Source organism: Pleuronectes platessa, chromosome 12 (genome assembly GCF_947347685.1).
Source record: "Pleuronectes platessa chromosome 12, fPlePla1.1, whole genome shotgun sequence".
In the NCBI taxonomy this organism is placed as follows: Eukaryota; Metazoa; Chordata; class Actinopteri; order Pleuronectiformes; family Pleuronectidae; genus Pleuronectes; species Pleuronectes platessa.
Window position 1 is genome coordinate 1,185,703 of NC_070637.1, and position 72,089 is coordinate 1,257,791.

Here is a 72,089-nt window from a genome sequence, read left to right on the forward strand (position 1 = left end):
CCATGAAGCACAAGTTAAGTTTAGTCTTAAACATATTTTAATGTTATAATACATTATATATGTTTTATTTTTTATATCATAAACATTGTAGAAAAGCCATCATGACAAGAAACTATACACCAGGAAGACAACCTGGGGCCAAACACCCCTCGCAGAGATGGAGAGTGCAGCCGCTGAGGTCATGCAAGGAAAGAAGTCCTTAAGAAAAGCTGGAAGGGATAGAAATATTGATAAGACAACCCTCAAAAGATTCATAAAGAAAAAAGATAAAGTGAAAGTAAAATCAGTAGCCTGGGTAGCAGTAGCTGAGGCAAAGAGAATATTCACAGATGAGATGGAGGAGGAGCTTGTCAAACACTTGAAACAACTAGCTGACCAGTTCCATGGCCTTGCTCCAGTTAAGTGCCGTGAACTGGCATTTGAATACGCAGAGAAAAACAATATTCCTGTCCCTGCCAATTGGACACAGAAACAATGTGCCGTTAAGCTAAGGTGTGCAAGAGATCACATGAAGTGTACATTTTATTGTTATATAATTTTAGCTCGCCTAGAGGGAAGCAAATGTAAAAAATGTCTCATATTACCCCGCTCTCCCCTACATGGGACACTTGTAGGCACTTAACATTAAATCAAAATGCCTAGAAATGTCCAATTTTTGTGATTAGGTAACTGCAATACTGGGGACTCTTGTAGGCACTTATCATAGTAGTAAAGTGCCTAGAAATGTCCCAACCAATCAGAATGAGCGGGACACTTCTAGGCACTTATCATTGAGGCAAAATGCCTAGAGATGTCCCACACTTTTGGTTAGGGAAGCACAATACATGGGACACTTTTAGGCACTTTACATTCAGGCAAAAATGCCAAGAAATGTCCCACACTAGTGGTTATGGAATTACAATACTTGGGACACCTCTAGGCACTTATCATAGTAGAAAAAGGACTAGAAATGTCCCGACTAATCAGAATGAGCCAGAAATTTCTAGGCACTTATCATTGAAGCAAAATGCCTAGAAATGTCCCATTCTTTTCATTAGGGAAATACAGTAGATGGGACACTTATAGGCACTCTACATTAAAGCAAAATTCCTAGAAATGTCCCATACTAGTGGTTACGGGAGTGCAATACTTGGAACACTACTACTGGTATTTGTGACAATAGTGCACCAAGCCCGTCCAAGGAAGCATCAATTGACAGAATCAGTGGGCGTGAGAAATCAGGGTGGGCAAGAACCACGTAGTTCAATACATTCTCCTTCAGACTGACCAAAGCAATGTCCCATTCTGAAGTCCAGTCATCAGGTTTAAGTTTCCTGTATGTCCTCCGCATTTACCTTTAACTACTTTTCCTTGTCTCTTATGTCAAGCAGTGAGAGTAAAGAGTGGTTCAGCGATGAAAGAGCAATTGGGGATATTTTTTTAACTTAACTTGAGGTTGTGATCTTGCAGTCGTTGGAAGACAATCTCAAGTCTCTGTAAAGTCTCCCCCTCAGTTGGTGCAAAAACAAGCAGGGCATCCAAGTAGCATAAAAGGCTGCTGAAGTTGAGATCACTAATATACTCAGCATCATGCACATTAATGACGCAGGACTATTGCACAGTCCCTGCGTCAAAACATATACACCTTTTACTACGCCACTAGGCCTACACGAGTATAACAGAATGCTGTTATACTCGTGTAGGCCTAGTGGCGTAGTAAAAGGTGTATATTTTTTGTCCTCTTCAGCCATTGGGATGTTATTAAAGCCAGATGTCAAATCCATTGTGCTGAAAAAGGTGTTTCCCTCCCTGTGGTGGGAATTTGTATTTAATTCCCTGGTGAGGAAATAAATCATCAGACTCAGTGATCAATTCAATGCTCTCAAAATATTTAATTAATGGTCAAGAAACAATTTACAAAGAATAGAATTGAACACAAACAGAGTTACTGAGCAAACACTTGGCCAAGCGGGACAGAATCTTCAACACCACTGCAGGTATCAAGATTCTGACAAAGGCCAGTTGAGATGTGCCAGCCTTTATGCACAGCTCAAGGGTTCACGTCATCCTTCGATATCATGCAGGCAGGACATGTCCAGTGGTCAGACTTTGTCAGCGAAGGGCTACATGCCCCCCTCTCTCCTGAGTGTATAGACATTTGGCAAAAGATCAAATAGTCACAAGGGCATTTAGGCTCAAAGTAACTAACATTTCCTGATACCAGGCAGATGCAAACATTAAATGGAATTTATATAATGATGTTTCCTCAGGTCAATCCAACTGAACTTTGAGCATAGCTGTCTGGACAGGAGGATCTGTTACATAACACAGATGACAGTTAGATTCAATAATTTCCATGACATTTCCTTCCTTTTTGTCATTTAAGAGAAATAATAACACTAGCAACTATTACCTAAGCAAGCAGAGCTTATTGAACAGTCAAGGTTTAAACTCGGAGCACGAAATCTGTGATGTTAATTCATAAAGATTCAAAACAACACTTCATTATCTCGTCATCATGGGAACCGTTCATATATTTGCAACATAAGGAACACTTGATATTTTGCTGATTTTACAAGTTTCTGCAGTTTATTTGCAATCTTCAAGCTCATCATCATCTTCATCATCATATGGAGCAATCCAAGGTGGTATAGGATACAGATCTGGAAAGTCTGTGCTCTTAACAGAAACAAAAGTGGTTATTACCTTCCTAATGCAAACTTTGAAGACAATCAGGATTATGATAATCACTATCAGTATAAGGCTTCCTATTATCCAAATTAGTCCCTTGAGAAAAGAAGCTCCCCAAAAACCTCCTTTGCCCACGTGGTCTCTTCCGTGACATAGCTTAGCATAGATCTGGAGGAGAGCATGTGGCAAGCAAGGCTTACTGTTCATGTCATAAACAGTTACAGCTCAGTTCATAAAGTCATTAGACAGGGATGCATAAGGTTACTCATCAACTACAAAATAGGTTTCAACCATTCTTAGTTCATTTTTCCAATACATTTCCCTCCTTTTGGTCATTTATTGACTGATTAAATGAAAAAATTAAATACATCAATGCATCATCAGCATCACTGTAGTGTAAAGCAAACTGCCTTTGTGGTGGATGGTATGCGTCTTTAAATGGGAGGAAGCACTGATTAGGGCAAACTAAACAGACAACACAACAACATCACATTCTTCATCACTATCAAAGGGTTCTGGGGAGGAAATCCCTCAGGGAGGGGAAACACACCTTATATTGTCGTCACTGTAGATCTAATTTGTGTGTCATCTGGCGGAACAAACCATAGGGACACAGCTGGAGGCTAGAGTAACCAAACTGTGAGTATAAGGGTGAAGTGTTGGGGAGACATACATGAGAATAGAAGTGTGGCATGTTCAAACAAGCAAACACTTTCTGTAGCTTCAAAGGAAGACAAATCATCATATCGCACAAGATGCTTGAAACCCACAATAACAGACTGGCCTGGGAGATTAGTTTGAATGTTCCAAAAACGAAATTCGTATCAAGAGTTATCAGTCAGCGGGAGATCGCTGTCATCATTTTTAAGAGAACAGTTCCTCTACTGCCACTCAGACCCAGCTGAATGAAGAGGTCAGCGTTCCATTTGTCGTCTTCTCGGCGGTGTGTGTATCATGTGATTCTCCGAAGCAACTATTAAAAACAGCTGTGCTGGTCAGCACTGACCCCTCTTCACTGATCTTTTGTTTTAGTTATTCAGTGTGGGTGCAGAAGGTGGATGTTCTGGTTCTGGGACTCTCTTGCAGTGACTGGCATGAATCCACGTTGTCCTCTCAGCGACCTTCACTGCCGTGTGGGTCGTTAAAAGGATCTGGTACGGTCCTGTGCAGCGTCTGTGTCGCCAACTTTTCCGCCTTAGGTCTTTCACTACCACCCAATCGCCGGGGTTCAGGTCATGAAGTGGTCCAGTCGCCGGGGTAGGGAGTGTGTCTTTAACCTGTTTGTGGATGGCAGATGAAGCAGAAGAGAGATTTGTACAATAACATAGCATTTCATCTTCACAGAGAGATGTTTAGAGCAATTGTCTTTCAACAGGTCCAATGCCCGTGTTCGCTGGCCGTCCGAACAGAATCTCAAATGGGCTCAATCCATATTTTGGTCTAATTCTCATTAGAACGAGTGGGAGAGCCTTAAGGCCGAATTATAGTCGGGTTGCACGCAAGCACGCATGCACGCAAGACATGCAACACGCCCCGCGCGTGCCCTCTTGCGGCTTGTGTGCGTCCGCCAATTTTTCTAACTATACGACAAAGCGACGCGAGCCTCACGCAGCCCGCAAGGCTTGTGATTGGTCTGCTTACTACATCCCGTCCGGAGTCTAGTTTCCGGTGTCATGCCCCACAATACGCGGAAATCACGGAAGATTTAGAAGAACGAATATGGACCAAATAGAAGAGCACTTGGCAGAATAGAACCGAAAGTATGTCCACTTGTATAACCTGTCACTAACTGGCCGATTTGTCCGCCAGAAATCGGCTATGAGGAGCCGCAGTGGCGACATAAATAAACAGTCGACGAAGAAGAAGCCGTCTCTTCTTTCTGTGTTTTGTCTTCAACAAACAACGTTACTCCGCCTAGTGTTCTGGTGGTGAATTGCGTTGCAACACGCGCAACATGTTAGAGAAGCATAAACCAAAACGTGTCCGTCGATGCAACTACATTTTCTCTTTCCACCGCTCCAGCACTAGCTGGGTGGTAGGCACAATGTTGTTTCAAACCAATGCCCAAATACTTACTTATTTGTTTTAATGCTGTACTAACAAATGGAGTTCCGGTGTCACTGCTGATTTTACTTGGGATTCCCAATCTGGGAATAAATTCAGTGATCAACGCTTTAGCTACGGCAGCTGTGTCTTGTTTTGATGTGGGGAAAACTTCAACCCATTTAGAAAACATATCAACTATAATCAAGCAATATTTTTTCCCTTCACTCGGTGTTAGTTCAATAAAATCCATCTGTAAATGATCAACTGGTTTATCAGGTTGAGGATGTGCCGCTTGTGGGGCCTGCATTCCTCTACCAATGTTGTTAGTAGCGCAAATCATGCATGCTTGACAAAACTTCTGAGCGTAGCTAGAAAATCCCTTAGTGAACCAATGTTGTGAAATAGCCGCCATCATCAATCCTTTTGAAACATGATCCTTCCCATGCGTTAACTTTGCATAATGAGGAAACAGATATTTTGGCAGACAAGGATTCCCCTCAGGGCCCACCCACACCCCATGTGTGTGTGTGCAACCACTTCTCCTCCAAAGTCCACGCTCATCCGCTGCTCTAAGTTAAAGGTCTTGCAGGTCAGCTGTGGGGGTGGTGGGGTGGACCTGTAAGAGGATGTGTGAAGCAGATAGTGGTTGGCGAGCAGCTGCTTTCGCTGCTGCATCTGCCCTGGCATTTCCTTGTGATACTGGACGTGTGAGCTTCACATTTACATACAGCAACCTGTTTGGGGAGGAGGACAGCATCAAGCATTTGAGACCCTAGAGCAAACCTGGGCATTGTACGGCCCCCGGGCCGCATCCGGCCCTTTGGCTGTCTGTGACCGGCCCGCGTGAGGTCAACGGAATATTAGGAATCACATGTAAATAAGTGAACATCATGCAGAGAATACAACAACATTTCTTTTATTTTGAAGGTGCCTTTTTTTAACATTTACCTGACGTACATCCTGAATGCCGCGAGCGGATGATGTGTTGGCGAACGGAGTTAAGAAGAGATGTGAGTTAGCTTTTAAAGTCCGCAAAAATGTCAGCCCACGTTAAGAGAAGAAAGATAGAGTTTTTAACGAGACATGGACTGCTAAGTATTTATTTACTTAAGTCAAAGGGAAAGCCGTGTGCTTAGTTTGTGGAGAAAAGATCGCTGTTTTTAAGGATTACAATTTGAACCGCCATTACGAGACAAAGCACGGAGAGACTTTTACGGACGAAACGTAACGAGAAGGATTGAGGACATCGCGGGAAATCTCAGGCTTCAGCTGCTAAAGAAAGTGGTCGATTTTGACTTTTTCTCCTTGGCTCTGGATGAGAGCTGGGATGTCCGCGACTCAGCCCAGTTACTCATCTTTGTACGTGGGATGACGAAAGACTTTGCGATTACTGAGGAGCTGGCAGCAATGCGGTCAATAAAAAGGACGACTTTTGAAGCGGATGCAAGATAAAGTGAGGCCCAGTGATGGCTCAGTCTGGACAAAGTGCTTAAAACAGTATGGGACCTGAGAGTTTTGTGAAAAGGAAGGCAAGGACAGCCCAGAGCTCTCAGATGCAGACTGGATGGAAGATCTTGCATTTGCTGTTGATGTCACTGCATTAATGAATGAGCCAAATACCAAACTGCAAGGCAAGGGCCTATTTGCACATGAAATGTACAGCCTGGTGAGACTTTCATGAGAAAGTTGCAGTTTCTTTCAAGCCAGCTGGAGGGTAACATTCTCAACCACATGCCAACACTGAAAAAAGCCACACCATCAGTGGATCACCTCCGCAGGTACACTGCTGGCAGAGCACATTAAGTCAGTATCACTGCTAATGTTTTATTCTTCTCTCAAAGAGGAGAACTTTTCATACGTGAGGAGGCATGCTCAGAAGATGTTGGTTCTCTTTGGATCTACTGACATATGTGAACAAACATTTTCTGTGATGAAGTTTAATAAATCCAGACACAGATCCTCTCTCACTGATGATGACCTGTCAGCTGTCCTTCGCATATCCACCACAGATATTCAACCTGACTTCAGTGCACTTGTTCATGCCCAAAACAGACTAGATTTCTCTCACTTAACAAGAAAAAAGAACGCAAATGGGGTGATTAGACTATATGCAAATAGTAATAGCACTTTGTATACAGCTAATTTAAAGCTGATCTTTGGAATACTGCAAAAAAAATTGCATACTTTGTTCACAACTGTTCTTGTAAATGTTGATTAAACTGTGATATATTGTTGGCGTTATTACTTTGCCTGCCTCACTTTTTCATTGCCTAACCATAACATTTACTCTTACCTGTAGAAGCTTATCAAATTAATATGAGTAGAATTAAGTTCAGCTTATTGGTCCGGCCCTCCACAACTGTCCATGTTTCTCATGTGGCCCTTTGGGAAAATGAATTGCCCACCCCTGCCCTAGAGCATGAGGTGCAATTGGTTTGCCTGATGATTTAAGGAATTCTCTGTGTTTCCAAATCTTGCCAAAATCATGTACTACACCAAATGCATATCTAATGTCAGTGTAGACGTTAACCCTTTTCCCCTTGGCCAATTTGCATGCTTCAATAAGAGCAGTGAGCTCTGCTGCCTGTGCAGACAGGGAAGCAGGGAGAGGTCGTGCAATCAATGTATCATGTGCTGTTACCACAGGGAAACCAACTTTATTTGCTCCTGTGTCTGAATTGTGAGACGCTGATCCATCCACAAACAGTTCAAAGTCTGGATTTTGCAGTGGTGTTTCCTGTAAATCTGATCTGGGGGAACAAACTGCGGTTATTGATAGTACACAATTATGTTGTTCACCATCTCCTTCTGTTGGAAGAAGAGTAGATGGGCTAAGAACATTACATCTTTTCACAGTGATATTAGGCATTTCCAACAGAATAGCATGATAACGGAGCCAGCATGCAGCAGACAAATGTCATTTTGTTCCAACAAAATCATAGACACAGCATGTGGTACCAACAGGGTGAGTGGGGAGTATCCTACTAAATCCCTGGATGCCATTACAGCCTTCTCTGCCGCTGCTACAGCTCTGAGACAAGTAGGCAATTTTAGATCACTATCTATTTTTTAATAATTATAACAATATAAGTGAAAGAGAAACTTAAATTTCTCAATTGGACAAATCCTTCAATTGAACATTTGAATGACTCACTTAAGAGAATCAATGCACACAATTCTGCACAACACAGTATAAGTTACAACATAAAAGTGGTAATATAAAATATAATTACATGTAAAAACACACTTAAAAAAATCTAATTATTACACTATTGCATTAAGAAGAGGAAACTAAAACTAAAACTTAACCTTTCTGGCCTTCCTTGATGCAAAACCATCAATAATGTCATATGAAATCTGCTCCCCTATTAATTATTGATACTGATGACGGCAAGGCCAGTCAATCGTTCCCTGAGACATGGTTGACCTAAGGTACGTCATGATCAACTTCAGTTTTGAAAAGCTCCTCTCTGCTTGAGCCACAGTGACTGGTCCAAAAGTTGGGGTAGATCTCCGATAGATCCTTGTCATGCATAAAAGTGATAAGCTCAAGTGTGTCTCTGAGAGAGTGAGCGGGGCGACACGCAGCTTTGTCGCAGGACTCTTTGTCATTCATGCTTCCCCAACCTTCCCCAAGCGCTGCGCGTCTTATAAAGCAATTCCCCGCCAGAACACTAGGCGGAGTAATGTTTTTTGTCGTCCTTAGAGACGCCTTCTTTCTTCTTCGTCGATTGTTTATTTACATAGCCACTGCGGCTCCTCATAGCCTTTTTCTGGCGAACAAATCCGCCAGTCAGTGACGGGTTATACACGCGATCATACTATCGGATCTCTTCTTCCAAGTGCTCTTCTATTTGGTCCATATTCGTTCTTCTAAATCTTCCGTGATTTCTGCCAGTATTATGGGACATGAAACCGGAAACTAGACTCCGGACGGGATGTAGTAGGCAAACCAATCACTTGCGGTTGTGGGCCCGTGAAAATGCAGAAGCATGCACTGGCCTTTAAACATCCCGCTCTGTAAGCCAGGGCAGGATCAGCGGTGGCTTTGCGCATGCGCGATTCATTTGCAGTCTGGAGGACGCGGAGCGTGGGTCTCCTCTCTGTAGCAAGGCTACTGGGAAACTGACCGCCTGTGTGTGGTTTGGGACGGCGGAGGGGCTCACAGCAGCACCCGCTGCTCGTTGAGGACAGTAACTGCCAAAAGATACGTGCTTTCACGTGAGAGTCTCCAAAACACCAGAAAGTCTCCAATATCACCAGAAAAAGTCGCTAGATTTGTCGCTAGTAGCTTTTGCCAAAATAAGTCGCCATGAGGATTTGGAAAGTCGCCAAGTTGGCAACAGTGAGCCTTGGTGACAAAAAGAAATATAAGGTGCGAAACCTACGAGCTTTCAGAAGGGGTACCAGTGCTGTAATATTTAAGCGTAGTGATATGAAATGAACTGTAGTCTCCAAGATAGCTTTCCTGTTGATTCGATGGTGACATGTAAACTTTATGGTGGTTCTGGTTATCTCACGTATCTCTTAAATACTGCAGTATTAACACTCACAAATCACATACTACCCTGTTTTACAAGTAGTGGTTTAGTCCACATTGGCGGGAAATGGAGAAGCCCAACCCGGGATAAAACTCACTTCCTCTTAAACGGACATGATTCTGATTTCAAAATAAGAGATTATAAGGCCCTTTCCGGGCGATTCTAGAGGGATGCCTTTGGCTAAGCAATCTTACTTTGAAGGCCGTTGTTCGACATGCATTTGTTTGCCCAGGAAGATTACTACCTACCGTGGTTTTCTTATGTTTAGTTCTCTATATGTCTGCGCAGATTGGGACATGGTGATATATTAGAAGTCGATACATATCGTGATACCTGCAGTCTTGCATTTTATTAACATCGTATCTTAGCTCGCTGGTTTGCTCACATTGTTGTCGTTTGTGAGTACCGACAATATCTTTGTTAGTAACTTATAAAGTTAACGTCATACGCTTTGTCTGCTTCGCTGCTGGAAACAATGAGCTGGTAAGTAAAATATATTTCGCACCACCAAGTTTTACGTTAGATATCATGACATGTTTGTAAGTGTAACAATAATCCCTGAGACACAAAAATCTGTTAACGGGACCAGAATGTGTTGGAAGGGTTGGTGTCATTATTTATGGTTTTAAGTTTTTCCTTTCAGTAATTGTTCATCTTAGTTTCCTAACAAGACTGTGTTTATTCTGTAAGCGTCTTCGAGATTGTTGGAAAGTAAATGTCTAGAGAATGAACTCTTAATCGTATTATTCACACTAAAGCCATTATGCACGACATAGTAAAATATAGTGTGTGTAGATATAAAATATCCACCGTATGCATAAATGTAAAACTCTCCCGCAACAGCACAATGCGGTGTCTGGAGTTTGTGCTACTCGGCGAGGTTACAGTTTCATCGTGTTTAAGAACTTTCAAACATACGCGAATGTATCAGTAGCGAACCTTCGCCTTTCTGCCTATCGCCGTTTGTATCTCCGTAGTCATAAATATCGCCCCTTTCAGACCTTTACGGTACAAATTGAAGCATCTGACGAGAGAGATTATATTGGTCATTTTTCTCACTTTCTAAAAAGAAGTGTTAAACCACCAGGGATCTACCTGAAAGTGGATATAAAATCTATACGGTCGCCGAACATGTACATGCAATATTTGTGCATTATTAGTCGGATTTCGCGCGAGAATAAGATGGCGAGAATTTCCGGTTTTTTAAATAACAAACGTCAACGGGGTAGAGACAAAATGTCCCTTCCAAACATGAGAGAGAACCTGTGGTAGCCTTCAGTTTTCATAAAACTCAAAGGGTGTTTAGTTTGTCCAGTCTGGGCAACTACAAGAATATATCGAATGTAGCGAGTAAAAGTAATCTACTTAAGTACAGTAACAAAGTATTTCTACTTCGTTACTTCCCACTACTATTTATTTTATATAAAACAAATCTTTAGTTCCGGAACTGCCTGATTCACTGCTCTCCTTTTTGTGTTTCACGCCTGGTGAAACCTGGTAATCCACTGCTGTAATGCCTGTATCCTGTGGCACCATGCTGGTCACTGGAGAAAGTTCCCCTATACTCCTCCTCCTGTTCTGAATCTGGAATTGGAACTGTCAGTTCTTGCTCTTTTCTGCTGAACAGTTGATCCATGTGTCGTCTGACCACTTTACCATCTCCCGGCAACACTGTGTAGGTAAACAGGCCCTGTACAGTGTCTCCTACAACAAAATTACATGCTTTAGCATGATTGTGGGTGTATGCTTTGTGGCTTGCTTGTTTTGCTTTCACTCTTTGTTTTATGTCTGGGTGTATCAGATGATCTAGGCGCCCCCCTAGTAGAACGGTAGGGGAAACACTAAGATCCAAACACTAAGACCCCCCCCCCTTTGATCGACAAAAAGGGTTCAAAAAGTTCGAGCAGCAGCACACAATGTAGCGGCCGCGCCCCGCTATTCTCAAGCGCGCTCCTGCCTGGCTGTTCAGACTGGTCAGACCGGACTCGCATTTCTCCGCGCCGGTCAGCCAGTCAGAGTGTTAGGGTTGCCATCATTAATGGTTTGAATAACCGGGCACCGATATCCTGGTTTCACGGAGGAATAAGACACGCAGCCGTAATCGGTGTTTACCTGAACCGGAAGTGATTCACTTTATTGCGCACGCTTCAGTAATTTAAAGAATAAAGCATAGACTTCAGAATAAGGGCACACAATTGTTTGAATAATCGTGATTTCTAAATTGTCCAAAAATAATCGTGATTATGATTTTTTTCCATAATCGAGCAGCCCTATAACTGGGTATACTGTACATCCAACCTCGACTTCACGATATATCCATAATGTATCGTCAATGCGATATCAACATGCTTGAACTGAGATAAATGTTCCAAGTGCCATGCATTCACGCTCTGCATGTCAATATATTTGGCCAGTCAGATGAAGCCATTCTGCCCTAGAAAATAACTAACTCGCTACAGTCTCAATGTTGATTTGTTTGAAATGACATCACAATATCAACCCTGATCATCAGATAATGATCTATACTTTCCATAAGGAGTTAAATCTTTCTTCAGAGCAGCGTGCGCATACATCAACCATCCTGCTCGCTCTTTTCCTCTCTCTCCATCGCTCACACACACAAACACACATACATACATTAAACAGTCTTGCAGGCAAAGTGACCCCTTCTTCAGATGTAATAAATCTCAGAAAACCACACAAAATGCCTTAATTTGGCTGCAACTCTCTTTACCCCTGAAACTCAAAGTGTTTGTTGGACTCAATTTTCATTTTTTGGTGAACTATCCCTTTTAAGCTGATTTTACATTGAATAGCAGCACAACATCCCTGTGGTGTAAACCTGAAGAGACATGTTTGAACCAGTCTTCTTCTTCTCTCGGTTTACTAATAAATGTTAACAACTTTGGGTTCATACTGCAGTGATGTTGTGCTGCTGTGTCATGTGAAATAAGCTATACCCAAGGTTTCTTTGAGGTTTGAACCTTACATTTTCACAACTTTTAGCTTCCCCAACTCAAAAAGGAGAAAGCAAGAAGCAGTTGTCGAGAGACATGTATAGATTGCATGAAAAGAGCGAGTGCTGATAGTGAACACAAAGCAGTGAAACAAAAACTCAAACCATAATTTTCTGATCGTGTCACATCTTGTTTTCTAAAGCACAAAAACAACCTGCTGGAAGATGTTGCATTGCTAAGTTTTATGTTATTACAGTAATGAATTGCGCCCAGTGCAGCTTGTCTGCTGTGACTAACTTTACAATATAATGTAATTTTAACTTCTACTGTGACTAGTAAGAATTAACACAAAATACATCAAAGATACATCATTAATTATGTTTTTAACTGCTCAAATCTTTCCTAGGACGTTGGAGTTACTTTTGTCTTTCATATGTGTGTGCTCTCTCATTGTAGATTTCTACAGTTTAGTTTAAATATTATATTATAATCTTTAACGCCAGTTCACTTGTCATAATGGTGTTGTAGATATCATAAACTTGAATAATGAATAGTTAGAAGTAAGTGAGTACTGGTGGGGCCGGCCCTGAGCCTGTGTGTGTTAGTGTAAACTCTGCCTCGTACTCAGATGAAAGAGGTTACATGACTCGATCAAATACACGCGTGCCGTTTTCAGACATGACCTGTGGGTAAAATCCGGAGAATAGGCTACGGTGTTCACCCTCAGTAAGCCTTGCAAAACAGAAAGTGACATATTAATTCAGCTGCATAGATTAAGTGATTTTCATGACAACACACAGACACAGGGGCCAGTTCTAATCACCACTAACTCTCTTGACATCTTCGTCTCTTGTCTTTTTCATGTATGACGCCGCCTTTTCACAGGTAGATATTTGCTCTCTCTTATTGTTTGTTTCAACCAGGTGAAATATAAAGAACATGATCAAATAACTAGGAAAATAGTTCAACCCCTGGATCTGATTGTATTCAATTTCATTCTGACAGTGTGAAGGAAGGAAGCCGCAGTGCGTCCCCTCACTGCCCCAAACCAGATGAATCAAAGGAGCCACTGGGGACAACCATGGAGACTGGAGTTTCCAGCGGTCAGTCACACACCTTAATCTGTGATCTTCAGAGACCCCAGAGGAGTCTTCTGGGGTATTTAATCCCAAGTCACATTTGATAAAATATTGTGTCATTTAAGGCTTAAATAATGATGGTGTAATTTTACCCATGATTCTCCCCATTATTGTTTACCAAGTTCATTAACAGCAGTCCAACAGGGTTGAATCATACCAGCATTGGGCCTCTTTCACTAATATCTTTTTTCTCAATTTTCCTGTGAAAACTCAAGGTCACACTCTGTAAAATTGTTCACACCCTTGTCCTTGTATTGATGAATCCCATTGTCTTTGTAAATTGCTCCATATGCCAGTTATGCAATTCAATTTTATTTGTGAAGTGCCAGATCATAACATACATTATTTGAAGGCTCTTAACATGATCTGGTCAAGACCTTGAAAATTCAGAAACCCAACAGTTTCCACAATAAGCAGGCACTTTTGCGACTGTGGAGAGAAAATACTCCATCGTTAACTGAAACAAACCCTTATTGTGCAAGGAATTGCAGAACTGGTTAGCAAAAGCCTTTTCAAGGATTTTAGAAAAATACGGTAATTAGGGCCCGAGCACCGAAATCGGTGGGAGGCCCTATTGTTATGGTAATGATTATTATTTTTCTCCCGAAGAAAGAATGGGCTTTTTTAGGGCTTTAACGTGCTCAAAAATTTCTAAACTTTGCAGTAAATTAGAAAGTGGTGAAAATGTACATATTCTGGAGTATTTGGAAATGGGCGTGGCAAAATGGCTCAACAGCGCCGCCTGGAACGCAGCACCTAGGTTTCCACATCCCAGATTTTAACAAAATCGGAACAAAGGTGTATCGTGACCAATCATGGAAAAAAGCCTCAAGGAGCATTATGAAAAACGCAACAGGAAGCCCGCCATTTTGGATTTAGCGGCCATTTTTACCATATTCACCATTTTTACTTTGACGTTTTTGTCCCAGGGCTTTCTTCAGATCAACTTCGAATTGAGATGCGTGTCATCACAACAACATGGAGATAAAAACTGATTTAGAGATAGATTTTTCATCACACAGTGTGACCGTTGCGAGGTGTTAAAGTTTGATTAAATGCCATCAAAACACAAGCTTCTGTATCTCGGACGTACACGGTTCGATCGTGTCCAAACTAGACATGTAAGACAAGAGTCCCGGCCTGATGACATCTACACAGAAATCATGACTTGAAATCACAGCGTCCCCTGGGGAACATGTGATTTTTTTTCATGTCTTACACTTGGATGTATTCCTCCTCAACCATGTCAAACTGCATCAAATGGGTCTCAAGATATTGACGAAAAAGTCACAGTAATCTTATTCCTACATTATCAAACGCCATATTAATGGCGTGGCATTAAAGTTAATCAACTCGCCATGAACCACGAAATTGCTGTAACTTCCGTGTTCATGGTTCTTTCTCACTCAAACTACATGTTTGTATTAACACCCCCCCCCCCCCCCCCCCTCGAAGATATTCGTATGGTTTTCCTGGTATAGGGTCTAATACAGGGCTTCCCAATCTTTTCAGCCCGCGACCCCCAAAATAACCCTCAATGTGGTATATAATGTTGCTCACAACCGTGCACACGAACTATTAGTACATTTATTCATATTTTTTCATTTATGGTTCTCCGAAGGCTGTGGGTGCTGAAAACAATTCCCCGCCAGAACAGTAGGTGGCGCAACAGAAGACGAGCTTAGAAAAGCCTATCTCATGATGTCTTTGTATGTAGAAGAAGTCCACGATTGTTTAGTAACCTCCTCCCGGCTTTCCTCACACACAGTGAACATGGAATCGTAGAGAATCGTAGTTGACTCTGAACACGCGTAGAAAAGACAGTTTTAGCTGAAATAAAGTGACACCCAGCGGGTCAAAATGCCTAGGTTATCGTTTCTTAGCGCAGCGGTCCCCGGTCTTGTTTCTGAACTGCGTCGCTAATTCAGTGTCATAATAGTGTTGGAGTTAGTCATGACAGCGGGTTTTTGTGCTGTTACCACCACAGTTAGCCTGGTGGCTAGCACGCTAGCGCCGTTAGGACAGGGCGTTATAACCGTATGTGACCGTACACACATGCCGTTAGTGCTCTAACCAGCCACCGTAAGCCAGACAACTCCGCTTGCTTAACACACTTGTCACATTAGTCGTAGAATCGTAGTTGTGTTTGGGTTAATTGTGCTATAAGGAATGACGTACATCCTGAATGCCCGCGAGCGGATGATGTGTTGGCGAACGGAGTTAAGAAGAGATGTGAGTTAGCTATTAGTCCGCAAAAATGTCAGCCCACGTTATTAAGACAGGAAAGATAGTTTTTAACGAGACATCGACTGCTAAGTATTTATTTACTGCAGTCAAAGGGAAAGCCGTGTGCTTAGTTTGTGGAGAAAAAAACCGCTGTTTTTAAGGATTACAATTTGAACCGCCACTACGAGACAAAGCACGGAGAGACTTTTACGGACGAAACGTAACGAGAAGGATCGAGGACATCGCGGGAAATCTCGAGCTTCAGCTGCTAAAGAAAGTGGTAGATTTTGACTTGTCCTTGGCTCTGGATGAGAGCTGTGATGTCCGCGACACAGCCCGGTTCCTCATCTTTGTACGTGGGATGACAAAAGACTTTGAGATTACTGAGGAGCTGGCAGCAATGCGGTCAATAAACGGGACGACTTTTGAAGCGGATGCAAGATAAAGTGAGGGAAATTAACCCACGGTCATGAAAAACCTAGAAAAGTCATGGGATTGTTAAATGTTTATTTCCAGTCCTGGTAAAGTGCTTGAAAAAAATGAAATCCCAAAAGTTTTGGAGAAGTCATGGAGATTTGTTATATTCATATTTTCATGTCGTTCATTTACGCTGAGTTTTAATTAATTCATATGCTTTTAAAATAAATACGCTCAAAATATAAGCAGGCGTACTATCTCATACTAATTGAAATGTTCGGTGGGGAAGCAGGCGAGATAATGCACTACGCCAGGGAAGTGTAGATTTAACCATGCTTAGCTACAAATGGAAAAGTACATGCCATGGGTTACAACAGACGTCAATCAAACTATTGTCTCTTTCATTTGTGTAATTCAAGGTATACTGTATGCTTTGAAATTCTCATTGTTAGCTTAAATACTAAATTTAGTCTCTTTTGCATGTATACACTGAGATCTCACAAAATGTTTGGTCATGGAAAGTTGGTTTAAAGATATATAAAGTCATGGAATAGTCATGGAAATCCATGGGTCAAAATGTGTATGAACCCTGTGTATTATACATCAGGAGGTGTTGTGTAAGTCAGTGCTAAAAATGAATCATGTTACTGATGTAACTAAATTAGTTAACTTTATCAGGGCAAGCGCTGAATCACAGACAGTTTGTTGCACTTTTGGAAGAGCATGAGACTCAACATGGGGACATAGGCTACCACGCAGCTGTCAGATGGCTCAGTCTGGGCAAAGTGCTTAAAACTGTATGGGACCTGAGAGCAGAGATTCTTGTGAAAAGAAAGGCAAGGACATCCAAGAGCTCTCAGATGCAGACTGGATGGAAGATCTTGCATTTGCTGTTGATGTCACTGCATTAATGAATGAGCCAAATACCAAACTGCAAGGCACTTTAAGTCAGCATCACTGCTGGAGTTTTATTCTTCTCTCAAAGAGGAGAACTTTCCATACATGAGGAGGCATGCTCAGAAGATGTTGGTTCTCTTTGGATCTACTGACATATGTGAACAATATGTCAGTAGATTTTCTGTGATGAAGTTTAACAAATCCAGATACAGATCCTCTCTCACTGATGATGACCTGTAAGCTGTCCTTTGCATATCCACCTCAGATATTCAACCTGACTTCAGTGCACTTGTTCATGCCCAAAACCGACTAGATTTCTCTCAGTTAACAAGAAAAGAAAACGCAAATGGGGTGATTAGACTATATGCAAATAGTAATAGCACTTTGTATACAGTTAATTTAAAGGCTGATCTTTGGAATACTCTAAAAAAATTGCATACTTTGTTCACAACTGTTCTTGTAAATGTTGATTAAAGTGTGATATATTGTTGGCGTTATTACTTTGCCTGCCTCACTTTTTCATTGCCTAACCATAACATTTACTCTTACCTGTAGAAGCTTATCAAATTAATATGAGTAGAATTAAGTTCAGCTTATTGGTCCGGCCCTCCACAACTGTCCATGTTTCTCATGTGACCCCTTGGGAAAATGAATTGCCCGCCCCTGCGTTAGACAGTGGCACTGATTCCAGCTCACTGGCTAACAGGTTCTTCAACCAGCAGGAACCAGGAACGCCACACCCTTTGTAACGATTTAAAACAAATGTATATTTCACCATTTCAGGTCATAACAGCGGTTCTCCACAACATCTGCCTTGGCGCAGGTGAAATTGTGACCCTGGAGAATGAGTCAGAGAAAGATGTTGTGCAGGATGAGTGGTAGAATAGTGTTGGGGGAGTCAGTGGTGCTCACTTGTAACCTTCTGTCTGCAGAGATGTCTGCCCTAGAGGAGCTACCCTTTGACCATGACTATATTTAACAGGCAAGTTAAAGAATTGCAAGGATGAACATTAAACAATTTTAATCATTAACGGAGACCTATTTAGTTTTTTCAGTCTTTCCTAGTCCTCTACTGCATTGGTTCTCAACTGGTCTGGCTTCGGGACCCACCATCACCCCTTAATGACAAGCCGCGACCCAAATCAAGGAAAATGTTCAACCTCTCAAATTTATTTAATGAAAAGATGGTGCAGATTGAACCTGAGATAGTACAGAATATCACAGTATGCCCACACAAACAAACAAGTCTAATGATGAACTAAAATGACCAGCAGATGGCGATGCTAGAGAAATATTCCCTTTACACTCAATTAGTTAAATTTTAATCAAAAATTGCATCTTAAGAACACAAGGTTATACAACATGTATAACAATTCAGTATTTTCAGCCTTTTTTAACAGACTCAACAGTGCTTCCATCCACAAACATGAAATAAAAAAGTCAAGCTACTGAGAAGTAGTTTCAAAAAGACTCAAATTATGTAGCCTTAGCTGAGAATACTCACTCACTGAATCTATGACAAAAAATAAACTGATCCTATTCACACTCCTTAACAAATACTGTTAATGAGTGTACCTAGACAGCACTCCACTGCATAAAAAATCCCCTCCAAATAACAGCAGAGGTTTTTTTTGTTAGGTTTTTCTTTTTTGCCCAGGCCCGCGACCCTCTGAAAACAGGTCTGCGACAGACCAGTTGAGAATCACCGCTCTACTGGGTTGTATATGGTTTTTGTGAATGTATATGTGTGCATGGCTCAAAATCCCAAAGTCTGCAGTATAGGAAGCTCTTCTCTCCCACAGTAAACACTTTTCCAGAGGCTGCTGAAATGTGTAATCTTCTGGTCACAAAGCTGGGTCGAGAATAGGAGGAGGAGGACAGAGCAGTGTTTCTAATGGAAGTTAAATTTGGTTTTTGCTACTGCCTTCAAATGCATGAAATATGCACAGAGTACAACTAAACTAAAGTCTCCCGGTATACACAGTTTGCACAGGAACTGTTTTTATTTAACATTTTAAATTTAATTCACCTTTTGTAATTAAAAATTATAGTCAGTTTGTTTTTTGGTATCGTCTGTTCACAGCTTCCCTTCGTCATGACGTACCTTAACTAATATTTAGCTGGCCAATCACAGCAGAGTTGTGCTTTCTAGAAAGGGGGGGCAGAAGCTGAATCCGGCTCTGCAGCCATAAATAGAATGAAGAAACTAAAGGTTTTTTTCTAAGCTTTGGACCCTGTAAACCTGTTGAAGTATTGCACCAAATTAAATTTATGAACCCCCCATTCCGAGGATAATAGGTTTCCTTTAATTAATCTTGTCGCTTTCTGAAAATATCTTAGTAACATGGCAGGCAGCCCCACAAACCCACTCCATGGACCATGTGGTGGGCAGTGGAGAGATTTCCCCCCTATTCAGGTCCAGCGACATCTCTTGGAACCCCCTGCTCAGCTGAAATCACTTGTAATATAGTTAATAATCTTTCATTTTCTTTAATCTATTTAGAATTCTATGATGTATGTATGTGTGTTTGTATATATATATATATATATTTATTATGGCTATCCAAGGATTACAATTTTAAATCAGATTAATCACGGGGTAGCTGTGAATTAATCACCATTTGTAGATATTCCGGAAAATTCAGATGTTTCTCTGTATATTGTTGTATTGTGTAATGACAGAGGGCGGATATATACATTTAACCTTACAAACCACATTTCAGCAAAATGGCATTTTTATATATATATATATCATATTAAAATCCTTTAATATACAGCAGTACAATTGAAGAAAACGCAAATTATTCTTGCTCAAGCTAATTTGTAGTAGTTTCTAAGAGAGCTCTTGAGCTCTTTACTTAAAAACATCCCAGAAAAGAAAGCATCGCTGAATGTCACATTCTTTGTAAAAACTATAAGTTTGGTTTAAAAGGAAATTTCTTAAAAAGAACGTTTGGTGAATTTGGCCCATATATCTTGTGACAGTTAATGGTTTGAAATAAGTGGGGGAAAAAATTGTTTTGGAGCCAGACCCAATATTGACTGTCTCAATTGTTTTCTTAAAGATGTTGGTTCGAAATCTGTGAACATGACGCCTGAAGTGGTTATTACCAAGGAAATGGAGGAAGAGGAGAAGCAGCTGATGAAGGACGGCGAGAGGAAAGAGGAGGAAATGTTGGAAAAGGTTTGTTAATTTTTTCTTTTTTTTAAAATGGCTGCAATCACATCAAATCCCGGGTGTTGAGTCATTTGTATCGCTTTTTTGGTTTTGGTATGTCTGCGTGTCATTAGACGGCATTTAAAATGCTTTACATCTTGTTTTCATTAAGTTCCCATGATATCTTGTTAAAGCAGCCACATTGTGTGTGAGCCGCGCTGCTCCTTTAGAGAGTCGGGGTCTCACCTATTTGCTGCATGGGGTTCATAGCAAGATAGACCGAGAATAACAATGTTGTGAAAGATAATTTTCCCTATCTGTCAAAGAGATCACAAATATCAGCAACACCCCCTGTACTTTTTCATTGTACAAGCACTCAAGTGTTTCTGCTCACTGAATCTGAATTTATTTCAACAAGCTTTTTATGATGAAATATTTGATATATGACTGTAAAATGCACAGATTAATACCCTAGAGTCCTAGCATTTATTTGAGTACATAGGCCTACTTTACAGTAGTCGTACTAGAAACAGTAATTGTACATAAAGTTAATATAGCAGCTCAGCTGCAGACATGATCCCTGTGTAAACATTCACAGCAGATCATTGTCATAGCGATCATACACCCAGTAAGTGGCCCAGGCGTGTGGTTGATTTATTTTAGCTTTCCTTTGCGCACAGTGTTATGTGCCAGAATTTAAGTAATTTCTGCTGGTGCATCCTTTTGGCTGGGTATACACCTCCCAACACTATCCCATTCACAAACACAAATGAGCTTCTTGAAAGAGACTGTGTACAGGACCGTTTCTGCAAACCTCTCTTTGAACAGTTGTTGATGAGGTAGAATAGATATTCCCATTCTTCAGGAAACCGTTGGAAAATGGTGTCAAAACTGTTGTTTCTTCTTTGCTTTTTTCCGGTGGTACAAGACTGTACCAAGAATAAAGTCAACGGTGTCACATTGCTTCAAACATTACAGTTGGCCCAGATTTACGCTCCGCCCTTCACTTACATCAGGGTCATATTCACCTTAATCTAGGCAAATGCAGGCATCGGAGGCGGATGACAACTTCCCTAAGCTAATATTAGTTCAAAGCTTCTCTGATTGGTTAGATGGATGAAGCCTGCTAAGAAACTAGAAGTTGTTTAATTCTGGGTTACAAAAACTTTCAACAGCATCTCTCCACATTATCGTATGTTGCGGAACATTATTCAGATCAAAGATCAAAGAAGTGTTACTTTTTGTTTAGAGAATAAAGAAGAGATTATACCCAGCCCCAATACTGTCCAACACTGGTATGTGTCATTAATGTTTGACCATGTTTGACCAGGCAAGGAAATCATCGGAGAGGGATTCTCATGACATACGGTTTAAGAGACTGCAGCATCTGCTTCAGAAGAGCAACATCTACTCTAAATTCCTCCTGACTAAAATGGAGCAACAACATAATGAGGTACTGTGTGAACACCACATGCCAAACTCTCATAGAAACTACCTGCTTCACTCTGTCCGTTTTTCTGTCAACCATTTCAGGAGAAACTTAGGAAGGAGAAACTGGAAAAGAATACCAAGAAGGTGAGGGGCATATTACTGAAACAAATATTTGGGCTTGGCATTGAATGCTTTTTAAAGTAATTTATGGAAGCTGTTTGTCCTTTTATATGCAGAGCACAAACAGTGCAGGACCTGAGAAAGGTGAGGGAATCCTGACATTTAGTCTAAAATAAAATACAGAATGCCTTAATAAAGGCAGTTCTTCAATAAATACTTGTATTAATTTGATTTGATCTACTTGACTATCCCCTTTTGAACTAGATAAACAGAAGAAGAGGAGAAGGGATGAAGATTACAAAATATCAGATATCATGACAAAAGAAGTAAGCTCTCATTTGAATTTGTCTTTGATTTTTACATTTACCAGTTACTGACATTGCTTCTGCTTGATTTTTCTTTTATAGGAAATCATGTTGCAGGCTAAGAGAGCAAAAATGGACAGAAGTGTAAGGGTTAACTTGAATGTTCTGGCCAAATGAGTAATCAATGTATTTTAATTATCCAAAGGGGGGCAATTGAGGGGTTTGAACACTGTTAAATAGATTTATATCAAAAAGTATTAATTGAACTTGTCCAACTGTACAGTGTATATCTGATTATAAGGATGAAGCACCAGCCCAGAAAAAAATTGAAGCTGAGGATATAGAGAAGATAAGCGATTCAAACCAGGACATCAAGAACCGTCTATCCGATGTGGTGCGAGACAAGGCAAGGCATATCCTGCATCCTCACAAAACGGTAAACGACCAGCTGGTCCCCACCCAGCAGCCAACGCTCTTCACTGGAGGAGTCATGAGGTCGTACCAGATTGAAGGTATCGAGTGGTTGAGGGTAAGTGGGACTAGAACAACAGTGGATTGTGTTACTTGATTGCTACTATGTTTTCTAGGTGTGATTTCCTTTAGGAATGCACGATATGGATAATAACGCTAATAGTAATTTCACATTTCTTAAAAACAATTTCATAGCCTTTAGTTAATGTACACCTGAGGGGAAAATTGCTAAATATAGTAAGCAAATATGGATAAATTAATATTCCATTGTTAACGCAACAATAACAGTTATCACTCGGGGTGCTTTCATTTAGCTTTTTAGTGAGGTGCATCAGAAAAATTCAAACAACTTTAGCTGGAGGAGGAACATTTGTCCTTCAACAGAATTTATATTAAATATTTTGACATCTCAAATAAGACATTTCAATGTATTTAAAAAAGTAATTCAGATAAAAAAAACAAAAAAATGCAAAGCTAGTCGTCAGCAGCTTCAAGTTTAAGTTTTACCTGCTTAATTTAATAAAGTGCGGAAAATCACCAATCCGCTGTGTGTGGGAGACCTTGGTAGCATAGTACGGTTGGCGGAGTACTTCGCAGCCACTTACCGGGAGCAGGCAGCCTAGAGCAGACAGTGGCTGCAGGTTTTCTAGAGTCAGGCGGAGAGCAAGACGGCAGGGCCAGACTGGGCCAGCTCCTGAATGCCGAGTGTGGCTCCGATTCTGCATCCCCACGTGGCACTGCTGCTCTGACACTTGCTTTGGCCTTTATTTTTTTCTCACTAACGCTGGCTACAAGTGCCTTGTATTCTCGCCATACACCGTTGTCACAATTCCGGACTTTAAGGTGACTTATGAGATTGGTAGTGTTAAAACGTATCCCCCTCTCAGAACCTTTGCAGATCTGCTGAAAATTGCAATCCTACATTCACTCTCAGAAAGTGTGAAACTGCACAACGGCAACACAGTTTTCAGTTCCAAAGTAAACGCATCACGCTGGTATGAACAAACACGGATGGTGTGCTGTGTTTATCGGCTGTTTTATCGGTAATAATTTCTGATTCCTATGAATAATAATATAAAATTCCCATTATCCAGCCGATAATATATCAGACATCTCTATATATATATATATATATATATATATTGTATATATATATATATATATTGTGCATCCCTAATTTCCTTCATCCCGATTGTTCAGTCAGTTAACTGGAAAAAAATATTGTCTAAATGCCTAAGTTAAGTTAAGTTTCAAGATTTGTTTCTTGACCTTGGAAATGGTACTTGTTATAACAGTCTCACATTTAAGTGAATTTAGTATATACTTCTTACCGTTGCTAATGGTCAACATAAAACATTGGAACCCTCTGAATGTCTGGTGTTAAACAATGCTAACTAGAGGCCCTTGTTGATATCTCTCTGTGCTACCAGATGTTGTGGGAGAATGGTATTAATGGGATCCTGGCTGATGAGATGGGACTGGGAAAGACCATCCAGTGCATTGCTCATATCGCCATGATGATAGAAAAAAAAGTGATTGGTCCCTTCTTGGTAGTTGCACCTCTCTCCACTCTGCCCAACTGGGTGAATGAATTCAAGCGTTTCACACCAGAGGTAAGAGGAAATCTTATTTTGGAGGTTTAATTGGTCCTAGAAAATCCTAAAATTTACCAGAGAAGATCATGATTATGTAATCGCTACATTTCTGTTCATTTTATTGTTTAATAAACTACAGTAATTTGTCTGATTTAAAATACATTTGCAAATTTAGACCAAGCAGATACAAGTCTGCCACATCAGTGGTGACTGAGTCTGTTTTATATAACCTGTAATTCTACAGTCTGAGCAGGATTGTGTTTGTCCCAGGTGTCTGTACTGCTATACCATGGCCCTCAGTCAGAGAGGGCCAAACTGCTAAAGCAAATCCACAGGCCTCAGGGGCTTGTCAACATGTGTCCTGTTGTCATCACCTCCTTTGAGATCTCCATGATTGACAGAAAATTCCTGCAGGTAGGATGCCTGTCCTTTGCAGATGGTTGGTCCTAAGGATGTTTGTTGGGGGCACTTGTAAAATGTTTATATTGTTTTGGAGAGATTAACATTATTATTGCAATTATCAAAAGACAACACAGGTTGTTTTCCCCATCACACTTAATGGCACAACCCTCTCACTCCCTCCCAAAAACTTCTTCTAAAATTGCATACTAAAATTAAAAGTGCTTTAGTTTCTGAACCTACACACATGAATGAGGTCTTGCAAGAAAGAACGGTTTCTTGTGAAAGTGTTAGAAACATTCTAGGTAATACAGATACGGAGCACTTGGCCTTTTGAACTCAGTAAAAATGTAAGTTATTTGCCTGCCTATAACAAAATTATAATAAGTGAAATATAGGTGTGTGTGTGTATATATACAGTGGAGGAAATAATTATTTGATCCCTCGCTGATTTTGTAAGTTTGCCCATTCACAAAGACACAAACAGTCAATAATTTTAATGGTAGGTTTATTAAATATCAAGATCAAATACTTATTTCACTCGATAAAATGCAAGTCTGTTTATATATTTTATTTAAAGTGATTTCCTGGATTTTCCTTTTGATATTCCATCTCTCACTATTGTAATAAACCTACCATTAAAATTATTGACTGTTTGTGTCTTTGTGAATGGGCAAACTTACAAAATCAGCGAGGGATCAAATAATTATTTCCTCCACTGTATATATATTAAAAATAATTTCTGTGGCTTTATCTGGGCCGATAAAGGAGAATATTGGGCCTTATCCACACTATCAGTGAACATCTGTCACATACTTGATAGCGTATATATTTTTTCATGACAAGATTCAGGTGGAGCTCCAATAGGGATATTTGGGAGACTCCAAATGAACGCATGATAATCTTAGACACTACTGGTGTAACTTTGTTTACATTTTGATATTTCATCAGTTGGGGCTATTATACTCAGACATTTGCAAATTCCCACATTCAACTAGTTTTTGGTATTGCATAAACAAAAAACTATTTGCATAACTAAAATCATTATTACCAAAATATATCTAAGTGGAGCAGACTTATTGTAAGAAGTAGAAATAAGACGATAAGAACATTTATCATGCTAGAAAACCAATAAATGAATAAATATTCATTAATATATACAGATGACTTACAAAACATAATTTTCTTTCTCTGCTTGGTGGCAGTTGCAGAAATACTGTGGAGTCTCCCAGTCATCATCACCATCTTCCTCATTGAGACTGAGAAAAGATCAGTTAGCTCAGTGAAATGCAATAAAACAAGCACAGACGATAGTTTTTAGCACACTGTTAAGATAAGTCAGGCTCCTGGCTTCTATACCTGACTGCTGATGACCACAAAATGCTTGGCCAGATGCTAACACATTTGAGTATAATTGAGTGTAATTGTGATAGCAAAAGTGGAAATATCATAAAACATAAGAATACAGCCACAATTGTAAAGTGAAAGTTAAAAATAGGCTCATAGTAAAATAGCTAAAATAGCCAGCTCCATGCTAACATCAACTCTTTCAAAAATACATAAGAAATAAAAGACACCTGATACTATTTCTGCAAAGAATAAAATATGCCGATGTTTAGTGACACAGTGAGCCATGGCCAAACAAAAGATGGGAGGGGTGTTGGGATGCCCCAGGAGTAGAAGAGGTTAAAGTAAATTGGTTTGAACCGCAATTTTCTCATCCTCCATACGTCTGATAATCTAACAACTGTCTATCAAAGTTTTTGATATTTGTGTCCCTTTAATGTTTGATCTGCAGGAACACCTTCATTTTTCAGCCTCTGAAGCACATGGTATCATGTAATGAAAACCATTTGAGGGCTTAAACATTAAGCTTTTATTTTAAGTAATGACTAATGTCCATCCCCAAAATAACTCAAAAATTAACTGAATATTGAAAAATCTGCTTGTCACATCCAGTTTCCAAGCATAGGTATTGATTTTCCTCAAAAGCCAAGGTATAAGCCCTCAAATCTTTCTCATTTTGCCATCGACTTCAACGTAGGGCTTTGTGATATGACCAAAATCTTGAATCTCAATCCTTAAAACTTGTTCACCTGTTTAAACTTGGTCCATGTCTCTTTAAATATTGGGTTGTTACAGCAGCTGTGGTCTCCTTCCATCTGACTTTTTGTCATTGCTTGTAAAGCCCTCTTTCAGTGTCACTAAGGGTGGTGGGGGGGGCATGGGCACTAGGATAATTATGCTGTGTAATTTATACACCTTTCTGATCCATGTCAGACTTTGAATAGCCAACCCACATCTATGCAACATCTTTTAGTAAATGAGCAGTGTGTCTACGTGGGTAGTCCTTCTCTTCAGAAGCCCCCATTTCTATGTCACATTCACCCCCAATGGTTTGTGAGGCTTTCATGCTAATTTACTTCTTCAGAGGCTGAGAAAAATATTTTATCAAATCAAGTTTAAGAAAAAATCATTAGGTTTTGGGAGGTTGTTTTCAAACGTTGCTTATGTTTTAGACTGCCTTTTTTAGAGGGTGCCTCTGGTCTCATGGGATAATGTTTAGGTCTTGTTTGACTGTTGTCAAGAGAATTTTTTTCCTGCCACAGCGCTTCCAATGGAAGTACCTGATAGTGGACGAAGGTCACCGGATCAAAAACCTCAACTGTAGGCTGGTGCGGGAGCTGAAGATGCTGCCCACAGACAATAAGCTGCTACTGACTGGCACGCCGCTGCAGAACAACCTGGCAGAGCTTTGGTCCCTCCTAAACTTCCTCCTGCCAGAGGTCTTTGATGACCTTAAGAGGTGATTTCTGTAGATACTAAATTAATTTACACTGATAAGCAGCTGTGATCAGCAGACAGCAGAGTGTTCTGTGTTCCAGACTCATATTGGGTCACCTTTATCTTTGGCCACTGCAATCAGGTCAATTAATCTTTCATTCCAACTGACAAAAGGTCAACATTTTAAGAGATACACACATAAAGGACGTTTGATGAATTTTTTTCGTACTCTGCAAACAAATTTTGAACTTCTTCAGACCGTGCGTGCGCACAAACGATGAAGGGCTGTCCTAGAAGATGTAAACACACCTTTTAACTAAATGCATAGTATATTAAAACATTTATTTAAAAAGAAATAGTAGATGGACAGCAATAATTTAATTTACTAATGCATCGACTAAATGTCTAAAAAGAACTATGAAATTTCATTCTCATCTCTATAAATACCTACTGAATTCATATTGTTTCTGTATAACCGGGGCTTCGCTTCTTCTGCGGGAGGAACTCTTCTGTCTGCAGGAGTGTGAATATGGGCGTGTGTTCATCTTTGTCCCTCTTCAAACACGAACTTATAATCACATGTATTTAGTGATTAATCGTTGATGTCGGATCATGACGCCGAATCGTTCCGGTCACTTTAACCCTGATGTCCTGCCTGTGCAAGTCATGTTACGTCTCGTGTTGTGTAGCAGTATTAAACATGTCTCTTAAAATCTAAAGCGAATCGAGAAAACTGAAAAGTAAATCACTACTGCACGTATCCTTATAACTAGTGATCAGTGATGGTGTTTATTGTTAAAGTGAGGGCAGTTCAGAGGAGTGAGGAGGAAACAGACACCCAGGACGACCGGACCTTCTGAAGCAGTGGTGTTATTATTCAGCAGAGTCCGTGTCGCGATGCATCTAAGAGACATGCTCTAGTGCTCAGCTCTGTGCAGGACACAGGTTTAAGCACCTAAGTTATTACACAGCCCAGGTATTTTTCTTTTTAAACATAGTCACTCCAGAGGACATGCTACAGAAAAGTGTGTAATTTGTGTCTTCCACCGCCGACGCCTTCAATTTCTGCTGTTGTCAGATTCACCTTTTGGGGCCGTCTCTTATTTGTTCAACACACCGCTCTCCTCATGACAAACCGATGTCCTTAAATGATGAAATAGAGGTGTGGCGGTATGCTAATTGCAGAGAGCAGACATGCGCCCGTAAACTTAGAATGATTCTGATTCAAAAACGTTTGCATGTTGGTGAGAACGAAATAGGCTGGTGAATCCGGCAGCGATTTTTCACATGCACTTATTTTCTGTAAGAAAAATTTCTACGCACATGTTAGTAATTGAGGTCCAATGTCTCCACTGTGGAGAACACTCCCGCTAGGGACAGAGGTTTATAAAAGGCTAGTATGACTTGCTGGCTGAAAAATGACATGTTGGCCAGTTCATTAAAGTATATAGCCACATGGAGTGATCACTGCAAAATAAAATACAATACCTAGAATTAGTGAAACTTTCAAAATAGATTTGATGTTAGGGTTTAAAAATATAGCCTGCTGAATCAATGACCCCTTGTCGTAAGAGGCATACTGTGGTTCAATTGTCTTACGGACAACAGTTGTCAGGTTACCACTCAAGTGACTTTATACTTTTGGTGAGATTTATAGAATTCTGCTCTCAGGTGCTGACTTAATCAGCTAGTTGTTAAACACACAGTTGACACGTTGAAGGAAAAATTTGTGAAGAAATGAAATGACATCCATAGATCACGTTTGATTTGATTTAATATTAAAATTATACATCATACGCTATGGCCTTTAGGAAACCCACTTGAAAAATAGATTTTAGATAGCTGTCTTAGACACTCGGGTATATCGTTCTTCTGTAAATCTCCTTTATATCCTATTAATATCTTCTATACATCTTCTAAATTCTCCGAAACATGACACCAATGCAAAACTAGTAAGATTTATGCTTCATTTATGTTGCTACAGTGCCTTGCATAAGTATTCACCCCCCTTGGACTTTTTCCCATTATGTACTGTTACTAACTGGAATTCAAATAGACTTAAATAAACTTTTTCCCGTTTGATCAACAAAACATGCATAGTACTTTGGAGGTGCAAAATAAATTTTATTGTGACACAAACAATAATGAGAACAAAAAAGTTGACATCTGTTGGGTGCATAAGTATTCACCCCCCTGTGTCAATACTTGGTAGAACCCCCTTTCGCTCCAATTACAGCTGCAAGTCTTTTGGGGTATGTCTCTACCAGCTTTGCACATCTAGAGATGGAAAGGTTTGTCCATTCTTCTTGGCAAAAAAGATGAAGCTCAGTCAGATTGGATGGAGACCGTCTGTGAACCGCAATCTTCAAGTCTTGCCATAGATTCTCTATTGGAGTAGGGTCTGGGCTTTGACTGGGCCTTTTTAAGACATTAACATTCTTTAATCCAAACCATTCCTTTGTAGCTCTGGCTGTATGTTTAGGGTCATTGTCCTGCTGGAAGATGAACCTCCGCCCCAGTCTCAAGTCTTTTGCAGACTGCATCAGATTTTCTTCAAGGATTTCCCTGTATTTGGCTCCATCCATCTTTCCCTCTATTCTGACCAGTTTCCCTGTACCTGCTGAAGAGAAGCATCCCCACAGCATGATGCTACCACCACCATGTTTCACTGTTGGGATGGTGTGCTCAGGGTGATGGGCAGTGTTGGGTTTTTGCCACACATAGCGTTTTGCATTGAGGCCAAAAAGTTCAATTTTGGTCTCATCTGACCAGAGCACCTTCTTCCACATGTTTGCTGTGTCTCCCACATGGCTTCTGGCAAACTCCAAACGGGATTTTTTATGGATCCCTTTCAACAATGGCTTTCTTCTTGCCACTCTTCCATAAAGGCCAGATTTGTGGAGTAGACGACTAATAGTTGTCCTGTGGACAGATTCTCCCACCTCAGCTGTGGATCTCTGCAACTCCTCCAGAGTAACCATGGGCCTCCTGGTTGCTTCTCTGATTAATTTTCTCCTTGTCCGACTCTTCAGTTTGGGTGGACGGCCTCCTCTTGGTAGGTTTGCGGTTGTGCCATATTCTTTCCATTTTCTTATGATGGATTTTATGTTGCTCAGAGAGATGTTCAAAGCTCTGGATATTTTTTTATAACCTAACCCTGCTTCATATTTCTCCACAACTTTATCCCTGACCTGTTTGGTGAGCTCCTTGGTCTTCATGATGCTGTTTGTTCAGTAATGATCTCCAACAAACTCTGAGTCCGTCACAGAACAGGTGTATTTATACTGAGATTAAATTGCAGACAGGTGGACCCTATTTACTAATTATGTGACTTGCAAATGTGACTTGTGAATGCAATTGGTCGCACCAGATCTTTGTTAGGGGTTTCACAGTAAAGGGGGTGAATACATATGCACTCAACACTTTTCAGATTTTTTTATTTGTAAATAATTGTGAAATCCATGTAATATTTCCCCCCACTTCCAAATGATGCACTATTTTGTGTTGGTCCATTACATAAACTCACGATGAAATAAATTTTAATCTGTGGTTATACCATGACAAAATGTAGAAAAGTCCAAAGGGGGTGAATACTTATGCAAGGCACTGTAGTTGTTCATGTTTAACTCATGGCTCTCCTGTTTCTATGCAGCTTTGAATCATGGTTTGACATCAACACTCTGGGGGAGGCTGAGAGTGTAGTGAAAGCTGAACGCGAGCAGAACATTCTGAGCATGTTGCATCAGGTCAGTACTCTAAATGGTATAATGTACTTGCAATGTGTGTTTTTTTGATGACTCGCTGTCATTAGCTGCTATTTCTTTGGTGAGACTTTTTTTCCCCTGCACATTACATAATTTGATATGCAGCGGAAGATGTGTGTTTGCTGTCCTGATGTCATTGGGGCGCTTGTTCCACCTTTTTAGGGGTTGACAGATCACAGTTGACAGAGAAGTGTTGATAAGATGGCTGAGAAAAGAAAAAATTCAGGAGCAATAGACTGGAGAATGTGAGATGGGATGGGGGCTGGTGGTTGGGTGGTTAAGGTAAGAACTTGGTTGGGAGACGGTGGTGAAAGAGGAAAGTGAAGGGGATGAAGTAGATGGAAATGTATTTACGGAAGGTGGATTTGAGGAGCATATGTCATGTATCTTTTTTGTAATGTAGTTGATAAAGTGGCTTGGTAGAAGGGTTGAAGGAGGAGGGGGACTTGAGTGGTCAAGGAGGTTGGAAAAGATGGAGAAAAGATATTTCGGGGTTCAAAAATGAGGATTGAATTCTAGTTTGGTAAAAAAGAGCCTTTGGCTGTGATGAAAACTAATCAAAAATATACTTTTTTATTGAAAAGTCCCTAAAATGGCATATACTTAATTAGAAGTTCATCGGATTAAGTCTGTAGCAGTAGGATTTTTATTACATGTGAAGACACAAAAATAATCAAGCCAAATGTTCACATTCAATCCAAAATGTAGGTCTTCCTGTTGGGTGTGGTGAAGAGTGGCAAGAGGATTTTTATGTGTGTCTTGGCATGACACACGTGTGCCAAATTTAATTTGTCCAGTCTAAAGCAAAACATTAATCACATTTTATTTGTATAGCCCATATTCACAAATCACATTTTGTCTAACAAGGTTAATAGGAATACCTTTTCTTGAAAATTTGTGGTGAAGCGCTATTGAGCCATTTTTAATGCATGTTCCTGAGCACTTGTAAATATGTCAATTTTCACAAGACCTGACAATTTGGTAAGTTTTCGAGTATGCTGAAATCCCCAAAAGCCAATTCCTTTATAAGAAGAAGAATCGAAGCTAAAAAAAATATGGTCCAATAATATTCACAGCGATCCCAATAGTGTCCTCACAGCTGTTGCTGCTCAGGCCCTAATAAGGAGAAAAGGGTAGAGAGTGTTCCAAATAAAATTGGACCAGCAGTATTTTTTATCTCAATATTAGTAGCTTGACAACCATGGAGTATTGTGGACATCGTGCATCAATGTAACTATGGTGTGTCTTGAAACTAAAGTGTTTTGTGTGTGTGTTACCAATGGGTTATTTTGTTTTGCAGAAAAGAGATTCAGCACTATTTAGTATAAAACAAGACATCACAACACAACAGAATCAGAAGACAGCAAAAAAAATGCATCACATTAAGTAGGAGAAGGTCATGTTTATTAAATAATGCTCATGTCAGTTTTGTTTTGTTTCAGATTCTAACTCCATTTTTGCTAAGGAGGCTGAAATCAGACGTGACTCTGGATGTTCCTCCTAAGAAGGAGATAATTGTTTATGCTCCTCTGACAGCCAAACAGGAGACTTTTTACACTGCTGTGGTCAACAAGTCCATCGCCAAGATTCTGGGCCAGGAAAAGGTAAACAATGTTTTATTCACTACTGTATTATGGTACTGTAAATTGGTCTCTGTGATAATTTTCCATCAGTCATGCAGTGGAGTATTTGCAGCTACATATACTGTACAATGAAGCTGCTTTAAGCTTGGTACAGATAAATGGTTGTCAGTGTTTGTCAGCTAATAAGTAAAATGGTAAGTGGTTTGAATTAACTGTATATAGCGCTTTTCTTGTCTTGATAACCACTCAAAGTTCTTTACAGTCCAGTTTGCCATTCACACAAACATTCATACAGTGCATCTATTAGTCACACCTTTTTGTTCTATGAGGGGCAATTCTGGGTTCAGCATCTTGCCCAAGGACAGACTTGCACAGTACCATTTTTGTTCAAAAGCCCTTTCAAAGTGTATATTTGTCATTGCCCTTTATAAGAGAATTTGCAATTGTTTCAATGGTGTGGGTCGTTTTTTGATTTTCAGTTTATTCACTATCCAAAACAGTAAAAGCAAATTGATGTTATGACATTTTTTAAGGTGTAGAGCTATTTTGTTGATTCATTTGAATGCTTTTTTACTTAGTATGCGTGGTCTTATTTTGTGGCCTCTATAACCAAGGGTGGTTGTATGTAGTCAGGAAGATTTTAAATTAGGGCTGCTCGATTAATCGAAATTGAATCGTGACTTTGATTATGGCAGAGGGAGGGCAGCTCCGTTTGATCGACAAAAAGGGGAGAAAGAGTTATCTTGCATGGGAACACTTCAGATTCGAGGATCCGACGAGGAGCAGCACCATACAATGTAGCGGCCGTACAGCGTCCATTCTCCAGCGCGCGGCCGCCTGGCTGTTTACACTGGACCCGCAATTCCCCGCTTGTTGTTGTATGTAACCCTTTCAATGTCGGGGTTCGGGGGTAAATGATGATGGTCCTCATAGCCATCCCCCACCCCTCTCTTTCTCTCTCTGTCTGTTTGCTTTTCGTGGGGAGGCAGATGGGGACATTTAGCGGAACCGGAAGTGACTGGTACTTCCGGGTAGTCATTTAAAGAATAAAGCATCAACTTCAGAATAAGGGCACATATTAATAACCATTTGAATAATCTTGATTTCGATATTGTCCAAAATAATCGGGATTATGATTTTTTCCATAATCGAGCAGCCCTATTTTAACTCCACAACATTTTTGGTATAATACCGTATTATAATACGGTATTATAATAGAGAATACCTTTTCTCTATCGAAGTATCCATAGGATGGCGCATAATATCTCTGCAAGAGGATACTCTGACTTTCTTGGAGAAAGAGAAGGCCAACAGTTAAGATATATTTTCCCAAATTCACAGGACTGAGTATGTGGCCACTCTGAAAACATCTGTTGTTAAATATCTGTACCGCTTAACTGCCTAGTCTCTCCGATGCCTACTGTATTGTGAATAAATACTTCTGCATAAGATGTCAGCCATCTCCTGAAAAAACTTAATTCCTAGGGCTGGGCAGTGTTAATTTCGTTGACGAAAACTATGACGAAAAATATTCCTTAACGATCTTTTTTCCATGACGAAGACGAAGACGTAACAAAAACGGATCTTTGAAAATAAATACTATGACTAAATCTATTTTAACTTTTGTTGACGAGACGAAAATATTTGAGGTTGACAAAGTCACAATAATTTTTTAAACATCATCGTATCAGGCCGTCATTAAGTATCAGGGGCGTGCGTGTGCGTGAACTCAATTCTGGACTTCCTCGATTCACATGTACTATTTGTTGAGCTAGTCTCTGTTTATCCCCATCAAAGAGCCTTAGCGTGGTCACAAACTACTTGTTCTCTAACTCATTAGCACAGTAAAAGGTAAAGTATTTATCCATCCTTTTGTTCCACCTACAATCCCTGCAGGTGTTTTTGGAGAGGTGAAGCCATCTTCACCACTTGGCGCAACATTCGCACTAGCCTTTTGGAAACACTTGCATCAAGCATGCCAAAACGAATTTTTGAAGTGATCAACAATAATGGTGGAGCTACTCATTACTGAGTCAGTTTTTGACACTTTAATTTCTGTTTTAGGAGTTTTTTTTTTTTTTTTTAGCTGTGGTCTTAAACTTTTGATCAGCTGATGAACAGCCTACTTCAGTTAAATTGTTGTTTTCAATAAATTGCCTGCTCACAACTTTTGGGCTCTTGTTCCCATTTCTTCTTTTTGCATTTTGAAACTCTACTTAGAACCTTCCTAAGATTCAACATTACAAAATGCAAATTCATGCAATTTTTTAACTGGTCTTAAGATTTTGATCAGGAGTGTATATCACGATATAAATCAAATAACCAGAACACTTTTTTGTACATTTGTTCTTATGTACGAACGTTTTTTACTTGCACGTACAAACATCCTGGGCCACTGCACTTTATAACATTTCATACAAACTACAACAGTCAAGGGGTGTTTATAATGTACATACTGTTTATTGTCTTGTCTTCCTCGTTCTGACCTTGGATCAACAGTTTAATCTTATCTTAACTTAAATCGGCACCACTGCACTGAGGTACATTAATCCGCAGGTCAACAAGTGACTCTGGTCCTCGGTTTACTTAACACTCACTTAGGACAGATCTTTATAAAAACCTGCTGAATTCATATTTATGCTCCTGAATAACATAAGTATGGCGTCGGTTCTTCTGCAACAATGAAGTTAAAACATGTTGTAATCATCACGTAATATTCACCATCTAGTCCTATATTCTAAAAAAGCTTTTAATCTATGATATCGAATCATGACTGCATATCTTTCTGGTCACTTTAACTCTGATGTCCTGACTGTAAGCGTCACGTTATGTCTTGTGTTGTGTAGCAGGATTAAACATGTCTCATAAACTTTAGAGAATCAAACAAACACAAAGTAAACGTCAGTCCTGTAATTGCCTTAAAACTTGTGATCAGTGATGGTGTTTATTGTTAAAGTGTAAAGTGAGCGCAGGTCTGAGGAGGAGGCTCAGACAGAGAATCTGAAACAGGACGACTGGAACTGGGTCTGTCCTGTTCCTGAAGCAGTGGCGTTATAATTATTCAGCGGTGGAAACCCGCTAATACAATGAGCGTAGTGGAAAACATGTTTATATTCAGTCAGTGCATCGATGCAGAGTGGTGTAGAGTTCCTCCTACACTCTGTAGGAGTAACTAGTCAGACGATTGGTGTGACCGTGGGGCGCTATACTCATTTGATTCGCTGTTCGTGATAAAAACATGGTTGAGGAAATGTTATATCTATAATTATCAATAACGTTTTATCGCCCAGCCCTTCCTGAAAAATTGTGTCAACAGGAGGACTTCAACACATTATGTTTTTCCAGTTGTTCGTCTGTACGTACGTTTGTTTGCCCCATTCTCGTTAACGTGATATCGAAGGAACGCCTTTGGGGATTTTCTTCAAATTAGTCACAAACATTCCCTTGGACTCAAGGATTAACTGATGAATATTTGGTGGTCAAAGGTCAAGTTCACGGTGACCTCACAAGGCACATTATTCCAAGTGCAAAGTTTGACCAGCTAACTTAGCAAGAGAGGGAAAAGTCTCAGTTGATGTTTTCTCCAAAAACATCTGCAGGGATTGTAGGTGGAACAAAAGGATGGATAAATACTTTACCTTTTACTGTGCTAATGAGTTAGAGAACAAGTAGTTTGTGATCACGCTAAGGCTCTTTGATGGGGATAAACAGAGACTAGCTCAACAAATGGTACATGTGAATCGAGGAAGTCCAGAATTGAGTTCAAGATACATCAGAGATTTTATTGAAGTATGGAGTGAATTTGTTTCCCTGGGTCTCAAACAAATTTATGAGTGAGAATTGTGATGGGACATTCTGTATTTAGATATGTTTAATGAAAGAATGACAAGTGTGTATATATAGAGAATATTATTACAAGATGTTTCTGTGTGGTTTAGACTTGTAAACACTAAGATATTCTCGTGACTTCCTCTGCTCAGATGTGTATTTGCTTGGAGACTCCTGTGCCGGCTGCTGAAACAAAAGGTTTAACAGCAGGGGCTATTCTACTGTCTGCAACAGAGTGACTATAGGTGTTGTTTGACCAGAAGACGGGGGTTTCACTGGGAAAAAAGGTTTTAACACTTGGAGGCTGAGCAGAGGCCTGATGTCATTGTGTTGTAAGACTTCAAACAAGTCCTCATGCAGATTGAATGGGGACAAAATGTCTGACCATCCTGGTCACAGCACTCGGAGAGCTGATTGGACAAAATTCTGCCTCTGTGAAAGGAGGGGCTTACATTGTATAAATGAAGTGTATTTTGGGTGGCTCAGGGCCAAATGACTTGTATCTGTCATCGTGTTACAAGCTTTGTGCCCCCATCCGCAGGTGGGTTGAATTATTAAAAAACCAGAAGATAATTGTTTGCTGTGTTATGTATTAAATATTCTTTTACAGAATTCAGTAAGAAGTACTTTGACATCTAAAAAGCTGAGAGAAAGAGTTAATAAATGTGCCAACTGCTTTTATACATGTAATTTAGTATACTACAAACTAGAGCTGAAGAGATCCTTAAAATCAAAGAACAAAAAAATCAAGATCTACCTGTTACACATTATGGAACAGATGGATCTTTGTTGTTTTTGTTCATTTGATTCTTTGTTGTTCTTGAGCACACAGTGGCTGCCAAGGACTAAAATCTATTAAAAATGCTAAATTGAGCAGATTTACAAATCTATGCATTAGAAGAAAGAAATGCATTTCTTCTAAAAAAAGAGAAGTATAACACTGGCTCCTAAAATCATGGTCAGACATGGCTGTTTGTAGACCATGAACTCCATTTAAAAAATGGTCATGGCCCTAATTCAATTAGTGCTCAAAGACTATTTTACATGGCTTACACAACTGTATACTGTTAACAACTACCTTGTGCCTGAGTACAACTACCTTGTACCTTGTGAACAGCATTCACATATATCAGTGTCCTTTGTGTAAAGATGCATTTGATTTGGTGATGGAGAATGGCCTATTAACAAACCATTTTCAACAGTTTAAAGCTTGTGGGCAAGCCTGTAAACGAACTTCTTCTGTCTCAGGTGTTCCTATTGCAGATCCAGTTTCCCAAAAATCTCATGTAACTGGAAGTTTCAGAAATCCAACATTTATTCTTAATTTCAGCTAACAGCCCATTTAATCTGATAGGAGTGAGTTCAATTATGTCACTCAGTGCCTTCAAATGGTTTGTTTTTCAAATATATGTATATAAATACACAATAAATAAAGTAAGGGAACACTTTCACACATCAGATCTTGATGAACGAATTATTCAAGTTGAAAATCTTTACTGAAGTACATTATATAATTTGTATGAGAACAAAATTACTTAACAGTCAATGGAAACCGATATCATCAACCCATTGTGGGCTGGAAATCAAGAGTTAGAAATTGAAGTCACAGGCTGATCAAATTTGCATGAATTTCATCACTGCAACTCATAATGTGTCTTAGGAGTGTGTATGGCATCAGTGTGTCTTTACGCACTTCCGATATTGTCAGGGTATGCTCCTGATGAGTCAGTGGATGGTGTCCTGGGGATCTCCTTCCAGACCTAGATCAGGGCATCAGTGAGCTCCTGGACAGTTTTTGGCGGTACTTGGCGACATTGGCGATTTAGGTCAGGGGAACGTGATCCCGGGACTGCCTTCACACTCTGGCCACATGAGGCTGGGAATTGTCCTGCACCAAGAGGAACTCAGGGCCCACTGCATCAGCATAAGGTCTGACAATCACTCTGAGGATTTTATTCCGGTACCTAGTGTTGTCACGATACCAAAATTATGACTTCGATACTATACCTGCCAAAATATCAAGATACCGATACTTTTGATACGATACCACAAATACGATACGATACTGTTTTATCTGATAGTAATAAATATAACAACTGTAAGGTTCCCATTTTTACCAGCTTGTTCCTGCCCAGCTTTTTGAACACTTAACAAATGGCATTCATATTAGTATTAGCCTACAGGCATACACATAAGTGAAATTGTAGGTTATTTAGCATGTATAGCATTTTCGTTCTTAATTTTTTTCTTAATTGAGTTTAATTTTGACAATGAACTGGGCTACGTTCTTGCAGCCAAATTTAAATCTAGATCAGCGTCTTAAACGAGAATACATGCAATAGGGCAAGAACACATTCAAGTGACTGGGGTGTAATGTTTCTAAGTGCGCAAAAACACACACGTGTTACGTGAGGGAACGTCACGTTAATTTGTCAAATCAGCATCGTAGCATGCCAGCATGATAAAACCAGGAGCCGTGACAAATTAACGTGACGTTCCCTCACGTTACCGCTCAACATATGAACACTGTACAGCGAGCCGCTGCAGAGGGGCTGAAGGACCGCGGGTTGCGGCCCCTGGCTCCGCAGAAAGAATTACTTTTTTTACTGCTCCACCATTAAAGAGATGTAGTCAAGGCATTAGTTGCGCCTTACATTCACCCTCCCGGTCGCGCGCCCCACTTGTTATGTCTCCGCCCGGTCGCGCGACATAATTTCCAGATTTAACCTCTGGCATCTTCTTTTCAATAAGCCTCAATGTGAGTGAGGGCCGCCTGCATGTGTGAGAGTTGGCGGCCCTGCCCCTCGCAGTCTGCATGCAGAGTGACGGGGAGCTGAACAGCGAGTGCGCTCTGATTGCTGCTATTTCAATGAAGTACCAGTACTAAAAATATGCAAAACCGTATCGTTTTTAACGTAAGGGTACCGCGGTACCTTTCTAGTACCGGTACACTGTGCAACACTACCGGTACCTGCCCTTGGTTATGACATGGTGGTCTGTGCAACCCTCCAAGGAAATGCCTCCCCACACCTTCACTGACCCCTTAACAAACCTTTCATTATGGGCGTTCACCATGGTGTCTCCAGATTTTTTCTTGCCCGTCACGTGCTCAGTGGGAACCTACTCGCAACTGTGAAGGGAACAGTGGCGACCTGTCAATTCTGGTGTTCTCTGGCGAATGCTAGTCGAGTGCCATAGTGCTGGACTGTGAGCACTGATCCCACTAGAAACATGCACACCAGTAGCCTGCTGGAGTTAATTTTGTAGGGCTCTGGCAGTGCTCCAACTAATCTTACAAGTAAAGCAAATACAGAACAGCAGAGATCAGATAGGTTATAGCGAAGTCGCCACAGTCATGTTGGTAGGCAGGAAAAAGGCTAAGGCAAACAAGCATCGGCAGGTGAGCTTTTTAATGAAAGCTCGATCAGTCTCCAGTCATATCACCAGCCGGGACCTAAAACTCACAGGCAAAACCCAAAACAGGGCAAACAGCACCATCCTTAGGCAGGGAGGGAGAACAACATTATAAAGCACACATTCACACAGTATGGCTGAGTCACAATCAATCATTTTATTTGTATAGCCCATATTCACAAGTCACAATTTGTTTCATAGGGCCTTAACAAGCTGTGACATCCATGCCCTTAACCCTCAACAAGAGGAAGGAAAACAAAAAAATACCTCATAAAAAACTAATTTAAACAAACTTAACATACCTAAATAGGAAGCATAATTAGGATCTGAGGCTAAGCTGTGTTTGGTAGGCATGAGTTTACCGGGAAAGGTTGAGCAGTAGGAGCCATTGGCATGTGTGAGGGGGCAGGATGTAAGGGGAAACTGCATGTTGGTGGGGCTGACAGAGTAGATTCTCTGCTGGTGGAGAGTATCACAATATTCATATGTGACCCAGGACGCATACGCACTAAAGCAGGGGTCAGCAACTTAAGGTAAGCGTTCCATCATTGGCACGCTGAGCGAAAATCATTTGCACACAGGCGATTTCTTATAAAAGAAATGTTCAAAGGTTTTGCCATCACGCAGGTTGTATTATTTAGCTTGATCGATGATAACACTTCCCAGCCACTAGGTGCCAGTAATATACCATAGGCTGGATGCCAATCTCCATTAAATAATATAAAAAGAAGCCTCCCATCCGGCACTGCTTGCATTTTCCCACATGAATCTCAGTGAAGTGCAGCCGCTCAGGTGTATTTGTGGTTACATGCCCGCTAGCTAAAAAAATGAAGACACAGCCATTCAGCCCTCACGGGCAGAAGACTATGGCTTTGTTTTTCATAAGGGCCGTGCTGTGTGCACGTTATGTTTAGAAAATGTTGTTTGCAAAACGTTCAGTGTTAAGTGCCACTTTAAGACTAGGCACAAAAGAAGTTTCAAGGATCAGGCAGACAAGGGAGAATCCATCAAACGTACAGTGTCAAGGTATGGGAAGTAAGCAAACTCTCTCAAAGTCTTGGTCACTGCCAAAAACTATGCGACTGAAGTAAGCTTTCGCAATTCTGAATAAGAGACTGGTTGGTGGGGTTAATGACAAACTTATTATTGCAATCATAATGAGATAAACATGTTTATTTAAAGTGTTCTATATATAGACAATATGGATGGAATAAAATTACATGTCTGTTGGAAATATTAATGTGGTTCAATAATAAAACTTTATAGATTTTTTTTTTTTTTATATGGACCACTAACAAGAAAATTTCACAGTGGCACTTATTGTCAAAAAGGTTGCCAAATCCCTGCACTAAAGAGAAAGAATCTCTAGAGTAGCAGTGCTTGCCTGAGTTGCACTGCTTTACATGGTACATATTTATATTAGGTAAAATGTTATCAAAGATTTGAATATAATCTGAATATTTAAAATGATAAGAAATTAAATTTGAATGGTATTATAGAGAACACAAAACATACTGATACGATTGTGACCTGGTGTAGTGCAGCTGATACACTTTGGGAATGAGCTTTATATGTTGCCTCTCAATGAAATTCCTTCACTGTCCTAAAGTATTTTTGTATTGTTGCAACCACCTTTTCTTGTTCAGTATGGACCCTATTTGATGTCTCTGAAGTATCAGCCATTTTATGTGCTAAACATAAATATAGGAAATGGTCTGCTGTTTTTATTTTAGACAGAGGCTCCTGTAATGCTGATGTCAAGTGGCAGGCCAAAGCGTCATTGTACAAAGGTGGTGGACTACAAAGAAACAGATGGAGAAACACCGTACATCCTGGAAAAATATCTGGATAAGGTCAGCAAGGAACTTAAGCAGAGGTCAGCACTGTCTACACACATCTCAAATGCAGATTAAATTGTATACAACTGTGATGTTTGGTTCAAGAAGCTATTACTCCACATTTCTTTACCTTTTTATTGATTACACTTGCTTATTTAATTCAATTGATGTTGAACTGTTTGGAATCTCATCTGTTAATAGATTTTCCACAGTTATGTGATTGTTTTGGTTGTTACCCAAAACTTGTCATGTTCTGGAGACATGTACTCTACAGAATCACTCTTTAAGACCGCATAAGAAGCTCCACCTGTATCTTTATATCGGTCTAATTATAATCTCCACACGCATTTCATCTGGCAATCTACAGCTCCCCTCCAGTGCTGGATGGCCATAGCCCACTGGATGCCCAGATAAACTTGAAGCTGCAAAACATTCTCATGCTACTTAAGAGATGTTGTAACCACCCATACCTGATAGAGTACCCCCTCGACTCCGCCACACAGGAGTACAAGGTAATGCACAGACATCTGTAACTCTAACTTTTATTCCCCATGTTTGTGATTGGGAGCAGCAATGGACAAATATTTAGATGCAAACGTCGATCAACAGGAAACAGTTTTTCAGTGGTTTATTTCAGTTTATTTAGTTCATTTGTTTTCCCTGTCTTTCTCACCTCACTGTTGCCGTCATACAGATTGATGAGCAGCTGGTGCAAAGTTCCGGGAAGTTTCTCATCCTGGATAGACTGCTTCCTGCACTGAAGAAAAGGGGACACAAGGTGAGCCAGGACGCTAAGAGCCAAATATATAACTACATGTAAATTAATCAGATTTAAAACTAAAATAATATGCTGCTGGTCATGGCGGTACATTTCACATCTGTGTTTTTATCACTTCAATCATGTGTCTTAATATCCAGTTATTTGTGGGGTTTTAATATGCTGTGACCCATCAGAAAGTAAATCTGAAAGTGATCTTGCTGTCATTGCTAATGCCAATAATGTAAGTCTATCTAGTCTGATGGTGGAAACTAATAATTTACATATGTCTACAAAGGTTTGGACCCCTGAAAAAACTTTATTTTCCTTTGGTGATTTTTCTAATTAAAAGCATTAAACCCCTGCAGCAAACAAACTTAACAATGAGCCTTTCTTCAAATATTAAAGACTGCAAAGCCTGTCATTTGATTCTTAACATTCTATCCATGCAAGTAAGTGGTTAATGAAAGTTGCACTCATTCGAATAGCCTGTCGCTAAAACTATAAAAGAATTAGGGATCCTCACTAGTCTCCTTTAATTGCCGGAGATTGGTTTTAGTTCCCCAAAAGTGCAGACATCAAAACACGACACAGATTACAACCAAGCTTAAGTCTACTAGTGTACACAGTTTGCCCATTTTAAATGCATTACACCTGTATTATTTAGAATAATTTTCAGGGTTGTGCAGGGCTGTAACGATTCTTCAAAAATGGAAACCGCTGTCCAGATGTCTAGGGTTTTGGTTCATCAAACACAAATTTGGAACCGCAATACTGCAGCCTTTTGTGCGTGTGCGAATGTGTCCAATCACACTTCAATCCAATCCCAACCCTGGGAAATCTGTACCAATACAGAAGTGACTAGTATCTTCCGAACAATGAGTGTGGAGGTCGGAGAGGATTGTCAGTTTACCTTTACAAAAGTGCGCGGTGAAGTCTCTGTGTAGTCAGGAGGAAATCAAATCAAGTCATGGAGTCAAGTGGAGTGTTTATTTTATCACGATGTTGGCTCTCAGTCATCATCGATGGACAAGCCAAACCTCAATAAGAACTAGAGACCTTGACAGATGCAGGAATTTCCCCCCAACAGTGCGTGGCTTCTGCGGCTGCTGTGTCACACCCAGTTAGGGAGTGCTATGTGAGGGCAGCAGAATAGACATTTTTTTTTTCATGATTCTGAACCCTACTTTTATAAACTTGCCAGTTTCCTTATTAAGATTTTTTTAACCAATCAAATTTGCTCCGTAGTGTGGCAAACTAAGAATATGTATTTTGAATTGCTTCACATAGTCTTTAATGTAATATTACGTTTTATCACATCAACTTAAAAAATGGGAAGAGCAATAATTGTGCGATGTGCAACGATTAGGCAAATGCAGCTAACTATATCTAACTTCTCACTGCTCCTTGCCTATGTGACACAGTGCACATTAGTATGCCCTCTGCTGACTCAGCTGACAGGTTGCTGCTGATTGTGTTGGTAGGTTAGGGACCGTAGTGTCTCAGGTCCAAGGACTGATCCTGGTTCTGATCTGTTTATAGCACATCTATGCCAGTGTTGGCTCTTATCACCATGAGGTCTCTTGACATTTTCCTTGCTGTCGTCTATGTGTGTGGTACCACTTTTTCATCTGTAGATACAAATGTCATCAACGCACCCACTTACTCACGGTGAATCCTGAAGAGGATCTCCTGATGTGTTCATACATCAACTCCTCTAGAGTTTTTGCGGACTGAGTACTGGAGGGTCAGGTGGGAAAAGTAGAAACTCTGGCGGCTATCACTCAGACATTTGTGGTCACACATACAGCCACTGTGGAGGATCTCTGCGGTCCAGTGAATGTTTAAATTAGGGCTGTCAAAACTAGCGCATTTGCAGAATGACCCGCTACATTCACCCATACCACTACCCCACTAACTCGCTAAGAACGAAACACGCAGTGAGATCAGAGCTTGTTTATGTTAAGCAGCCGGTAAGTGACTTTGTAGAAGAACAGTGAAATACAGAATTTTTCTGGTCACAGCTGCTCAGTGATGAGCGCCGCTGCGTCATGATCAGAGCAGAAGCTGCAGTTGGTTTGTACTGAGCTGGAGTTTCTGTGTCGTCCTCCACTCTGCTCTCACGTAAACTAATAAACACTAATCACCAGTTATTAGGACCAGATCAGAACATGAACTAACTTTGTATTTGCTTGATTCTCTCCTGACTTTATGAGGCTGCATTTAAACATCATGAAAATGACTTGTCTACATTTTGTAAAAAAAAATTAATTTTGACATGCAACAAAAGGGTGAAACATCCAAGGGCGTGAATACTTTTTTATAGTCATTGCAACTTAGTTTTGACCCTGAGTTTCTGGTACTATGGAACTGTTTCACGTCTCACTTCGGTAAATCACCATGGTAACTTGTGCTGAGTGACCAATATTCTCCAAAGCAGGTAAAGTTTGTTATAGATCAAAACCGGTCAACTGCCCTACTACTGATCAATCATTTCACCGATTATAGTCATTCTACAGGATCCTGAAAAGGGGAAAAAAAGCGTCCACTTTGGTTTACAGCAGAGCCTCGTGGTTTTACTTTTTGTCACTTAGGTTTTCACATATGTGCCATTAGTTAAACTTGCATTAAACTTGTATGTGTGATTCATTTGTCATCCAGGTTCTGATCTTCAGTCAGATGACCTCCATCTTGGATATACTAATGGATTACTGCTATTTGCGGGGCTTCCAGTATAGCCGACTGGATGGCAGCATGTCTTACTCCGACAGAGATGAAAATGTGAGTTTTAAACATTGAACTTCATGTATAGTGGAGAGCATTGTGATCAGAATTCTATAACTGACTCTAAGGATAAATAGTATAACACTCTGAACAACCAGGCTACATCTGTTCTTGACTGCTGTCAAAAAATGAGCTCCCTCTTTTCCAGAACAGGTCTTCTTAGCATCTGAACACAAAGTAATGCATACAATTTAAAAGACCCTTCAAAGTACTGAACTCCACTTGTCCACTCAACCATTCAAACACATTCTTACAGTTCTTCTACATAATATACTACTCTTATCACACATTCCATTCACATTAATGTTGCACGGTGTATCGGTACTAGAAAGGTACCGCTGTACCATTACGTTAAAACGATACGATTTTGCATATTTTTTGTATCGGTACTTCGTTAAAACAGCATGCAATCAGAGCGCACTCACTGTTCCGCTCCCTGTCACGCTGCCTGCACTCGTTGACTGCAAGAACGGGGCTGCCCAGCTCTCACACATGCAACAGGCAGCCCTCACTCACAGCGAGTGATCTCAGGGGAGACATGGCCTCATGTGCAGGAGCTCCTGCCGACCGTCCTCGGCTTGTTGAAAAAAAAGATGCCAGAAGTGAGATCTGGAAATACTTCGGATACGAAGCAGACTGTGAAGGAACGTCACGTTAATTTGTCAAATCAGCATCGTATCAGGCAAGCATGAAAAAAACAGGAGCGGGCGCGTGTGTGTCTTTGCGCGTGCGCCCACGCCCAAACAGTGCACACACACTCATTCGCTCAGAGAGACACACATATTAGTAGTCAGATACGGACAATAGCCTGTATAACCAATGCTATGATGTCACCATGTAGTTTTCATTAATATCTTGCTGTAGGCTAATACTAATATGAATGCCATTTGTTAAGTGTTCAAAAAGCTGGGCAGGAACAAGCTGGTAAAAAAGGGAACCTTACAGATGTTATATTTATTACTATCATAGATAAATATACCAGTATCGTATCGTATTTGTGGTATCTTATCGTATTTGTGTCATCGTATCGCGTATCATGATATTTTGGCAGGTATTGTCGAAGTCATAATTTTGGTATCGTGACAACCCTAATTCACACACCGCACAGCCATTGCGAGCAAATAAGGGTTAAGTGTCTTGCCCAAGGACGAGGTCGACCTACGTTTCATCCAGTGCTGAAATTATGTAATTCGTAAAATACATCCTTTTAGCATGTAACCACACTTCTGCAAAGCTTACAGTGTACTACCTAAAACACACAGAAACAAGGTAGTTATTAGTTACATTTAGGATCCACAGCTTCTTTGAAAGAAAGGGCGGGGCTTACATGGAGTGGGTGTGATGTTTTACTCATTTGTTAGTACTACATGTCCATTTTACTGCTTAGCACACAATTTTTCTTCCCCAGATTAACAAGTTTTCCAAAGACCCGGAGGTATTCCTGTTCCTGCTGAGCACCAGAGCAGGAGGACTTGGGATCAACCTCACAGCTGCTGATACAGTCATCATCTTTGACAGCGACTGGGTGTGTGAAAGTCATGTATAATAAACTCTTGCCATTTCAAGTATTTCCGATCCATTTATTGAGATTAGCTGGCATATAATGATGATCTTCCCTACTTCAGAACCCCCAGGCAGACCTGCAGGCGCAGGACCGCTGTCACCGCATTGGTCAAACAAAACCAGTGTTGGTTTACCGCCTCGTCACAGCCAACACCATTGACCAGAAGATTCTGGAGAGAGCCTCGGCAAAGAGGAAGCTGGAACAGATGGTCATTCACAAGAGTGAGAAGCTTCATTTTGATAGAATACCGATATGAAGTTTACTCTCACCTCATTCACTGGCACAATAGATTATTTTAATATATATACAGTGCTGTGAAAAAGTATTTGCCCCCTTCCTGATTTCTTTTTTTTTTGCATATTTGTCACACTTTAATGTTTCAGATCAATGAACAAATTTTTATATTAGACAAATATAACCTGAGTAAATATAAAATGCAGTTTTTAAATGATGATTTCATTTATTAAGGGGACTAAACTTACCTGGCTCTGTGAAAAAGTAATTGCCCCCTACACCTAATAACTGGTTGTGGGATTTAAGTCCGGACTTTGACTCGCCCCTCCAAAACCTTCATTTTGGTTTTATTTAGCCATTCAAAGCTGGACATGCTGGTGTGTTTCGGATCATTGTCCTGCTGCATAACCCAAGTGCGCTTGAGCTTGAGGTCACAAACTGATGGTGAGACATTGTCCTTCAGGATTTTCTGGTAGAGAGCAGAATTCATGGTTCCATCAATTATGGCAAGTCGTCCAGGTCCTTAAGCTGCAAAGCAACCCTATACCATAATTCTACCACCACCATGTTTGACTGTTGGTATGATGTTGTTTTTATGAAATGCTGTGTTGGTCAGCAGTGGCTTTCGCCTTGGAACTCTCTCATGGATGCTGTTTTTGCCCAGTGTCTTTCTTATTGTTGAATCACGAACACTGACCGTAACTGAGGCAAGTAAGGCCTGGAGTTCCTTGGATGTTGTTCTGGGTTTTTTTATGACCTCCTGGATGAGTCGTCGCTGTGCTCTTGGAGTTATTTTGGTAGGCCGGCCACTCCTGGGAAGGTTCACCAGTGTTCCAAGTCTTCTCCATATGTGGATAATGGCTCTCACCATGGTTCACTGAAGTCCCAAAGCCTTAGAAATGGCTTCGTAACCCTTTCCAGACTGATACATTTCAATTACTTTGTGTCATCTGTTTTAGAATTTCTTTAGATCACTGCATTATGTGTTGCTTTTTTAGATCTTTTAGCCTACTTCACTTTGTCAGACAGGTTCTATTTAAGTGATTTCTTTATTCAACAGGTCTGGCAGTAATCCGTCCTGGGTGTGGCTAGTGAAATTTAGTTCAGCTTTCCAAAAACTTTTGTTAATCAGAATGATTTATCATGGGGGGGCATTTACTTTTCCACATAGGGCCAGGTAGGTTTGGATAGCTTTTTTCCCTCAATAAATGAAATCCTCATTTAAAAACTGCATGTTATATTAATTCGTATTCAATGATCTGAAACATTTACGTGTGACAAATATGCAAAAACTTAACAAACCAGGAAGGGGGCAAATACTTTTTCAAAGCACTAGCATTAGTGCTGTCAAACGATTAAAATATTTAATCATGATTAAATGCATTTGTCGTAGTTAACTCAAAATCAATCGCAATCAATCACAAATTGGTATCTATTCTAAATGTCCCTTAATTTTTTTTTTTTCCATTATTTTTTTTTTCATTTTAATGCTCTTATCAAAATTGGAAAAGTGGATAAGCTTGCTTTATGCAAATCTTTTATTTTATTGAAAAACAACATTGCCAAACAGGGTGGTACAAAAAAAGTATAAAGTGCACATTTCAGGTAAACAAGGACTGAGCCTATAGTGCAGTTAAACCATGGCTTAATTCCTTTTTTTCAAGTTTGCTGTGAACACAGCAGTCAGGCCTCTTATTTCAGAAACAATGAATCGTAACAGTTAGGTTACCAATAAAAGGTAAGCCTACTACTTCTTTGCTTTCAGCCAGCTACTCAAACCGACAAGCAACAAAATAACAAACAAAATACAAAGGCAAGTGTCGGCCTACTTTGAAATAAATTAAACACAGAACTTTGTAGGGCTAATTGAGTCCTCCCCATATTTGTGGAAAATGTATGAAATAAGAAGTACCCTATTTTGAAATAAATAAAACCATATAGCTGCAGCCATATAGCTTAAAAATATATATTTTAGTTGGTGAAATATTAAAACTATAAGCTAGAGCAGGTCAGACTGGAGGCGAACAAAGATACTGAAGCTCGGTAGAAACCAACTACAGCTTCTGCTCTGATCAGGAAGCTGAGACGCTGATCTCTGAGCAGCTGAGACCAGAGAAACTCTGTGTTTTCACTGTTTCCATAGTTAAGAAGCAGTCAGTCACTGAGTTGCTGCTTCACGTGAGCGAGCTCTGATCTCACTGTGTCTCTCTGAGCGAGTGAGTGGGGGCGGGGGACGGAGCCCCCGGACCGGTGCGCTATCTGGGAGCACAGACACACTTTTGACTTTTGAACTATAAGTAAAGTGTCTTTGAGTTCCTTGAAAAGCGCTATAGAAAAACCATGTTTCATTATTTTCTATAACTACTATTGATCTCATCTTGTATTTCCATTTTGAATGGAAAGCAATGAACTGAAGGTAATGAGAAATATTTTACAAATATTGTTTATAAATTATTTTCTTATGTTGCTGTCCTCAATAGATAAGTTTAAAGGCGGGAAGGCAGAGCTGAACCAAAGTAAGAGCTGCATTGATCTGGATGATCTCATGCAACTGATCAAAAACAGAGACACTGAGAAGTAAGACATGATCCTCTGTTCCAAGATGTGAAGTGCTATGGACTGTAGAGACCTAAAATGTCTCTTTAAATAACATGCAGTAAGAAAGTAATATTTGGCTGTAAATTGTGTTCAATTCAGGCAGATGAAAGCATCAAGGGGGAAGGTGATCAGTGACAAGGACCTGGAGATTTTGCTGGATCGCAGTGACATGCTGGGTGAGGAGACTCATGAATCTGCAGTTTTTGGTAGTAGTGTACATTTATTAACAAATAGTCATCTTTTGTGTTTTGCTTTACAATCATCTAAAATTGAATTTCTATAACTCTGCAAGGCCTTTTAGTTAACACAATTAAGTCAGGATTTAAATCGCTCTAAGACATAATATCAAAACAGGCTGTTCGACCAAATACACTGGTGAGACATTCCTGTTGAGACATCATTCAAAACAAATTGTCAAATATCTCTGTGAAGCATCTGTGTTTTTAATTCATGAAACAAAGTAGATAATAGAAAAAAATATTTTTATCTAATATTACTTCAACCAAGTGGTTCGATATACTGAGTGAACACTGTGGAACCAATACAACTACCAAGATCTTGTTTAGTCCCAAACTCACTTTGGACCAGTTCATTTATACTTACTATACAACTTCAATTGGAAGTCCGAGGTAAATGGCTCCTCTAGCCAGGTTTGCTTTACTTTCTGGAATGCAAACCCAAGTGGCAGGAGTTTGCAGGTCTCACTTGAACCATCAATGATGACTGACATGCCTTCTTCCTGTTATAATTGTCTTGCATCTGACTAGTAAGTAAATGGTCTGTATTTATTGAAGGCTTTTATTTGTCTTGATGACCACTCAAAGCATTAAACGTAGTGTTTTGCTATCCAACCATTCACACATATTCATACAATCCATCCCTGTGCGGAACTTCTCCATCATACATCAGTCATGCATTGCCAGCACAGCCATCGGGGGTTCTATATTTTGTCTAACCTTCTGGTTGGTGGACGACCAGCTCTACCAACTGAGCCAGAGCCGGTGTGGAGTATGTTAAATGGAATTGTAAATAGACTGCATTTATTTCAGCACTTTTCTAGTTTTAACGAAGTGCTTTACTTAATTAAACCATGACCTTTCTCAAATTGTTTGAATGTAATGCATCTATTCAATGAAATAGAACAATGGGGAAAATAAGTGAATGTTGTGTACAAAACCAAATATGCCTATTATACTCTATGCCAGTGAATTTCAACCTTTTTTGAGCCGCTCAGAGGTTGGCGGCTAATTTACAGACCCAGCAACTTTTTTTTTGCTGACAAACTGCGATTCAAGAGTCAACTACCAAGGCAAGTTTTTTGATGGCATTCGAAATAGCAAAGGCTAGCAAGCCTTTCTCCGAAAGATAGTTTTTGTTAGATTGCCTTGCAAATAAATGCTTTGCTACTTGTTAAAAAGGCCAAATCCTTTCATGTAATGATTTTTCCATGTCATTTATACTAGTTCACAATAACACTCCATCCATCTGGTCCTGGCCCGGCCCCTCTGTCAAATTTTAGAACCCATTGTGCCCCGCGAGTCAAAAAGTTCACCCTGCTCTAGCTACAGCAAGTGTCGTGACAAGAACCAAGGAAAGAAACCACATTTCTCCAGTATTAGCTTCACTTCACTGGCTTCCGGTTAAATCTAGAATAGAATTTAATTCTCCTCCTCACCTTCAAGGCACCAACCAAAATGACACTCTATGGACTAACACAGTACATATAATACATATAGTTAGTAATATAATTTCTAAATGTATTAAAAAGCACTATTTTAAATTATTTCAGCCCTTTCTTACCCTTACCTTTTAATGAGCACAAATTGAATCAGATTTATGAAACAATCTTTGATTTAACTAAACTTTATTTAACGGAGACATATTATACCCATTTTATCACATTTGATATGGTTCCTTGGGGTCTTATTGAAATGTCTGTAACATATTTTGGTCAAAATACCACAAGGATCATTTAAAACGGGACCTTTTAACCCTGTCTAAAACAGATTGACCTGTTTTGAGTGCCAATAGTTACTCCCGCCGTTTACCCGCGCTTCATTGAATTTCTTCACTTTGACATTCAGAGCACTGGGCAGAAATCACATCGCGTCAACACCCACCGTGGGCCTTCGCGATGCTTTGTTTTATTTAAACAGTCGGATTCCCCTGGTCCGCACCAGTTCTGGCTGCTAGGCGCCAGCCGAGGCGCACCGCCGGAAGGGGCCCCCCGCGCGAACGGAGGGTTCCCCCAGCGGGCGCCGTAGCTGAGGTGATCCGCGAGAAGGGCCCGACACGCGTCCAGAGTCGCTGCCGCCGACCGCCGTACCCGGTCCCCTCCAACGGCCCGCCTTCCGCACCGGCGACGGACACCGCCCCACGGTCCAAGAGAAAGAAAGCACCCCGCACCACTGACGCCGTGAGGCACAGCGGAATAGGACCTCCCCCCCAAAAAAAACAGAGTCTGCAGCGGCGTGGAGAGGAGGGCGACTGCTCCCCCAGCCGCGGCACCTGCCCAGCGGTTTAACCACAAATACCAATGATATCGGTGAAAGTCAAGTTTACTACCGATGTGCAGATGTCGGTAAACGAGGCAAATATCTGCCGCTACCGATGTTCAGCCGATACTTCGGTGCAACACTAGATATTAGATAATTTCCCACGGCACACCTGACGATCTCTCACGGCACACTAGTGTGCCGCGGCACACTGGTTGAAAATCACTGCTCTATGCCACACATCTGCTGGAGCCATAAATTGATCAATCAATCAAATGTTATGTGTATAGCCCCTATTCACAGATCACAATTTGTCTCATAGGGCTTTAACAAGGCGTGACATCCTCTGCCCTTAACCCTCAACAAGAGTAAGGATAAACTACTAAAAAACCCTTTTTAACAAGGTAAAAGAACATGGAATCCTCAGAGCGCCACATGTGAGGAATCCCTCTTCCAGGACAGACAGAATTGCAATAGATGTCAAGTGTAAAGGAGAACATCAGCGCGATAAGGGTATTTGCAGCATTGATTAGAATAAACACTTTGTAGCATATATGAAGTTCAATGAATTGATGGACTATTGTCGAGTATCTGAGGAGAAATATTGTATATCAAGCAGTGTTGATGTAATCATAGTCCATGGTCAGCAGCCACCACGATCATGATCCACCATCAAGATCAGATGCCACTATAATCCAGTCATTGTCCACTGCCGCCATCAGGATCCAGCATCAGCTGCCACCATAATTGGGTCCACCACCATTATCAGATGCCAGCACGATACAGGATCTGCCATTACGATCATGATCTCTGAAACGCGATCCACAGATCATAATCCACGATGTGGCCACGGCCCTGGATTTGCGGACGATAAGGCAAAGGGACTCTGGGAGAGAAGACAAGTCAGTAACATGTATTGATGAGATTAATTTCTTTGATGTGATAAGGATGGAGAAGAGGAAATAGAAGCGCTGTGTGCCATGTGTCCCCCGACACATGGCACACCTGTCCTCAGATGTCATCACTGCCGCCTTGAAAACTCAAACGATGGAGTCGGGGTTGAAGCGTAGCAGCAATGGCGCTGAAAACACGGAGGGACAAGTTCCAAAGAAGGCGAAACCAGAGCCGGCAAAATTCGTCCGTATTCACAAGAATGTTCTAATGGGATTTACGTCCAAGAGTTGCCACCCACCCATGGCTTTGTGCAGCATATCCCCCGAAAGATGGTCGAGACTTTAACTGATGTTTTCAGGTTTATTTGAGCCTTCCCTAAACAACACTGTAAGAGATTGTGCCTCTTCGGAGCCTGAGGGTTGCTAAAACATCAAACCTTTCCGTTGTAAAGTTACAGTTTCATACAAGGAAGTCCGCGTCTCTACCGGAACACTTTAAAAAATAAAAGCATTTAATACGAAAACGGAAATTAAAATTGTCTGACCTTAGCAAGCACATATTTTACAATAAAATAACAAAGACCCTTCAAAAAATATTAACAATAACAGATAGGGTTATTTACACTTTTAGTTTTTTCTGTATGGAGAGATTAGCCAGCAGTGGCATGAAGCCAGCACATCTTCAGTGGCATCTCCAGACAAAACATGACAGTCATGTTGGTAAGCCACCTGATTTTTTTTTTTAAGAGGAATTCAGGTCATCTCAAGATACGATGCAAAAAGCCTCCCCGAAGCAAACGGAAACAAGCTAATCTGTCACTTATCAGGAAAAACTCCTGGAAGTGTCATCTGACCATGGCCTCCAGATGAAGTTTGCCACATCCACACAGTTTTGTGTGTTTGTGTGTGGAGCAGGAGCACCCTCCTCTGGGACAGAAAGCTTTGGACCAGCTACTAGCCCAGCTTCCTTCACTGCAATGCCTGTGATCAAAACAAAGCAAAGAAACCGACTGTTCCTGGAGAAGACCTTGATCACAGCCATTGCCTCCCTGCCACAAGAGCGAAAAAGATCCTCAGGGAAGCGCAAGCTTCTCACTAAAATGTAAATGCAAAAGCACTCACTCAGTTCAATGCAAAAATGTAATCTTCATTGTTGACAGTTTGTAAATTTAAGATCAGTATTATTTTCGATCTTAAAGAAGATATTTTAAGATGATAAATATTTAAATTTTTTGTTTTGAGCTAATCTTTTATTTAAAATGTAGTTAATGATTTTTTTTTGTGAAGAAGTGTCTATCTATAATTAAGTTCATGAGTTCAGTTTGAGAACATATCTTTATTATGATCCCAAAAGAGGTCTCTTTAAGTTTATAATGATTTTTATTTGCACAAACCTTTATTTATAATTGAGATTATTATTTATTTTTTAATAAGTCTTTAGTTATTTTTATATCTTTTTATTTCCAAATAGTTCAAGAGAGACTACTACAAATGAGCTATGTTATGGACATTGATGGAGTTTTAAATTTGAAAGTGTCTAGTTACACAGTTTAATAAATCAGACTAATGGCACAGCACCGTGTATTACATCTTTCTTTCAACCAAAAATGCTTTGCGCTGGTTAGGGGGTAATCGGCTGAATTTTTTTTTTCAAAGGGGGTACATCACTGAAAAAAGGATGAGAACCACTACTCTAGTGGGTTGATATGGTACTATCAGCTCTTCGAGGTATGATGGTGCGATATTATGAAGGGCCTTGAAGGTGAGGAGGAGAATTAAATTCTATTCTAGATTTAACCGGAAGCCAGTGAAGTGAAGCTAATACTGGAGAAATGTGGTTTCTTTTCTTGGTTCTTGTCACGACACTTGCTGTAGCTAGAGCAGGGGTGGGCAAACTTTTTGACTCGCGGGCCACAATGGGTTCTAAAATTTGACAGAGGGGCCGGGCCAGGACCAGATGGATGGAGTGTTATTGTGAACTAGTATAAATGACATGGAAAAATCATTACATGAAAGGATTTGGCCTTTTTAACAAGTAGCAAAGCATTTATTTGCAAGGCAATCTAACAAAAACTATCTTTCGGAGAAAGGCTTGCTAGCCTTTGATATTTCGAATGCCATCAAAAAACTTGCCTTGGTAGTTGACTCTTGAATCGCAGTTTGTCGGCAAAAAAAATGTTGCTGGGTCTGTAAATTAGCCGCCAACCTCTGAGCCGGCAAGTACTCGACGTTCTTGCGACGAGTGCTTGCTAGCGTAGTTAGCATGCTTCGTAGCAAAGTGACGGCTGATGTTGTACTCCTTGAAAACTGCGAGAGTTTCTCTGCATATCAGGCATACAGCCCTCGATTGGACTTCAGTGAAAAAGTATTTTGTTGTCCACTCCGTGTTAAACACTCTGCACTCATTCTCCACTTTTCGTTTCCTTGATCCGCTCATTTTACAGAAGGGCTCACAGGGCAAAGTGAAGGGAGATCATGTGCCCTTTCGAGCCCTATACACCACACTCGCGGTGAAATTTAATTTAGGTGACGCTTTTATCTAAAGCGACTTACAATAAGTGCATTCAACCCTGAGGGTACAAACCCAGAACAACAAGAAGCAAGAAAGTACAATTTCTTCAAAAATAAAGCAAAACTACAAAGTGCTTTAAGTAAGGGCCATGTAAGTGCTACTAAATTGTTAGTTTCCCAAAAATGTAGTTTAAAAAAAAGAAAGAAAAAGAAGTAAATATTTGGACAAGTTCGGTGGGCCGGATTAAAAAGCCCAACGTGCCGTATATGGCCAGCAGGCCATACTTTGCCCATGTCTGAGCTAGAGGGTCATGCTGCAGGGTCTTTAACGACTTACTGCTGGAGCCTGATAATAAATAAATACAATAATCAAGTCTGGATGTAACAAAGGCGTGGACTAGTTTTTCTGCATCTTTTTGAGAAAGGACATATCTGATTTTTGAGAAATTACACAAGTGGAAGAAGAAGGTCCTAGACATGTGTTTAAGTGTGAATTAAAGGACAAATCGGGATTCAAAGATCATAAAATTTGGCCGAGCACAGAGCCCTGTGGAACACCGTGGTTAACTCTGGTGCGCACAAATGACTCATTAATTTGCACGAATGTGAATTGATGTGAAGAATTATTTAAACCAGTTTATGGTGGTTCCTGTAATGCTAATTAACTGTTCTAGTGTCTGTAAAAAAAATTCTCGTCAATAGTGTGGAATGCTGCACTAAGATCTAACAGAATAAGGACAGACACAAATCCCTGATCTGAAGCTATTAGAAGGCCATTAGTGACTTTTGCCAAGGCTCTCTTTGTTTTGTGATTATCTCTAAACCCCGACTGAAAGTCTTCATATACATAACTTTCCTGGAGAAACTACCACAGCTGATTGGCTACCACTTTTTCAAGGATTTAAGACAGGAAGGGGAGGTTGGATATCAGTCTGTAGTTGGCTAAAACCTCTGGGTCCAGGGTGGATTTTTTGAGAAGGGATTAGATTACAGCTAGTTTAAAGGACTATGGTACATATCCTGATGATAATGACGGATTGATTGTATTCAGTAACGTACTATAAATTAGGGGCAGAATTTCTTTTAAGTAATTTTGTAGGAATGGGATCTAAGATACAAGTTGTTGGTTTAGAACAGTGGTCACCAACCTTCGAACCCAAAATAAATTTTAAATCCAAACGTAAGCTGACATCTACCACCCTAAAATCCACTTAGGAGGGTCATATTTATTATTTTTGCATTTTCTGTTAAAGGCTGAATGTACGAGCATAAATATACACAAAGAAAGGCAGTAATGCAACCTTATCTATTCAATGAACAATATTCACATTTATATCAATTAAGATTTACATCATATGTTCAGTGCACAATATTTAGCTTCAGTTCAACACTGCAGCACAATGTTTTTTACATGGCCATGAATATGACTATTTCCTTGTTTGAAAGGAGTACCTTGCACTCGCATAAAAACAAATACTATTATCACAGCCCGGATCAAGACTGTGGCAAGGAGGGAGACGACACGGTTGAACTGTGGCTCTTTTTGAATATTTATTAACGGAACAATTAATGATTGTCGCTGAAGCCCACTCCAACTGTAGCTCTGAGGAAGGAAGAACAGGGACACCTAGTGTCCAGGTGAGGGTGGAAGGGGTCGTCACACTATACAGTTTGAGGGCATTCATATTCTGCTCCTGCAAATATTTCACAATAAAATCTCCCTTTTAAACAAAAGAACAGTTTCCGTCAACAGAAACGCTGTTTTTTTTTTATTTTGAAACGCATACAGAGTGTTGCAGGAGTGTTGCAACCACTTATGTTTGTAACATAATGTCAACAGAAAAACATTAAAACTCAACTGAAAAATTGTTTTCTATGACAACATTTTTTTTAAATATTTACAACACTTCCCGAAGCCGTATCAAAATAAAAGCACTCCAGCGTTTCACTTTCCCAGTCATTCATTTGTTCCAACGGGGCTTTGATTGTTATCTACAGACCGAAAGATGCACATTTTCATACCTGAGAGTCCTGACTTTTAGTTTAGTACATAAACCAACCTGTTATTGAAGGAGATGCAGGAGATAAACCTGCAACGCCACCGCCAGTAGCAGGTGTTAAAAACAGACCGCACACGCAGCTGATCTTCGACGCAATGACATCCAGAGAGTCCAGAGAGTTGGGGGATCGACCGGTAGATCACAATCGAAGGGTTGGCGACCACTGATTTAGGCTGACATATTCATCGGGATGCAGCCAGGTCTCATTGAGGCACAATAAATCTATTTTCTAATCTGAGACTATTTCATTTACTAAAAGCCTTTGATGATAATGATCTCATTTTTAAAAGTCCACATTTAAAAGTCTTTATTTCTTGAGTTGTTGCAGAGATTGTTTAATTTGTATTAGTTTTTTTGTGTAGAATTCTCTTATTTTTTACTTGAATAATTTAATGGAACAGTGGACTGACACCAGACAGAACGCAGAGAAGTGTTTAGCACTGCAGCTCTACGTCCTGGTTCCAACTCTGGGTTGTCATTTTATAATCTGAGTAATATTTCTAGATAAGAGAGCTGCTCCATCCCAGGTGGGATTAATGCCGTCTCTCTTAACAAGACCAGGTTTCCTCCAAAAAGTTTGCCTATTATCCACAAAGCCCACACCACTTACAGGTGCGGCCATGATGAAATGTACTAACCGATGCAATCATTGAGGAATACAATGAACTCAACCACATGCGCCTGAATCTGTAGACCAGTCCAATCCATCTTATCTATGTTTTTCCAGGAGTATGCAACACTTGTTAACGCTGAGATCCAGTGTTGTATGTGGAAGAGGGTAACGTGAAATTCTAGGCGGACAAATTCACTTTAATTTAATGCTACTTCTATTAATAATTGAAATTTACTGGTGGTATCTTTTTTTTAAACTTTCTATCAATGTTGTAATAATACCATTATCGTTACATTTTATGGCATCACTAATTAAGTAAATCTGAAAAGTTTATCATAAGGTCATATCATGGACATTACATATTGAGAAATTGTTAAAGAGCTTCCAAACGTCCTGACTAAATATAAAATGAAACTGTACTCTTTACAATCTGAGACATTGAAATACAACCTGAAAGTAATTTAAGCACCATCAAAAAAAAAAAGCAAGTATATTTTTTTGTGTGGAATATAGAATTACGCTTTTATTAAACCTGATCTGCAATCTCGACTGCATTTTGCTAACACGTTCCTGTCTCCAAAGAGTAAGAGTTAGCTACTGCCACAGTTAAACTAAAGGGATAGTTAACCCAGAAATGAAAATTCACTATCTACTTCCAGATATAACATGTGATTCTTATTTGTTTTGTCTTTACTTTTAGACAAAGAAAAGGGGAGCTTGAACAAAGAGAAGGTTGGAGTCTTCAGAGTAACTGATGCCAAAGAGTCTTCAGAAATCTCGCTGACCTGAGAACATATTCAGATGTGACCATCTGACCACATTCCTTGAGGAGAGACATCAAGCTAAATTCTGAGGGCTAACCGCTTCTGATACTAGTAGTAGAGACTGAAACTGCTTTTGATGTTAATAAGTGTATTTTCTCTGTTTGTTAATTGGCTTGATAATACTCCGTTTAATGAGCTTTGTTGAACATTGTCAATGCCAGTGAGATTTAGATTTTAATGCATAAGATAATCTTAAACTGTTCTATGATTGTTACCATGTATCTGTTTGACAAGACAAAGCTGTAGCCACGTGATCCAGTTGGTTAGGCCTCTTTATTATAATTCAAAACCCTCTAACTATGGTTAACAGTGTTTGGTTTTATAACTTAATTTTTTCTGCCAACATTTTCTGAAAAACATGTTACATTTGTATTGTCATAATATGCGGTGGTGTGTGTATGCAGTCCCATATACAATACTTTTTTTATACTATGTTTTTTTTTTTTCTAATGGGATCTCTATCCTCCTGGCTTTGGTGAGCATTAAGATCTACACCAGCTTTGAAATCAACTGTCCATGCCTTCCTCTGTACAACATACTATTGTCTGGGAGAGATGATCTTCCCAACCATCATACTGTTTCTTTTCTTGGGGTCCTGTTCAATAGACATGTAGGCATAATGATGGACGAGTGGATGAGACCCATTTGGAAAAGGATCTAAGAATCTTGCCGTGGTGAAGTGAGTTAAAAATGTACTGTACTTAATAAAACAATTGTTGCCAATTAATTTAAATTGAGTTAATTGCAGCAATATTGTTGTTACTAACAAATGCTGAAGAATTGCAGGTGAAAGGCATTGCAAATTTTTCTCCCTTAGCCTATTCTCAGTGAGTTGCAATTTAAGAACCCACTGGTGCTTTGGCCATACTACACCTTTTTACTATATAAAAAGGTGAATACAGTTCTGCAAAGCACAAATAAGTCAATATTACCACCTAGCACAGCCCAGGCTAAACTGAATAAGTATGCAGCTACTTTACAGAAAGTCATTCAGCTGACGTTACTGGTCTCTAAGACATCTAGTTTCTGTACCATTTTGGCTAAAAACATTCCTAAACAAACATTCAATTATCAGAGGTTTTTGTTTTTCAAATTATTGGAGGTTATGAAATTAAGTACATATGTCATATCAAGCTTAAGTTTCTGGAAATGAGAATATACTGTACATTTACTTAAAGATCAGATTCCTGCTTTCCTTTCATTAATTCCAATATGGAGATTACCCTAAAAATGTTGATACATCTAATAATATTAGTGACTGTAATTTCTCATGTTTTTAGAATATTGTTATTTAACTGAAGTGTTCTATTGCACATCTGCATTTATTTTCACCCCTTGGTGGTTTTTCCTCTCTTTAAGTTATCACTGCACCAGCACAAAGTAGGAAATCACCTAAGATGCAGTAGTGCAGGGTTTATTCAGTCCCAACAGATCAATTCAGTTAAGCTGCTCTCAGACATGCACTGAACTCTGTGATTCTCTGGAGGATGTGCATGTGTGAACCCAATTTTCAGAGTGAGAGGCTCTGGATTATCTATGGACTTTCTCTGCGTAGCCCCCAGGTATAAAGTATGCAGATCGCTGGAGAATCGCCTGCTGGAATTACAGCGACAAGAGGAGTGGTTGATGAAACTTCTAACATTTGAAAGACACAACAAAGAAGAAAAGCTATATCTCCCAGTGAAAAAGCAATGCCATACATGTACAAGACACAGATGAAGATGTTAAGAGAGTTTGTGGTGATTAGAGCCGACAGTGTCTGTGTTGTCAAGAAAATCTTGTGATCTCCGCATTTGAAATAATTCATTACATCCTGCCTCTATGCACCACTTCATGTGTGAATAATACGAAATGTATGCTGTTGTGAGTGTATCTATGCAGAGAATCTCCTGCTGCATTGTGCCTCTGTAAAATGCTAACTGTGGGTAGTGTTCAGGAGTGTGACAGCTCAGGGTTCAAATCTCTTCTTCAGCCTGGTCGTGCAAGCGTACAGGGCTCTGTAATGCTTGCCCGATGGTATGGCAGATAGGTGAAGATGCTCTGGCCTCGGTGGGTGGAGTCTCAGCAGATATTTGTGACTACGGCTGCTACTGGTTAGATATATTTCTTCGAGGTCTAAAAGATGCACACTGGTGATCCTCTGGCCTTTTTAAAGATGCGGTGGAGGACCTTATTGTTCTCAATGGTAACACACTGTAGTAGGTACAATGTACCACACTGGGGTGGCAGTGGCTCAGGAGATAGAACGGATGGTCCTTTGCCCAGAAGGTTCGAGGTTTGATCCCCATTCAGTATGCCAAAGTCCTTGGGCGAGATACTTAACCCAAAATTTTACAAGCAAGGATGATCAGAACTGAAGTCTCTGGGATTTATTGTGTTGCTGGACCACGTTAGATCCTGGCTGATGTGGACTCCAAGGTACGATCTGTGTGTGCGTGCGCTCAGAATATATGCCCTCTAAGAATAAATATACACATACAATTATATAGTGTATACACACATATCTAATGCATGTATTTAAATAATGTAAATCTTTATCAGAAGGTGTAGTAGTTTGAAAATTGTAGCTTCAATGAAGAAACACAACAAACAGATACAGAAATATATGTGTAGGACAGTGACTTAAAATGATTTTAACAACCTTAAATATGCTAAGCTCAAAACAGGTCAATCTGAGGAAGGCTGTTTTAGACAGGGTTAAAAGGGTGCTGTTATAAATGATCCTTGTGGTTTTTTTAGAATTTTTTTTTTAGACATTTCATTAAGACCCCACGGAGCCATATCAATTGTGGTGAAATGGGCATAATATGTCCCCTTTAAATTGTTGAGAACAAAATGATAAAAAAATTAATTTCCCATTGAGAGCTGGATTAAAAATCATACTGAAAATCAGAGAAAGAAACCGAAATCACTGGCATATCCAATTGCTTGAATTTCATCGAAGCAAATCATGTTACTCAGTACTTTGTATTTCCCCCAACGTGCGTGTATGCACACCCAACAACGTCTGGGCATGCTCCTGGTTAGTTGGCCAATGGCTCCCAGACCTGGATCAGGGCATCAGTAAGCTCCTGCACTGTCTGTGGCGGTATTGCTGTAGCTGATTTCTCATGAAGAACACACAGAGGCAGGCTTGCAGTTTATATTCTGGTGCAGATGCTGTTTATTTCAGCATCTGCACCAGAATTCATGTCCCTCAATATGTTGCTTGTTGCCAGTGCTGACGTGGGCATGTGCATGTTTTTCTTCCCAGAGTGTACAGCTTTGGCCAAAAGTATTGAAGTTCACAAAGTGTATTGCTTCCGTGTTTTTAGATCTTTTTATCAGATGTTACTATGGTATATATTCAAGTATAATGTTGGGCAAGAGTCCCTACTGAACTAACCATGTGGTGGATTCCACACAATAGGTTATAAAAGTGAGGCCTGTGAGCCAAGATGAAGCCAGCTAAAGTTCCCTCTAAGATCAAGCATGGAGATTGTATCTTCTGGTGGTAACTTAATCCCTGGGGTTTCCCCAGAAACCCCTGCTCTGCTCCTGGCCGTTCCCACTCTGAGCTGACCTCTGACACTCTAATTGGCTTAAAGCCAGCATCATCCCATGACCACACCTCAAGGAGGCTGGCCCCCTCAGGTTAATAAAAGCCCTGACACCCCAAAAATCGCAGCCATTCTCCCTGCCAAGGACTTCGACCAGGGCCCTTCCGGGTCTCCCAGATGTTCCAGCTCTAAAGGGGGCAACTTTAACAAAAGTTTGTTTTATTTTTCATCTCTAGCTTCTATTTTCTTTTATCTTCAGTCGACGTTTTATTTTGATAGGACTTTTTGTTATTTTAACTTGAAAAGGCCACGCACAGGAACTCGCTCGCAGGCCAAGCTCAGAGACTTTCTTTTCCACAATCCACAACTGCGCCACAGCTGTTAATCCCTGACAAAGGACAAAGCATCATTCTGTCGCAGAAGGACGAAGCAGAATCCCGTCGAAGAAGACGAACGACGTTTAATCCCGTTCCAAGAGCAAGAGAAATTCGCTCTATTCGGCCCAGCGCTGACCTCCGTTGCAACCACGAGACCTACCGGAGCCCCGCTTAAGAGGCCAGGACTTCACTCATTTGTTTTCCAGGAATCCGCCCGTTCGTGCACGCATCCTGAGGTTCAACAACGATCATTCACTGGACTTCCGGAATATCCGCGCGACACGCACATGCAACACCGTGAAGGTCACAGTAAGAGGCTTATTAATTGTCTGGGCAGAGAACTAGTTTAAATACTTAGCGTGTCATTTTATTTGAGTGTATGTTTGTTTGAAGATCGCGGATCTATTTTCAGTCCGTGTTTAAACACGATACGTCACTTCCGGTTCCTTTGTACTATGTTGAAATGTTTTAAAGTGCTTCGCGCCGTTATGGAGAGTCTACGGCAGCACTGTTATCGTCCGACTGGGTTTGCAGAGACTTTGCCGATAAAAAGTTCGGTACACAACTCCAATTTGAGTACCGAGTGGTAAAGTTTCTGTAACCTTGTCTCTGACGATGTTTTGAGAGCTTTCCTGATCTCTCTCTATCTCTCCCTCTCTCTCTCTCTCTTTTCTCCTAGACCTGTTTTTACACACGTCCCGACCTACACTTACATATTTCATGTTACATGGCAAAATCTTGACTAATAGAGCCTAAATTCATCTCGACGCCGTTCGGCGCCAGAACCAGGAGATAAGAAATCTCTTTGTCTAGAAATATTCCTTTGTGTAACTGGCGACCTTGTCTTCAACCTCATGTCGTCACAGAGGTCATAAACCTCCATCTTAAGATTACTTGAACGTAACATCTTGATTTCGGCCAGACGACGTCACCACGTTATCTCGTCATTACGCCATAGCCACTCCCCTTTCTCTTTCTTACACACACACACACACATAGAGACACAGACACACACGACCACACACACAAATAGATACTCAGTATTACATGTGTGACAATTGTGCCGCTGCTGCTGTTGTCATCTTTGAAATATTGGAGTTTGTTAAATGAAGAATAATTGAATGACATTAACTTTATTTCCCTTTTAATAAATACTTTTGTAATTAAAGTATTTGTATTTCTGTGATTATTTGTACATAGGTATGTGAATACAGCTGGATTACTATAGCCTGTGCTCGAACTTAAAACCCTTCATTGTTTATTATATAATCATTAATATTGAATATTGAGATTATTAATATAACGTATATCACTTGAGACTGATATTTAAAGATTGACTCGTTGGTCCCTGTAAACAGGGTGGAGCCCCACAACGATAAGCAATGATTACAGATTGTATTATTCTTAATTGATAATTTTATTGTTTTCATTAGTTATTTAACTATTATTAATGGATAACCGTATCACTTCTAATTAATTATTTTACTATTCTTAATTAATAGCTTTATAATTTTTTATTATTTTTAATAAATATTTTTTATTTTAATAATCATATTTCATGATTATTAATAATTCGCCAACGTCAAATTTACTACTACTATTGCACAACAATAATTACAAGCATTTCATAAGTGTCAAAGGATTTTATTGACAATTACATTAAGTTTATGCAAAGAGCTAATATTTGCAGAGTTGACCCTTCTTTTTCAAGACCTCTGCAATTCACCCTGGCATACTTTCAATTGAGGCCATACTGGGCCACATCTTGACTGATGGAACCCCATTCTTGCATAATCTATGCTTTGACTTCGTCAGAATTTGTGGGTTTTTGTTTGTCCACCCGCCTATTGAGGATTGACCACAAATTCTCAATGGGATTAAGGTCTGGGGAGTTTCCTAGCCATGGACCCAAAATGTCGATGTTTTGTTCCCCGAGACACTTAGTTATCACTTTTGCCTTATGGCAAGGTGCTCAATCATGCTGGAAAAGGCATTGTTCGTCACCAAACGGTTCTTGGATGGTTGGGAGAAGTTGCTCTCTGAGAAAGTTTTGCTACCATTCTTTATTCATGGCTGTGTTCTTAGGCAAAATTGTTAGTGAGCCCATTCCCTTGGCTGAAAAGCACCCCCACAAATGAATGGTCTCAGGATGCTTCACTGTTGGCATGACACAGGACTGATGGTAGCGCTCACCTTTTCTTTGCTTTTTTCCAGATGCTCAAAACAATCGGTAAGGGGATTCTTCAGAAAAAATGACATTACCCCATTCCTCAGCAGTCCAATCCCTGTACCTTTTGCAGAATATCAGTCTGTCCCTGATGCTTTTCCTGGAGAGAAGTGGCTTCTTTGCTGCCTTCTTTTCTTGACACCAGGCCATCATCCAAAAGTCTTTGCCTCCCTGTGCGTGCAGATGCACTCACACCTGCCTGCTGTCATTCCTGAGCAACCACTGCACTAGTGGTACCCCGATTCCGCAGCTAAATCAACTTTAGGAGACGGACCTGGCGCTTGCTGGACTTTCTTGGATGCCCTGAAGCCTTTTTCACAACAATTGAACCTCTCGCCTTGAAGTTCTTGATGATACGATAAATTGTAGATTTAGGTGCAATCTTACTAGCAGCAATATCCTTGCCTGTGAAGGCTTTTTTGTGCAAAGCAATGATGACTGCACGTGTTTCCTTGCAGGTAACCATGGTTAACAGAGGAAGAACAATGATTTCAAGCACCACCCTCCTTTTTAAGCTTCCAGTCTGCTCTTCTGTCTCAATCAGCATGACAGAGTGATCTCCAGACATGTCCCTGTGAACACTCTCCCCTGTGTTAATAAGAGAATCACTGACATGATGTCAGCTGGTCCTTCTGTGGCAGGGCTTAAATGGAGTGGAAATGGCTTTTTGGGGATTAAGTTAATTTGCAATTTACAATTTGCATTAGTTGCAATTCATCTGATCACTCTTCATAGCATTCTGGAGTATATGCAAATTGCCATTATAAAAACTGAGGCAGCAGACTTTGTGAACATTTATATTTGTGTCATTCTCAAAACTTTGGGCCACGGCTGTATGTGAAGTGCATCTCATCCTCACATTGTGTGTGTGTTTTTGCTTCCTGAAGCTCTCATCTTTCCAGCATGCTCTCATATGGAGTGTTTTTTTAGGTTAAGTTGTTTTGGTGGTAAGTCAATCCTCCCCACAGTACTGCCAAGTTTGGTCAAAACAAGTTTCCCAACACTGTTCCTTCAGAGGTCGAGTTTTCCCCAATAGTATTTGGCATTATGCACAATGCTATGCACCGATACTTGAAGTGCCATAGGTGCTCAATTGGACTTAGTTCAGGGAAACGTGAGGGCCAGTCAATGACATCAATATCTCATCATCAAGGAACTGCCCACACACTCTGGCCACTAGAGGCCGGGCATTGGCCTTCAGCAGGAGAAACCTTGGCCCCACTGCACCAGCATAAGGTCTTGTATCTCCAACAGCAACTCAAGGTATTGTTGGAAATGACATGGAGGTCTTTGCGTCCCTCCAAGGATATGCCTCCCCAGACCATCACTGACCCACCGGCAAACCGGTCATGCTGGCAGATGTTACAGGCAGCATAACGTTCACCACAGCTTCTCCAGACTCTTTCAAGCATGAGCTCAGTGTGAACAGGATCTCATCTGTGAAGAGAACGGTGCGCAAATGGTGGACCTGACAATGCCAATCAAGCTACACGGTGGTGGGCTTTGATCACAGGTCCCACTAGAGCAGGGGTGGGCAAACTTTTTAACTTGCGGGCCACAATGGGTTCTAAAATTTGACAGAGGGTCCTGGCCAGGACCAGATGGATGGAGTGTTTTTGTGAACTAATGACATGGAAAAATCATTACATGAAAGGATTTGGCCTTTAACAAGTAGCAAAGCATTTATTTGCGAGGCAATTTAACAAAAACTCTCCTTCGGAGATAGGCTTGCTAGCCTTTGCTATTTCGAATGCCACCAAAAATCTTGCCTTGGTAGTTGACACTTGAATCGCAGTTCGTCAGTGAAAAAAATGTTGCTGAGTCTGTAAATTAGCCGCCAACCTCTGAGCCATAGCAGCCCGTTCTTGCGTTGACTGCTTGCTAACGCTAGCATTCTTCGTAGCAAAGTGAAGGCTGATGTTGTACTCCTTGAAAACTGCGTCAGTTTCTCGACATATCAGGCAAACAGCCTTCGATTGGACTTCAGTGAAAAAGTATTTTGTTGTCCACTCCGAGTTAAACACTCTGCACTCATCATTGTCCACTTTTCGTCTCCTTGATCCGCTCATTTTACAGAAGGGCTCACAGGGCAAAGCGAAAAAGTGAAGGGACATCATGTGCCCTTTCGAGCCCTATACAACACACTCACGGTCAAATTTTATTTAGCTGACGCTTTTATCCAAAGTGACTTACAATAAGTTCATTCAACCCCGAGGGTACAAACCCAGAACAACAAGAAGCAAGAAAGTAAAAGTTCAGCGGGCCGGATTAAAAAGCCCAACGGGCCGTACTTTGCCCATGTCTGCTCTAGAGGATGTTGGGCCCTCATGCCACCCTCATGGAGTCTGTTTCTGATAGTTTGGTTAGAAACATGCACACCAGAAGCCTGCTGGAGGTCATTTTGTAGGGTTGGCAGTGCTCCTCCTGTTCCTAGTGGTAGGAAGTAGCGAAGTAGAAACACTTTGTTACTGTACTTAAGTCGATTTTTCACATATCTGTACTTTACTTGAATATTTATTTCTCTTACGACTTTTTACTTTTACTGGCTACAATTGAACACAATTAGCTGGCAAGCTAACATTAGCCCACTAACCGACTTTAGCTTGTGAGAGAGATACCCTTAAAGCGGCCCGATCATGTTCCCTCCCCGGGCGGTGCTGTCACTTAGCTGCGGGGCTAACTGAGCTCAGTCTGAGGAGCTCACAGAAGGAGCTGCTCCAGCTGCGCGCTAACTAACATTCAACTGCAAGTTACTGCACATACCCAAAAGTTGACTGGCATTTGAAGAAGGAGCATGCTAACTTTGATGTCACTTTCCGTGACACCAAACTGGGCACTGGGCTCTGCTGCTCGGATGCAGAAGATATCGAGCCTCAAATCTTGTTATGAGCAAAGATGTCAAACTTTATTTCGGGCCTCTCTGGATCAAGAGAGAGCAACGGTGGCATCGTAACGAGTGGCATGGATATTGGCTAAAAAGAAAAAGCCGTTTACAGACGCCGAGTTGGTCAAGGAGTGTATGCTAGCATCCATTGAGGAGGTGGTAGCAGATGAGAAAACATGAAAAAGCGTTATTGATTCCATCAAACAAGTTCCAATATCTGACTCGTCAAATATGAGGAGAGTGGAGTTCCTTGCAATGGACGTTTTCAAGACGCTTTTGGACATTCTAAGGAAGGCCGAAGTGATTTCTCTACCCGTGGTTTAGTCCACCGATAACAGTGATGTTGCACAGCTGTGCCTCTTTGTGCGATTTTTTGATGGGGAATGTTTTCGTGAGGATCTGCTTGGACTAATTTCCATGGAAGGATAAAACTACCGGTGAGATTTTTTTCACCAAAATTATATCATTCTTTGGAGTGAACAACTTGGATTTGGCGCACAACAACATGTTGGTGACTGATGGTGCACCCTCGATGGCGGGCAGGGAGCAAGGACTAGCTACGAGGATGGCAGCCGTGGCTCAGCCGGTGAGATCACTTCAGAGCCCCCTGTGCCAAGCTCAGAGGTGAGTTGAAATAGGCCATCATAAATTTTATCCGGTCAACTTCCAGTTTACAGCACGGCCTTTTCCGCAAGCTATTAGCTGACATGTTTGCTTAATATAAAATTTGCTCATTCACATTGACATTAGATGGCTTAGCAAAGGAAACGCATTGAAACGTTTTTGTGAGCTAAGAGAGGAAATTCTGGTGTTTCACCGGTCTTCAAAGTTGAAAAAACTGGCAAGTTTCTATCTCTGATGGAAAATGATGAGTTTAATGCCACTGTATGCATTATGAGCGACGTTTTCCACCGTTTGAACCAACTCAACTTGGAGTTGCAGGGCTGGGATAAAACAGCCGCGGAGCTTGTGGAGAAGCTTCATGCTTTTCAAAGGAAGCTCTCACTTTTCTCTGTTGATCTTTGTCCTGGGAAGATGCTCCACTTCCCCACATTGAGGAGTTCTGGCCTACAAATTACAGAAATGATTTCAGGCTTCATTGACTCGTTGAAAAACAACTTTGCCTCAAGGTTTCATGATTTTAGCATCCCCAGTGGAATTATGACATTTGTAAAGGATTTTTTCTCTGTGAACGTTCAATCTGACTTTGCATTGAAAGAAAATTAGCTTTTATCCTCTGTGGATTAGGGGTCTTTACAACTGGAAACCATTGAAATTCAGGCATCAGGTGACTTGCGACAGTCATGGCAGCAGGCAGGTTTTTGAAAAATTCTGGACCAATGAAGTCAGCCTTGACAAATTTCCACACTCAAAGAATCTTACACTTTTTGTTTTGACAATGTTTGGTTCAACATACACTTGTGAGTCATCATTCTCACACATGAATGCCATTAAAACCGACAAGCGCATATCCCTTACTGACCAGCAGCTACAGTGCCTTGCATAAGTATTCACCCCCTTTGGACTTTTCTACATTTTGTCATGGTATAACCACAGATTAAAATTTATTTCATCGAGAGTTTATGTAATTGACCAACACAAAATAGTGCATCATTTGGAAGTGAGGGGAAATATTACATGGATTTCACAATTATTTACAAATAAAAATCTGAAAAGTGTTGAGTGCATATGTATTCACCCCCTTTACTGTGAAACCCCTAACAAAGATCTGGTGCGACCAATTGCATTCACAAGTCACATTTGCAAGTCACATAATTAGTAAATAGGGTCCACCTGTCTGCAATTTAATCTCAGTATAAATACACCTGTTCTGTGACGGACTCAGAGTTTGTTGGAGATCATTACTGAACAAACAGCATCATGAAGACCAAGGAGCTCACCAAACAGGTCAGGGATAAAGTTGTGGAAAAATATGAAGCAGGGTTAGGTTATAAAAAAAATATCCAGAGCTTTGAACATCTCTCTGAGCACCATAAAATCCATCATAAGAAAATGGAAAGAATATGGCACAACCGCAAACCTACCAAGAGGAGGCCGTCCACCCAAACTGAAGAGTCGGACAAGGAGAAAATTAATCGGAGAAGCAACCAGGAGGCCCATGGTTACTCTGGAGGAGTTGCAGAGATCCACAGCTGAGGTGGGAGAATCTGTCCACAGGACAACTATTAGTTGTCTACTCCACAAATCTGGCCTTTATGGAAGAGTGGCAAGACGAAAGCCATTGTTGAAAGGGATCCATAAAAAATCCCGTTTGGAGTTTGCCAGAAGCCATGTGGGAGAAACAGCAAACATGTGGAAGAAGGTGCTCTGGTCAGATGAGACCAAAATTGAACTTTTTGGCCTCAATGCAAAACGCTATGTGTGGCGAAAACCCAACACTGCCCATCACCCTGAGCACACCATCCCAACAGTGAAACATGGTGGTGGTAGCATCATGCTGTGGGGATGCTTCTCTTCAGCAGGTACAGGGAAACTGGTCAGAATAGAGGGAAAGATGGATGGAGCCAAATACAGGGAAATCCTTGAAGAAAATCTGATGCAGTCTGCAAAAGACTTGAGACTGGGGCGGAGGTTCATCTTCCAGCAGGACAATGACCCTAAACATACAGCCAGAGCTACAAAGGAATGGTTTGGATTAAAGAATGTTAATGTCTTAAAATGGCCCAGTCAAAGCCCAGACCTCAATCCAATAGAGAATCTATGGCAAGACTTGAAGATTGCGGTTCACAGACTGTCTCCATCCAATCTGACTGAGCTTCATCTTTTTTGCCAAGAAGAATGGACAAACCTTTCCATCTCTAGATGTGCAAAGCTGGTAGAGACATACCCCAAAATACTTGCAGCTGTAATTGCAGCGAAAGGGGGTTCTACCAAGTATTGACACAGGGGGGTGAATACTTATGCACCCAACAGATGTCAACTTTTTTGTTCTCATTATTGTTTGTGTAACAATAAAATTTATTTTGCACCTCCAAAGTACTATGCATGTTTTGTTGATCAAACGGGAAAAAGTTTATTTAAGTCTATTTGAATTCCAGTTAGTAACAGTACATAATGAGAAAAAGTCCAAGGGGGGTGAATACTTATGCAAGGCACTGTACATGACTGGATGCGCATTGCCCTGACAACTTATAAACCTTGCATCACTGCTCTTGCCAAGTCAAAAAAATGCCATTTCTCTCATTAGATGGCAAATATAGGCAAATTACATGCAAGTTAATAGGTATGTTATTCAAGCAAGCAATTAAGGTTCATTTTTGTAACAGTATGATGTAATTAAATGGTAAATGGTTTTGTATTTATATAGCGCTTTTCTAGTCTTGATGACCACTCAGAGCGCTTGACAGTACAGTTTTACATTCACCCATTCACACACACATTCATACAGTGAATCAGAACTTTGTTATTCTATGGGGGCCATTCAGGGTTCAGCATCTTGCCCAAGGACACTTCGGCATACAGATGGGTCAAACTGGGGATCGAACTGCCGACTTTCAGGTTGGAGGACGACCACTCTACCCCTCAGCCACAGCCGCCCACTGATGAAAGGTCTATGTTTAGTGATATTTACAGAATTCTTTAGTGGTTATACTGTGGTCTATTGGTGTTCTCAGATAGATACAAGAGGCACTTGTTTATTCTGTTGTGTGGATTCTTTGTTGTCCCTAGAAGTTCAGATGCACTAGTCCAATACTATTTGAACCTCAGCATCTGGGGTCTTTGTAATTTGTAAATTATACATTATATGTATATTGTTGTTATAATTTTTCAGTCAGTTGAAATAAATCCTGAAGAGAACAATTTTGGTTGTTTTTTGTCTCTATAGGCCTTCTATAAAAAGCACTCAGCATTTTAAATTTTGGTACTTGTACTATTACTTTTGATACTTATGTACATTTCAACATCAGATACTTTTGATACTTAAGTACATTTCATATGAGCTACTTTAAGACTTTTACTCAAGTCATTTTCTGCCAGGTGACTTTTACTTTTACCGGAGTCACTTTCAGGTAAGATATCTGGGGTCGGATTTATAAAGAATTGCGTAGGATCCTTACTAAAAGTGTGCGTACGCACACCTGAACGCAGAGTTCACAGTCCACCTGGAAACATTCGTACGTAGATC

General features: G+C 40.4%; 1 protein-coding gene across 6 annotated transcripts; it reads left to right on the forward strand.

Moving 5' to 3' along the window:
- Positions 1–8,459: 8,459 nt before the first annotated feature.
- Positions 8,460–59,642, forward strand: hells (helicase, lymphoid specific). 6 transcript variants are annotated; one of them, XM_053435833.1, is made up of 24 exons: positions 8,460–9,740; positions 10,812–10,932; positions 13,220–13,317; positions 19,959–20,077; positions 21,381–21,503; positions 21,584–21,625; positions 21,718–21,745; positions 21,866–21,927; positions 22,009–22,050; positions 22,208–22,435; positions 23,808–23,990; positions 24,243–24,386; positions 26,981–27,177; positions 30,808–30,901; positions 32,362–32,523; positions 41,478–41,620; positions 41,950–42,094; positions 42,277–42,360; positions 45,001–45,120; positions 46,532–46,648; positions 46,749–46,908; positions 49,402–49,498; positions 49,619–49,695; positions 58,792–59,642. In XM_053435833.1, exons 2-24 carry the CDS (start codon positions 10,892–10,894, stop codon positions 58,878–58,880), a joined length of 2,595 nt encoding a protein of 864 aa, XP_053291808.1. In that variant the 5' UTR covers positions 8,460–9,740; positions 10,812–10,891; the 3' UTR covers positions 58,881–59,642. The 6 variants fall into 6 exon arrangements, with proteins under 6 accessions (XP_053291808.1, XP_053291807.1, XP_053291806.1 ...); XM_053435832.1 differs by having other exon boundaries at positions 8,461–9,740; positions 10,808–10,932; positions 22,190–22,435; XM_053435831.1 differs by having other exon boundaries at positions 8,461–9,740; positions 22,190–22,435.
- The last annotated feature ends 12,447 nt before the right edge of the window (positions 59,643–72,089 follow it).

What these genes read in the sequence shown, in the direction of transcription:
- hells (XM_053435832.1), top strand. Translation starts at nt 10,892, where the DNA reads ATGTGTCGTCTGACCACTTTACCATCTCCCGGCAACACTGT. An exon ending in CAGTGCAGGACCTGAGAAAG is followed by an intron (nt 21,746 to 21,865) that starts GTGAGGGAATCC and finishes CTTTTGAACTAG; the next exon opens with ATAAACAGAAGAAGAGGAGA. An exon ending in AAAAACAGAGACACTGAGAA is followed by an intron (nt 49,499 to 49,618) that starts GTAAGACATGAT and finishes TGTTCAATTCAG; the next exon opens with GCAGATGAAAGCATCAAGGG.